Raw genomic sequence first — 72,089 nt, 5'->3', positions numbered from 1 at the left:
ACATGCGTCCCAGCCTGATTTCTGCATAAACTTTCTCCCTAACAATGTGAGGGAAATCCCTTGCGGACTTCAAATTCCTTGAAGCCACAACATGAACTGCGCCCCTAATGGGCAACCGAAAACCTGAACTGAAACCTTCATACAAAAAATGAGCCACTGCGGCATCAGGGTACCCCCTGAGCCACCTACCCAGCTCGGAAACCACCACCGGCGAGAACGCCTTACTCGTGACTTCCCCCTGCCTCCCCGGCATCGGCTGATTTGCTGGGTGCAGTCCTTTGCCGCGTGATTGGCCCCACAGACTCTGCAGGAGTGTCGAAAACGACAGTTCGCCCCCTGCTACACTTCCCATCATTGAATGCGAATCATTTACCCTTACCCACTACTTTGGTGACTGGCGACGCTGCCACAGCCACTTTCTTACCTACCCCCTCCGCCGGGGGCTTGGTCTGCTGTGTGACCTCCAGCCAGACCTCCACATCCTTAAACCCCATGGGCAGAACAGCATTACCATCCTGTTTACGGCGAAACTTTTCATCGTAATCCCTCCAGGAGTAACCCTTTGTTTTTAAGTACATTTCATGCACCAAAAACAAATATTTTACCACGTTAGGATACTCGGCAGGACTGGTTTCCGCATAACAGGCTGCGAAAACCAGAAAACGCCTCAACCACTGGTGAAAATTTCCGGGAATGCATTTTCCCCAATACCATCAGCCTTCTTAGCTTTATCAAAGGCCTGTCTCATGTCCTCTGTAAGGGTGAACATGTCAACAAATTTCCCCTTCCTAATCTTCTCCCTCATCCTCTTTCGAAGACCCCTCATCACCGCGGTATTAGCACAATGCACCATTTCAGTAAACAAAGGGGGCTCCGGAGGAGGCGGAGCAGAAACAGCGACCTTATCCTTAGCTGTTGCCTTCGCTACATGACGCGCAATGAGTCTAGCAAGCTTACGCGGGCGGCGCGGGGAATCCGACCCCACGCTAGTACTATCGCTATCAGACGAATCACATGAGGAATGAGGAACTGCACACTCACCAGCACCCGACGTCCCTGGGGCTTCGTCGGCCGCAACGGCCAACCCGGAACCAACTGGCGTTATCCCTGTCGCCGCCCTCGACTCCTCTCTGGCTTCCCGACTCCTTCTCCTGGAAATCACAGTTGACGCCTGGACGCTCCTATCCTGTGAACAAACAACGGGAGGGGGGAGAGAAGACAACAAACTACCCCCACCCTGTGACCCCACCGGCGAGGCCAAAGGTGGGGGAGGCGGCACTGACACCGTGGCACTGGGCGGGGGGCCCCTAGGCAGAGGAGGAACCCCCAATGGGGAAAATACATTCTGTGGCCCCAGAGCACCACTCCCAACGCTAGACATAGACATTCCTGCCAACCTTTGACCCTGCCAGGGACCCGAAGAGCCGAAACCCTGCTCCCAACCTTGCCCACCAGAACTATGCGGGCTGTAAGTCTGCACCCCTGTGGACCACAACAGCGGCTGACTGGAGGGGACACCCTGAAAACCCGCAGAGTATTGCAGAGACATCCCCAGAACCCCTTGTTGCCTCCAAGGTGCAACCTGCGGCCTCGCCCCATAACCTACCCCTGCAGGTGGCTGAAAATAAGGGGAACCAGGGGGCGCCCACTGCCCAGGAAAACCCACGAAAGGGGGACCCTGAGCTGATGACACTGAATGAGCCACCTGCCATGAAGGTGTAGACAGACCCCCACCCCCCCCAGGATGCCATGGGTTGTGCCCCGAGAGGGGGACCCTGCATGTGTACTGACGTTGCCAAGGTGCTCCTGGAATACACCATCTGACCCAGCCCCCCAGAGCCAGCAGGCGGCGCTGATGCGTAACCCACTGTATTCCATAATGAATTAAACCCCATTGATCTATCAGAGTTGCCTATAGGGAAACCCTGGCTGCCCATGGGATTAACCCCCAATGCCGGGGGCAGCTGGCTAACCCCACTAAAACCCACACTGACCGGGGGCCTGGGGTCAACATAAACAAAACCCGCCTGAGTGACTGCTGCAGGTGCCCTTGGGGCACTCTGCCCCATCCCCCTTGACACACCCACTCCCTGAGGGTGAGGAGAACCAAGGCCGTCCAGTGCTTCATTCACCCCCTCTACCCCACCTCCTAGAGAGGCACTAAACATGAGTCCCCCTTGCACAGTGGGTGCAGGCACCTTCCCCGCAAGGGGAGAAGCCCCCACCACATCACCTAGTAACACACTGGCAGGCCGCGCGCCAGGGGCTGGCTGGCAACTTTTAGCCTAGGGGGCAAGTCCAGAGCACTGGCCCATAATCAGCCAAGTCACCGCCGGAAGGAATGCTTTTGCGCGCCGTAGGCGCGCCGAAAAATTAGGGGCGTGGCCTATCATAAGGGGCGTTGCCTGTACCATGATTGTATTGTGTACCTGCAGATTGCACATTTTAGCGAACCTTGTAATACCCATTACACATAAAGCCACATGCCGTAATGCCAATTACACATTATGCTGAACACCATGATGCCAGTTACACATTACGCCCAAACACTGCGATGCTAATTACTCAATACACCGCACACTGTGATGCTAATTACACATTATGCTGCACACCTTGATGCCCATTACACCCCATACTGTGATGGCAATTACCCAATGCTCCCCACACCGTAATGTCCATTACGCCCCATACCATGATGCCCATTACACCGCACAATGTGATGTCCACAGTGCCAGATATGCCCCCACAGTGCAAGATATTCCGCCACAGTACCAAATACACATATGCCCCCACAGTGCCAGACACAAATGCCGCCACAGTGCCAGATATTCTGCCACAGTGCCAAATACGCATATTCCTCCACAGTGCCAGATATGCCCCCAGAGTGCCAGAGACACATATGCCCCCACAGTGCCAGAGACACATATGCCCCCACAGTGCCAGAGACACATATTCCCCCACAGTGCCAAAGACACATATGCCCCCACAGTGCCAGAGACACATATGCCCCCACAGTGCCAGAGACACATATGCCCCCTCAGTGCCAGAGACACATATGCCCCCTCAGTGCCAGAGACACATATTCCCCCACAGTGCCAAAGACACATATGCCCCCACAGTGCCAGATATGCCCCCACAGTGCCAGAGACACATATGCCCCCACAGTGCCAGAGACACATATGCCCCCACAGTGCCAAATACACATATGCCCCCACAGTGCCAAATACACATATGCCCCCACAGTGCCAGACACATATGCCCCCACAGTGCCAGATACACATATGTCCCCACAGTGCCAGATACACATATGCCCCCACAGTGCCAGATACACATATGCCCCCACAGTGCCAGATATGCCCCCACAGTGCCAAATACACATATGCCCCACAGTGCCAGATACACATATGCCCCCACAGTGCCAAATACACATTTGCCCCCACAGTGCCAGATACACATATGCCCCCACAGTGCCAAATACACATATGCCCCACTGTGCCAGATACACATATGCCCCCACAGTGCCAAATACATATATGCCCCCACAGTGCCAGATATGCCCCCCACAGTGCCAGATATGCCCCCACACAGTGCCAGATATGCCCCCACACAGTGCCAGATATGCCCCCACACAGTGCCAGATATGCCCCCACACAGTGCCAGATATGCCCCCCACAGTGACAGAAACACATATGCTGGGGTGAGGGAGGGGGGGGGGGGGGGGGGAGCGCTTACCCACTCGCTAGCTGCGGGCCGTGCTGCGGCTGGATCAGCTTCTCCAGCCCTCCTGCGCTGGCCGCGGCTTCCAGAACACGGCCGCGGCTACAGGAAAATGGCCGCCGGCCTCCCGCACTGAGAACATGTCCTCAGTGCAGGGGGCCGGCGGCCATTTTCCTGTAGCCGCGGCCGTGTTCTGTAAGCCGCGGCCAGTGCAGGAGGGCTGGAGAAGCTGATCCAGCCGCAGCACGGCCCGCAGCCAGTGGGTGGGTAAGCGGCCCGGGGGGCATATGGCACTCTGCCCCCCGGCCCAGCCCGCCCCTGCCGCGCGCTCTCTGCCGCCTCGGCCTGCCTCACCGCGATGTCAGCCGACGGGAGATCATCACTATGCACTGCTGATGCAGGCCCCGCGTCAGCCGGCGCCGGAGCCTGCGGCATAACCAGTGTCACACTTGCGTTCTGCCCCGACGCCACAGGCCCCGCGCCAGCCGGCGTCAAGGCCTGCGACGCGGCCGGCAGCCCGTCATCCACCCGCACTGTAGTCACAGTCCCTGCGCCAGCCGGCGCAGAGGCCTGTGACCGCACCGGAGCCCCGCCCGTCGCCGGAGCGACAGAGGAGGGCTCAAGCGCCGGGCAGGAATCCCCAGGCCGCGCGCCTGTGACCGGCGCAGCCTGAGGTAACAGCACCGCCCTAACACCCGCCACGTCGACCACCAGGATAGCCGCACCGACATAGGTGACCTCCTGACTGCCTCCCGGTGAAGCGCTGACCACGCTCACCGGAGGCAATGGCCTAGCCGCCGCTAAACTAAGCCCCAGCACCGGACTCCCTATAGGGGACCCGGAGGGGGCAGTAGCACCCTGCACCCCTAACACTCTAACCCGTGGACGGCGGTACCCTGCCGCAGATAACGGCCAGGCTGCGTCCACCAGGCGGCGAGGAGGGGGGGCAGCGCATCTTGGGCGAGGCATAGTGACAGAATAAGGCAATAATTCCACAGCACAAAGTTAACTTACCAGATCCGCGCAGGAGCTCCAAGCACTTCAAAATGGTAAAAGCAGGAAGAGGTCACATGATCACCTGGCTTATATAACCTACTTCCAGGGCCGGCGCCACCACTAGGCAAATCTAGGCATTTGCCTAGGGCGCCGGCCACTGGAGGGCGGCATTTTGCTCCCCCTCCCCCGTGCCGCGGGGGTAGCTGTCCTGCGGCGCTGTGTATTTAACCCCTTGAGTGGTTTGCCCAGAGATTTTCCGGGCTCAGCTGCGCTGCCGCAGCGGGCTGTCCCGGAAAATCTCCGGGCAAACCACTAACATACAATAGGTGCGCGCTAGTGGTGTCCAGGTGTGCACCACTGGCGCAGCACCTCTAGTGCCCACCCCCCGCCACAAACCTTGTGTCCCCCCCTGTCTCCAACATGACCTTTTGTCCGGCGGCAACGATCCCCTGCCGCCCGCTAGCCGCCCGCCGCCCGTCACTCATTTTACAGTGACGTCGGCGGCAGGCTCGGGTATGGTCGGCGCGGGAGGACTCGGGAGCGCTCAGGCACCCGAGTCCTTCCAAGCCACCGCGATCATCCCTCAGCCTGCCGCCGACGTCACTGCTAAAAGTGACAGGCGGCCGGGAGTCTGACAGCGCAGCGTCAGCACGGGAGCTCCGGCGTACTAACGCCGGAGCAGAGGTGAGGGGGGGGGGAGGGGGGGGGAGAGGCTTACAAATACACAGCGCCGCAGGACAGCTACCTTCCCCCCCCCCCCCCCCGGCACCGGGGCGCACCCACCCCGACTCGCCTGGGGCGCTCCGGTGCCTTGCACCGGCCCTGCCTACTTCTGGTTACTCCCACTAACCTCCTGATAGGTCCCTGCCTGATCAACAGCTTGTATCCAGGCAGAACAGACTAGCCTAAGTTTTTTCTCTCTGCTGAACTTTCTGTGACCTAAGTCAGGGCTCTTATATGGCTTCTGGCTTAAGCAGCCCTCAGCCAATTTAATGTTAGATTACGCCATCACTCCGCTTCCCGGTATGTGTCCACTGCAGCCAGTACGCATGTGCAGGCAGCACCTTCATGAGACATGCATACAGTGGCTCTGGTGTGTGACCTGTCCCAAAAACTTTGTTCAATTTCAACTGAATTTGGCCCCATTGTACTTAAAACCAAGACCAGCACATTTGTTTGTGATTTGATTGGGATGGAACATGCATTCAGTTTGACTATATAGTACAGATCTGTACTATGTAATCTTGCTTGACAAGACTATTTTTCTATTCAATTTAAACTACACGGGAGCGCGCATTGGGATTGAATCTGCATCGAATGTAGAAAAACCATCCGATGCACACTTGATTTTCGATTACATTTTTTATTCAATTTTGCTTCTATTAGTCGACATGGACACTGAAACGTAGCACCACGTCCCCTCGCATGGCTCGCTGCACAATATTTTATTCTCCCACCACGCCCTAGTGGATGGTAGTGCATGAAATACCGCCTATCGGCACACGTCGGCACCCAAAAATGGGGAAAAGCCCATGTCGACCTTTTTGACTGTCGACCTTCCCCATGATGACCTAATGCATGTCGACCTAATGACCCTGTTGACCTAACCCGTGTCGACCTTCAGTCATGTTAACCTAATGCTCGTAGACCTAGGGGGAGATTCTTTAAAACTCGCCACCCAGCTCCGCCCCCCTTCGCCGCCCATCGCAATCATAATTATCACATATGTTCTAACATATGCGATAATTATAGCAAAGGACAGCTCTTGCGTTAAGAGCTGTCCTTTGCGGTGAGAGTCGCCGGGTCCCAGCAGGTCCCGGCGGCTCCCCCCTCCCTCCCACACCCGGCGCTGCTGCTGCGCCAGGCTCTCCTCCTCCCTGCACCCGGAAGAGGATCAGTGCAGGGAGGAGGTCACACGTCTGGGCAGCACAGCTCTGTGCTGCCCGGACACAGGTGAGGGGGCAATGCGGGGCGGCGGGGGTCCGTGCAGGGCGGTGGTGGGTTCACGTTAGAAGCCCATTGGCTTCTATGGAACATAGCCAGATTTTTCTGACGATGCCCCCCGCCGTGGTAACCCGGCGGGGGATGCTTAGAGCATCCCTAAATGCGGTAAAAACCCAGATAACGGGGGTTTTACCTCATTTTTACCTTAGAGAATTCTCCCCCCTAGTGACTGTATCCCGTCGGTTGTACATGCAGCTGGATGTTGACTATATAGTCTATGATGCATGTATGGAACAGGGGTCCCAGTATGCAGGGGGGAAGACGCCCTTTGGGTGCGGCGAGGCTAAGGACCGTGTCCCAAACAGAGTTTCCTTGGCCTTGTGCTCCTGTGACTACATGCCTGATTTAGGCCAGACTTACCCAAGTTGCGGTTGTAGAGCTACATCAGAACTGCAGGCAGTAGGTGGTATAGGGTGCCGGATGGCTGGCAGAGAGTCGGGATTCCGACAGTCATTACACCGACGTCGGAATCCCAACTGTTATAACCCCGACACTCTGGGTCCCAACGGCCACCAGCTATTCTCCCTTGTGGGGTCCACGACCCCCATAGAGGGAGAATAGAATAGGTGGCGAGCATAGTGAGCCACAGTGCCCACAAGGGACTTTTTTGCGCTCCCCCCACTGTCTGAGTCCCGGCTGTCGGGATCCCAACTTCGCGCCAATGACTGTCGGGATCCTGACTGTCGGGCTCCTATACCACACCTGGTGGTATGCATCTCCTTCTGCATATGAATTGCTATGTATCACATATACTATACTGCTGCACACTGCTTCATGTTGAATTAGACCCAAGCTCCTAACCTTATACTGATATTTTTCCCATGCTTGAATTTAACTTTGGCTAAGATTAGTGCTCATATTCTGCATATTCCCTGCAAATAAGTACAAACCAAGTGTCTTGTAATAAATCCTTACAAAACAGTATCACGGTTATTCTTATGGACAGAAAAAAATTCCATGGAACATTGGTTGTTTATCATAGAACTTATTCTCAAGGGCAGATGATTCACACTGGGAACAGTCATTGCAGTTCCTGCCCTGCCATAGGCCATATAGAATGATTCTCGCTACAAGTAAATTTATTACGGAAGAGGTCTGTTTATATGATGTTCACAGAACCCAATGGAGGGATGCCAAGAGCCTATCAGCAGAAGCTTAAAGGCAATATCATCCGTTACAGCAAAACAATTTCCACCCCCCACCCCCCCCCCCCCCCCCCCCCCAAAAAGCCATCCTAATTGCTTAAACTGACAGGTTATTAATGGTGCTCGTCACACAGTCATATAATAGATGGTGATGACCTTTCGACATGTTATTTGGGTGGTATTGGATGACATTATTTACTGCACCTGACAAGATGCTGCAAACTCTGAGGCTGCAGTGTCCATATTAGTTATAATTAACTAGACTTCTTTCCAGAACAGCTAAATATAGGTCTGAGTGAACTAAATATGCCTCCCACTGACTAGAACATACAACATCACAGACCTGTGTAAAACCACACAATTTTAGCCTATGGCTGCTAAACGAAGAAGCATATTTCTCCTAAGAAAAATCTGCAAATATATATATATATAATTTTTTTTTTTCTTAAAAATATATATGAACGCTTTTACAATGTACTGTATATAATTCATAAAAAAAATGATAGTTTAAATTTATTCGTTTCCACTTTACTGTTATATGCATACTGCATGTGTAACAGTGACACCTAAAGGCTATAACAATGAATTACAGTTCATCATTTCAAATCTTAGCTCACTTGGCTGCGATGATTGAAACAGTGGCGTACTGTAAGTTTAAATATTGGATAAAAATGACATGTAACTGATGTCATACATGGAACATAGCAATAAAGTTCGACAGTGCTAGTCCATTTTCCAATCCCTTTTTATCCCCTTTAAATACACAGGCAATCAGTAGCGTAAGTTCGTCCCAGCTGCCCGGAGGCAAGATGTATACTGGTGCCCCTCCCCCCCCTACCCACCCACACACACATACACACAACCTTATATTAAATATAAAAATAGAGAGAGAGAGAGAGTGACACATATACATTTCTAAATTCAGCCATAGAAGTGATATCAATGGCTTTCAATTAATGGATTTCAACTTGCAGGGGAGGAGAGGTGCCCCCTTGGGAGCAGGAGCCCGGCAGCAGATGACTCCATTGCCTCCCAGAGTTCTGCCTCTGCAGACAATGATGTGTGCACTGCTGTTATTTGCAAATGGCTTGTTCTTAGTGGGCACAGCAGTATAAAGCTGCACATACACCCCAATGCATCAGGAAAAATGGTGAGATTTATCAAACTTTTTTCAAAAGGAAAAAGGGCCGTGCTTGTGTAGTTGTGTGCTATATGCAGAAGTTGCATTATAAGAATCCCCTTGTTATGACAAGAAAGTGTTTTTTTACAAAAGTTGTTGCTGCAGCCATTGTGCAGCATTACTTGCAGCTAGTAAAGTCAAACTTCTGAAGTTCTCCAAAGTCCCAAGTAAATTTCCCACAGATATGCTTGACATGAAAAATCAAGATATAGTACATTAAAATTCCACCCGTGTAATGCCAGACACCTATTCATGGCAAAATAACAGGACATAAAAGCTGTCCGAATAGCAGACAAAAGAAGGAAACACAATGTTGGAGGTCTTAATGTAGGTAGCAGCCACCAGGTATTAATAATGCCGTCCCAATTTTGGAATGCAGGGATGCAGTAATTGTACATTACAGTAATTGCACAACTAGAATCAATAGCTTGCATGACTCTGATGCATTCCCTCATCCTGAGCCTTAGCTTTCCCTCTGGATCCACCTCTGCCAGGAGGTGTAAAATGCATGTTCTATACCACACCAATCCTGAGACAAAGAAGGTGGAGTTCTGGCTGGTCAACTGGAAACTCCCTTTCTACCCCGTTCTCACTGCAGACAAATTCCCGGGTCTAGCAGGTTTTTTTTTGCAGTGTGAACGGGTCGCATACCCGGATCTCATACACGGTTAAAACCCTTCTTTTTACCCGTGTTTGAGATCTGGGAATGCAGACACAGGTTGACCCGTTCTCACTGCATAAAAACCCGCGTTAAAATGCAAATTACTGGGTAGAACCCGGGAATTCGCCTAGCAGTGAGAACGGGGTCCGTCGCTGCAGTCCCCGGCATTTTAATGCTGGGTAAAAGCCGTGTATTTCTCACTCGCAGTGATAACACGGTATATGTGGGATCCTGGTAGAAGGACATACAGATGTCGCCATGCTCATCGTTGCTGCATCAATCGCCCCCAGAGCCGGCCCTATCCAGTTTAATGCCCTAGGCAGGATTTTGGCTGGTGCCCTCTAGACTTGACTTTTGCATCCCCCCCCCCCATTTCTATGTCATCTCCTTGCGTCCATTACTGTGTGTGTGTCACCACTACAGTGTTGTCGTCCCTCTGTCAACATTATTATGTAGTACCCCTGTGTCAATTACTGTACCACGCCGCCTGTCTCTATTATTATTTTGTCCCTCCTCTGTCTATTAGCATTATGCCCCCCATGTCCTTTACTATGTGTCCCCCTCTGTCTCTATTACTATATTCAACTCTCACCCTCTTTGTCCATTAATCTGTGTCCTCCCCCCGTTGTCCATTACTATGCTGCACCACCACCGGGTGTTCATTATTAAGTATGTATACAATATGGTGTTCCCCACCCTTTGTAGATTTAACTTTTTTGGTCTCTCAACTCTTACACTCACTTACATTCCTCTTCCTTCATTGGCAGGGATGCATAAGACTCGGCTCCACGGGTCTTCTCTCCTGAAGATGAAGGGAACGGTCAGGTGCTGTCAGCCAGCCGCTGAACAGCAACAGGCAGCGCTCCCACTGTCAAAAGTATCTGCTGGCAACTCCTGTTCCCAGACACATGAATATCGGCAGGACCATTGCATTGTCACGCTGTGCGACATCACATGGGCCAGAGAACAAGAAGGCGCACTTTGCAGCACTTGGGGGGTGATGAAAAAGCCTTCCACTGTGCTGCCCTGTACATGTATGTCTGGCCACCGGGACTCTGGAGGGACTCCACTGGGGGGGGAGCGGAGCCTTCGATGGCTGCTGGTGTCCAGTGCCATTGGCTCTGTGTAGAGAGACTAGCTGCCATCGACACGCAGTTCCCTCTGAGCGCATGCCGTTGTTCCGCTTCATCTGCCAGCTCCTGGCTGAAAGTGCAAACAAGCAGCAAGAACAAGCCCCTGCTCGGCCAGGCCTAGGCAAGCTTGGATGCCCCCATGGCATTCAAATTGACCTAGGCATTTGCCTTGCTTGCCTATGCCTAGGGCCGGCTCTGATCGCCCCTTGCAACAAATGTAACATATGCCTGTGCATCTAATTCAATCCCATGGCTCATAGAAAAGCATTGAGCGTCAATTTCACAGCATGGCATTTTCAGGGTAGCTGGGTAATGTCACACATAGCCGATGCAAGCCGAAAAATGTTGGCGGTGCACCAGCCTTGCTGCTTAGGTGACGGATTTTACATGCTGGGATGCCTTGCCTTGTGCTGGACTGCATCCTGCATGCGAGAGACTGTAGTTGAATTAGGTCCACTATACACAAGGTTATATGGTCATATGCTTGCAGAATTTACTATTCTTGCTTTTTAACACGTGCCAGCTAACTATGGCTTGGAGTAAACATTTATGCATTCAACACTCTACATCTATGGCCTAATTAGCACTAAAAATAGCTCTCTCTATACATGTTACATCTGCCCCACCTGCAGTGCACATGGTTTTGCCCATTTTTCAAAAAAATTTGTACTGAGTTCAGATCTGAATAAGGCCCAGTAGGTGATATACATATTTTAAGAGGGAAGCACATGAAAAGTAACCATATATAAATGTCAAAAGGGAGTGTTCCATCAGTACTGAGTTGAGATATCAATCTAGGAATTGAGTTGAGTTGGTAGGATGATGATGATGATGATAAATTAGCTCTTCAGTATAATGCAGTGTTGCTACTTATTCATATCACTACGCAATAGTTCCCCGTATTCACGTTACGCAGCACAGTAGTGTCCATTATTCATGTTCTGCCCAACACAGCAGTGTTCCTTATACACATTACATCACACAGTAATACCACTCATACAGGTTACACCACACAATAGTGCTACTTATTCATTTTATATTACACAGTACTATCCCTTACACCATATATTACTATCCCTTATCTACATTATGCCACATTTTTTTTACTATCTAGAGCTGCAAGTCACTTTGTATAAGTCTCTATGAGCTTGCCACATCTTGCCACTAGGATTTTTGCCCATTCTTCAAGGTAAAATCTTCAAGGCCCATGCTTCAAGGTAAAATCTTGAAGTCTGACCAGAGATTCTCAATTGGATAGAGATCTGGGCTTTGACTAGGTAATTCCAGCTAATTTAAATGTTTCTCCTTAAACCACTCGAGTGTTGTTTTAGCAGTATGCTTCGGGTTATTGTCCTGCTGGAAGGTGAACCACCGTCCCAGTCTCAAATCACAGGCAGACAGAAACGGTATCTGGACTATTTGTCTACAACAAGAAGATAGACAGCCATTAGGTCGACTCCATTAGTTCGACAACTCAATATGTCGACATGCATTAAGGTCGACATACCATTAGGTCGACATGTCATTAGGTCGACATTGCCATTAGGTCGACAGTGTCTAGGTCGACATGTGTTTTTTCACTGTTTTTTGAGCCGACAGGCGGTATTTCATGCCCTACCATCCACTAGGGCGTGGAGTTAGATTATAATAGTGTGCCGAGCGCAGCGAGGCACCGTGCCCGAAGCATCGCGAGCGAAGCGAGCGATGCGAGGGGCTGCGGTTCACTTCAAACTGTGTCCATGTCGACTGTGTCGACATTTGGGCAAAAAAACAGTGAGAAAAACCATGTCGACCTTTTGACTGTCGACCTAGACACTGTCGACCTAATGGTAGTGTCGACCTAATGGCATGTCGACCTAATGACATGTTGACCTAATGGTATGTCGACCTAAAAGCATGTCGACCTATTGAGTTGTCGAACTAATGGTGTCGACCTAATGGATGTCTATCTTCTTGTTGTAGATAAATGGTCCCGCATCCGACAGAAACAGGTTGTGCTCAAGTATATCCCTGTATTTAGCACATGCATCTTTCCCTCGACTTAATCAGTTTTCCAGTCCATGCTGCTGAAAAACATCCCCACAGCATGATGCTGCCACCACCATGAAGATGATGGTGCTTCGGGGGAACATCAATGATTTGGATATTTTTTTATGACTGAACCCTGACTTGTATTTCTCAACAACTTTATCCCTGACCTGTTAGGAGAGCTCCTTGGTCTTCATGGTGTTCAATTGCTTCTTGCTTATTGGTGTTGCAGCCTCAAGGACTTTTCAGTAAAGGAGTGTTTATTCAGACAGATCATGTGACGGGGGGGGGTATTCAATCATGGGCCATGGCTGTCGAGCTGGCCCATGATTGAATACTTCTGTCAATCATGATATTCTCGACCGAGAACAAGCAGAAGGGATTCAATGTCCTGCCTGCAGCGGGGCGAGAAGGGGGCGTGGCCACAAGCTGAAGCCGGGAAAAGGCAAGCTGCGGCCGGGAGCTCGTCACTTCCCGGCAGAACGAGCTCATTCTGCCGAGAACCCCTGTTCAATGCTGTCGGGGAAGACTGCATTGAATAGGGCCCCGCAGCCATCTCCCTCGTCTGGAGTTGGCTGCGGGTGATTGACCCCCTTAGATTGCACACAGGTGGATTTTATTTCACTAATCAGGTGACTTCTGAAGGTAAGTGGTTGCCTGAGAACTTTTGAGGGGCTTTATGGCAAAGGGGTGAATACATATGCACATGCCAATTTTCAGATTTTTTGTTTTAAAATTAATTTTATATATTTTCTAATTTCACTTCACCAACTTAAACTATTTTGTGCAGATCCATCACGTCGTAACATTCAGTATGAAATTACAGGTTGTAATGTAACAAAATAGGTAAAAAGTCAAGGGGCGTGAATACTTTTGCAAGGCACTGTATCCAGCAAATGACCAGCATACACTGGTGTATCTATAGTGATTATGGACACCCTGAACTGATATAATGAAATGCACCTTTCCAGAGAACATCATCATTACTGCAGCAGTATAAATCGTTAGGAAAATGGCACTGCAGCCATATTCACAGACATATGCAAATGCGCATATGCAAATGCGCTCACACGTATAATTAAGATAAGCCCTTCTACCTGCTTGGTGGGATTAATGAAAGGGTTATCTTTCTTCAAAAATAAACTTTGTAGTCCTTAAGTAGTGTCTTTGCAGGGTTGCACCAATGGGGGTACTGGGTCTGCCAGCAGCCTGCAGTAGCTGTCCTCCAATCTACGCATTCCAGCCTCTAGGGCATGTTCATGCATGCATAAGTTCCCCCAAAGGCAAGAACATGGCGCGGCCATGGTTGTTACAATTCAAAAAGGTGGAATTACAGTATATAGGTGCCTTATGTCAGAGCTGGCAAGATCCTGGACCAATAACAGTCATCTGCTGTTCCCTTAGAGCTCGATGAGCTCACCAGAACTTAGGTGACAACCTGGATTTAACTTGTACAATAAGGTCTTATATAATCCTGCTAGGTCTTAAACTGATAATAAATAAGAATACTTAAAAATAAGATACATACAGACCAGGCCAATAGCATTTGCTGGTAGGATAGTGCAAACCAGGAAGCAAGATACACTGGAAAGATGGTAGCACAAATCAGGACAGCCAGATACAATGGCTAGATGGCACAAACCAGGGAGGCAGGATACACTGGAAAGATGGTACTAAACCATGATGGTAGGATTTACTGGCAAGATGGCACAAACCAGGAAATCAGGATTCACTGGCAAGATGGCACTCACCATGATACTCTTTCAAAGTAGTACTAAACCAGGATAGCAGGATTCACTGGCAAGATGGTACAAACCAGGATGGTAGGATACATTGTAAGAACTGGACACAACAAGATCAGAAGCCACAACACTCTGAGGACAGAAGCTATTACTGGCATGTGATAGCTTACCTTACATTCAGTCCAAACACTGGGAGAGGAGGGATGGCAGCCGACGCTGGCCAGCGCTAATGGTATTGCTGTAAGCAATGTTTTTTTATTTGCCCAGCCTTAAGCTGCTCTGGGGCCCCTATGCTTGTGGGGACCCCAGGCAGTAGCCCACATAACCCAGTGGGAAAGACGGCCCTGTAGAGAGGATGTGAGCAGATGTGCTGCTGTCCCCAATTGTGAGAGAGTAAGACCAGTGCCAGGTGTGCTGCTGTCAGTGATCTTGGAGGGAGGGGTGTTTAGGGTTGGGGTTTTCAATAGGGCTGCTGTCAGTGATCGCATGGATGAGAGCCAGGAGGGCTTCTGTCAGTAGTCACAGGAAAAGGGTGGGGTAGGAAGGGGGGCAGAAGGGCTGCTGTCAATGATAGTGGGAAGGATGGTGGGGGTAGGGGGGCTGAAAGGGCTGCTGTCAGTGATCGTGGAGAAAGAGGGGGTAAGGGGGCCCAGAGGGCTGCTGTCAGTGATCGTAGGGAAAGGGGGGTAGGGGGCCGGGAGGGCTGCTGTCAGTGATCTCAGAGAAGGATGGTAGGGGTAGGGGAGCCGGGAGGGCTGCTGTCAGTGATTGCAGGGAAAGGGGGGTAGGGGGCTGGGAGGGCTGCTGTCAGTGATCTTGGAGAAGGATGGTATGGGTAGGGAGGCCGGGAGGGCTGCTGTCAGTGATTGCAGAGGATGAATGGGGCGGAAGGATGTCCAGAACACGTGGGGAAGTGAAGTGCTTATTAAGTAACACAACATAGGTGGATAGATGTATTTGTATCACTGACTGTATTAATTTAAATACATTGTTTCTTTATGAAACATTTGGTTATTAGTCTGTCTTTATTGCTCAAAAATTTTTAGTAGCTCCTACAGAGGTTTCGTTATAGGAAAGTAACTCACACTTCCACTAAGGTTAGGCCACTGGCTTATCGGGTGTCACAAGCCAGGGCGTGGCTTGTGACACCCAATACTTGCATCCCAGCGTCTCTCCCGAGCCGCATCTCCCTGCCCGACGGTACCACGTCCAGCGACACAAACCAGCATCAGCGGAATTGTGTTTCTGGAGGTCTAGGAGACTGTTGCGGAGCAGCAGTGTGCCCCCGGTATTTATTATATCTTGTGGTAACCAGCCCACAGAGATTGTTTTTATGGTACGAGCAAATCGCTCACTTTTACCATGAGCCCTATTGTTGGTTTCAAAATAAATTAGTTTTATCTGCACCATGAAGCGCCCCTTTTCTTTCTGTTTTTATAGATAGATAGATAGATAGATAGATAGATAGATAGATAGATAGATAGATAGATAGATAGATAGATAGATACACATATATTATACACTAAACATCGTCACTCACCTTTCCTAGTTTTGGGGTGCCCTGTGGCTTGTGACCACATTGTTTAAACAGAAATTGCAGGGGCTCTGCACTCACTAAATTAACTGATATTAATAAATAGTGGAGATTTAGTTCATGAATTGATCAATGCATTTAAGCCTGCAGCCCCCTTCACGGGACCCCACTTTTCTGCAGGTCCTAAAAAGTGAGCAATTTGCTCGTACCATAAAAACAATCTCTGTGGGCTGGTTACCACATGATATAATAAATACCGGGGGCACACTGCTGCTCCTCAACAGTCTCCTATACCTCCAGAAACACAATCACGCTGATGCTGGTTTGTGTCGCTGGACTTGGTACCGTCGGGCAGGGAGATGCGGCTCGGGAGTACAGGGTACATGAGAGAATGTGACCACAATAAGACTAACTAAAAAAAATAATCGAATAAACAATATACACTAAACATCGGCACTCACCTTTCCTAGTTTTGGGGTGCCCTATGGCTTGTAGCCACATTGTTTAAACCATACTTGCCACACTATATAAAATCAACTCCATGCGTAGTGGATAGTGGGGTTATGAACAGGTACAAAATCGCATCAAATCGCATCCGATCGCATCGCATACAATTTATCTGCCGTCGTGACACTAAACAAGTACCAAATCTGGTAATATATGGGAGAAAATGACAATCGATCATTTGCTTCCAAATGCTGGAAAATAGACAATGGTCATTCAGACAAACAAATGCGATTTAACAAATTTATATGATCAATAATTTTTGTACATTTTTCAGCTTTTAAGAGCAAATAGTTTGTTGTCTTTTTGCTCCAAGATATTTCCAATTTTTTTTCCCACCAGACAGATTGGACAGATAAATCTTTAGGGGTGTATCCAGCTTTACTCACCTATGCATGATTAAAGAAATCCATGAAACATGACCTGTTGTGGGACCTAAGGCCCATACACACTTGACGATTTTCAGCCGAAAATCTCTCAAAACAGCCGTTTTGAGCGATTTTCGGCTCAAAATCGCCTAGTGTGTATGGCCCAGAGATTGCCCACTAGCGATGATGCGCGCTCCCGCATCATCGCTAGGAAAGTGGTTCATCTGCTGGTTTTACCAGCAGATGAGGTGATGATGGATGGTTTATCATCCCTCATCGCCATGTGTGTACGCCTGCTGGGCTGAAAGATTAACCACTTTCCGCCCGGCGGACCGCCCCGCTGCCCCCCCCCCCCCGCCTGTCATACTCACGGCACCCTGCGCTCTCCCTCTGGCCGCCCGGCTGCTGCTGCTGCTGCTGCTCCCCAGCCAGGCTAAACACCCGGCTGGCCCCGCCCCCCTCCCTGCACAACACGGAGCAGACAGCAAAGAAGTGCTGTCTGCCCAGCTAAACACACTGACCACCAATGTTTAGATATTTCTACCCACTGCCACCAATGTATTTAAATGCAGCAAATATTATTATATATATATATATATATATATATATATATATATATATATATATATTATAATATATATATAATATATATATTATAATATATAATATATATATTATAATATATAATATACATATTATAATATATAATATATATATATTATAATATATATATATATATATATATATATATATATATATATATTATAATATAGAATATATATCCACTAGTATATTATAATATATATATATATATATATATATATATTATATGGCCAGGTAGCGCCCCACTTTCTTCACTGGGGAAGGGGGTGTGATGCGGGCGCCGCGTTGCTCCACGAGGTATCACTCTGAGGAAGGGAAGGGGCTGGCGGGTGATGCGGCCGGCGCTGCATGGCTCCACGGGGGGAGGCTGGCAGGTGATGCGATGAGGACTGCCGCGTCGGAACCCTTGGAATTCAAACCCAGCCCATTTATAATGAAAGATTTTCAGCAAAGTCTTTCGCCTTCTGAAAATCTCTTGCTCTTTGGGGAAAATAGATCAGTGTGTACGCACTACTTTGGTGAAAGATATATCTATCAAAGATTTTGGCAAAGTCTTTTAAAATGAAAATCTTCAAGTGTGTATGGGCCTTTATTGACTGGAATTGAGAACCCCCTTTCGAAAACACTGATTTTCCACCAGTGTACAATAATATTACTGTATTAATGTTAACTATCCACTAGAGGGCGGTAGACAGATTGTAAAAGGAAACGTTCAAATAATATAATAAGGTTCCTGCATGAATCATTTCATATACATTCTCCTCTGGCAGTGCAATGTTTGCCAAAGCACATAGAGCACACCGAAGGAACTCATTTACTGAAAATCACTGCAATCATGAATGTTAAATAAATCTTACCTATTTTACTGCTTTTCCAATGTTTTCATAATAGACTGAGAACACCAACCTATACTATAGCCAGGAGCAGTGGTGGGACTAGCGGTGGTGCAGAGAGTGCATTAGGCCAGAGCCCTTTGCCATCCATGGGGGCCAACAGGTCAACCGGGCCCCAGTAAAACTGAGGGTGAGAGATGACAGGCTGTCGCTGAAGCTGTCTCTCCCTAGCTCAGTACACGGCACTGCACAGAGTGTGCTGAGCTGGGGAGAGAGGCTGTGCTGCGGCGACAGCCTGTCCTCTCTCTCTCCACTTCCAGGCTCACTGTAACAGGGGAGTGGGGTGCAGGACCCAGCCCCTACAGCAGACCCAGGCCCGGGTAAAAAGTACCCTCTCCCACTCCTCTCGCCAGCACGGTCTGTAATGAAGGGGTCAATAGCTGCCATCATTATAATAAGTCACACTGACTCATTGTATGCCAGTGCTGTGGCCTCTGACAGTGCCCCAGTATGTACAAACAGTAACGTATCCCAGCTGTAACTACCACGGCCAGACCCAGTGGGTATTTGGCTCCCATCAGAGCGAGAGGAAAGGCTGCTCTCCCCTCTCTCCTTTCCTCTTGAGTGGGGCTGTTGAATGCCGCAAACGACCCGACTAGATTGGGAGGACGAGCTGCTCTTTCCTCTCAGCTTCTTCCTCCTGACTTTTGGGGATATTCTATAATCCCCGATAAAACATTTGTTAGGGAAATAAAAATAAAAAAAACTTTTTTTCACAATGTTTATTTTTTGGGCTTCCCAATATGGATTGCATGATAAAAAGCACAATCTCTCTCCCGAAGACTGACAAAACCTGTGTGTTTTTGGCCACTGCAGCCCTATTTTCACTGAAAAACTAGGCTGTTTTCGGGGATTTTGCTTCACCTGCCTGAGGCAAAACAAAACCCCAAAACGTCACAGCACAGTCAGCTTTTTGGGGCTAATTAGATAGCCCTGGGAGAGCCTTTTACCAGTGATTATCATTGCGGGTAATAGGATATCGCTGTTAGTACATAGAGATGGCCACTGACCATGGATGATTCAATATCATTGTTGACCGGTATTGTATAATTTTACCAACAACAGGGGAGGACAATATGATTTTCCTCCATTGATTAAGAACCAACTCATTTTTTTTTTCCTTTAAAAGGTACGGGACTTGGAGCTTAGTTCCGCCCCTGATACTCCCGCAAAGCTCCACCCCTGGCCTGCAGCCTTGTGTGTACTGAAACATGGCTGCACATTGGTGAATGAGACCATCAATAGTTCCCTTGCTGGTGGTATCAAACCATCAAAGTTATTCATCAATGGTACCGATAGATACCTACCTACTGAATGCTGTAAAGGCTTTTCTTCCAGTTGACTGAAAACCCCTAAAATGGTTAAGAAGCCAACACAAGTCAATGAAGTGATGAGCATGGAATATATATTACTCATAACAATACTTAAACATTTTGTTTATGCTATATAGTAAAAATAATACTTCCCATTGCCATATATTTGTATGTTGTATATTTACCATTGATGGCTGTACCACCGGTACAACCAATATTGATCGGCAGACGGCAGTCACTGTGTGGGATCCTGGATACAAAGGAGCCGGAGGTCCGTCTGATATTGGCGGTGTCTCCTAGATTATCTTTAGTCAGTCCTTTGACTGGCCCCATGTAATGCAACTAATCAGGCAAGTGGTTATTGTCATCAGAGGATGAGCGTCTTATAATAAGGGAGTTTTGGGCAAATTAACAGATTTCAATGGTATAATTATTTTCATCATTCTCATCATTATATTCTTTATTTCTATAACAGCAACATATTACACTGCACTGTACAAATATGTTTATTCATCTACATCTATGTAAATATCAAGTACACTATTTAGGGACAATTTTGTTAGAACCTAATTAAAATAAATTAAAGTTGGTAAAATTTAAAGTCAGGGCCCTAATGGTACTGTACTGCTATAATTAAATATTTCCAGACAATTTATGAATGTATGGCAAAGGTGGGCAAAAAATTGTTAAGTTTACATAATTGGCCTACCCAAGAATGTGGTTTACCATGTCTAAATGTTATTTTGTAGTCACGGTAACCTGCATCTCCCAACTTACTGTAAGTGCCAGGCATGATGCAGCTTATTGCACTCATGACAGAATCCCTCCCTGTTATGGGATGATGGTTAGCAATTAATAATAACCAAACCTAATGTGATAAGTGAAGACTTTGGGGCAAATATTGCACCAAATCGCATATGTCAAATGTGATGTCGAATTTCAGTTGAGATTTTTTTAGTTATGACAATGTGTGTGTTTTAGAAAGAAAGAAAGAAAGAAAGAAAGAAAGAAAGAAAGAAAGAAAAATGGCGTGGGGTCCCCCCTCCTGAGCATAATCAGTCCCAGGCTCTTTGAGCAAGTCCTGGTTTCAGAAATATAGGGAAAAACTGTCTGAGGTTCCCCTGTATTTCAAAAACAAGCACCAGGCTCCTGGACTGGTCCTGGTTCCAAAATACGGGTGACAGAATAATAATAATAATAATAATAATAAGTGGTTAGGATTAATAGTTCTGTATGACAGTGGTTGATGTTCAACACTTTTTTTGGGGGGGGGTCAACATATTTTTCCAACATTTACTTGGGTTAATATCCACATAAACTACAAATGGGAATCAGTGGAGAGTGAAGCAAGCCTGTGTGGGTATGCTTTTCTGCTGATAGTGGTCACATATTACAAAACATACAAGATTGTTTGCCCCTCCCCCACCCCCAATTTTTTTTTAAGTGTGTCCACCAATTGTGTGTCAACCAATCATTGACCCTGGTGACATTTTGTACTCCTTAATCGTATTGTCATTTTACCTGCCAACCATTTGTACCTGTCAACATATTGGCCCTTATTCAGATCTGATTGCAGTACAAATTTGTTCTTAAAATGGGCAAAACCATGTGCACTGCAGGTGGGGCAGATGTAACATCTGCAGAGAGAGTTAAATTTGGGTGGGATGTGTTGAAACTGAAATCTAAATTGCAGTGTAAAAATAAGGGAGCCAGTATTTACCCTGCACAGCAACAAAATAACTCATCCAAATGTAACTATACACGTTACATTTGCCACACCTGCAGTGCACATGGTTTTGCCCATTTTCAGAACAAATTTGTACTGCGATCAGATCTGATTAAGGGCCATTGTACCTGTCAACCAGTTGCATGTCTACAATTTGGAATTGACCTGTTGACTATCAACTACTGTATCAACAAGTACTGTAGGTTTTCTATACCACAGTTGCAATAATTATAGCTGTTATGTGTTACAGTATGTTATGTTACAGTATATAGATGTTATATGTACTGTAATACTCATATTACGTTAAACTCATATTCTACTTTTTTTTTCTGTTGTTGACACCTCATGGGTCAAACTGATAACTTTGGGCTGTCATAAGGGTTCCAGTGACACATAATTTGTTTTGGTGCAATATAGAGAAATGCAAGGCAGGGCCATGTCTCTGTTTTCCCAAATGGATGTCATCACCATCCCCTTCTCACCTGCAACATAGCAACAGACTGTCAACCGCTGACAGTCTGATGCCTGAGTATATAACAGCTTTTACACGGTACGCCATAATTCATGTGTCTAAAGGTGCCCATACACGCACCGATCCCGGGCAGTGCAATACGTACTTTGAGGTGCGCGCTCCCACGGCGCCTCATCGCACAGTACAAAAAATATGTGCTGCACATACTTTTTGTACTTGCTTTTCATCGCATCACATCGCATTGCATGCAAGGCATGCAATGCGATGTGATTGATGCTATTTTAGCCCAGAACGCTCACTGGGACCGGAGCATGTATGGGCACCTTTAGATTGTATTTCCACACCAAATGATGCAATTTTTTGTACTTTTACATATTTAGGGAAACCTTGTGGTTGATTGTGTACATGTCTTCATGGCATTTGCCACTCCCACAAAGCACTGGTCACGCCCGTCTGCTTCTCACAAATTACTCTTGAACAGTTTTAGCCCCATGTCCATGAAGCTCTTAAATCAGCCCTGCTGTAAAGTGAGATGCTGCATCATTTTACTGCAACGGGGGTCACACAGCAGGCAGGATGGCCCAATGACGACAACCCTTACGAGAGCACCAACTTTTATTTAATTTTTTTCTGCAGTGATCAGTTTGTGTGGACACACATAGCTGGTTACACTGGCCGGTCCCTGCACAGTTTTCTCTGCATACAGCCAGAAAAAGCTGTGCTGGAGGCAGTAGTCACAGTGATCCCCATGGTTTTGCTATCTCAGGGGAAGATTTATTAAGCTCAATGAAGTGGTAAACTGTCTGGTTTTTATCACCGGCCAATCAGCTCCTACCTGTGAAGTTACAGGCTTGGTTTGAAAAATGACAGGTAGGAGCGAATTGGTCAGTGATAAAAACCAGACAGTTTATCACTTCACCGAGCTTAATAAATCTACCCCTCAGGATGAAGGAATTATTACAGCATCTTTGGCGAGATGTATCAAATGGAAAATGCGGTAAAACCCCGGTTTTACTGCATTTTCCTATGTATCAAAAATGATACCGCAGTGAAGGGTATCGCCACCTTTGGGTGGCGATACCCTATAGAATCCTATGGGCTTCTTTTCGCCGCCCGCCGCCACCGACGCAAACCCGCCGCCACGCCGACCCCCCCCCCCCCCTCTGGCTTACCTTCCTGAAGGGTCCTCCTGGACCCCGGAAGGTAAACCTCTCCTCCCCCTAGTGACGCAGCCGGACGTCCTTCCGGCTGCTGGGGGGAGGAGGAGGCGCCGGGGACAGCTTGCTTAGCTGTCCCCGGCGTGACGCCGCGTGAGGGATGCAGGAGCCGGCTGGGAGGTGACGGAGACCCCCCGCACACCACATTCCAGGTATCGCGGGGGGCCTCCGTCACCGCACCGCGATGCCAGCCGCATATGTTAGTACATATGCGGCGGCATCGTGGCGGGGGGGGGCGCGAAGGGTGGCGATGTATTTTAATACATCCCGCCCTTACTGCAGTGTTTTTTTATTTATTTGTTTAAGAAAATTCAGCTAGATCACATTTCCCATAATAAGTATGGGAAAATGCAACCTGGCTACTAAAAATATGCAAATTAAACTGCTCCAAAAGCTCTTTAATACATTTAAATAAAATAATGTGAAAAAGGTGTGACACTTCTCCTGTTCACATTATTTTAGACAAAAAAAATTAACTAAATCTGCCCCTTAATCATCAGGGACCGTTTCTAAACAGTAGCAGCATATGACCTGTAAGCTTGACTAAGGGCCTGATTCTGGTTCACTCGTAAAAGCAAACGCCTTCTTTAATGGACAAATACATGTGCACTGCAGGTGGGACTGATGTAACATGTGCAGAGAGAGTTAGATTTGGGTGGGGTTTGTACTTCAAACTGATATCTATATTGCAGTGTAAAAATAAAGCAGTCAGTATTTACCCTGCACAAAAACAAAATAACTCACCCACGTCTAACTCTCTCTGCACATGTTACATCTGCCCCACCTGCAGTCCACATGGTTTTGTCCATTAAAGAAGGAGTTTGCTTTTGTGAGTGAACCAGAATCAGGCCCTAAGGTCAGGTAGATGTCTATTTTAGAAACAGCTGCACAACAATATTTCGAGTTTTTTTCTGAAGAAGCAGAGCCACCAATAATGCAGGTAACAGATTGTAAGCTCCACTGGAGCAGGGACCGATGTGAATGTTCAACTATTCTCTGTACAGCGCTGCAGAATATGTGTGCGCTATATAACTTAATAAATAAAATAAATAATAAGTAACACAGAAAATAAAAAAATAATAATATTGTTTTCACTGGAAGCAAAAGAGTTAACTATATAACCCTTATTCTAATAGCAATAACATCAATATCACCCTGAAACTTCAGTCAAAATTGTAGTTTTTAATGTATAATATTTTATATTACCTAGTAATAATTGTCTGCTGTACTCTCAAATTAATTCGTATGATATTGACATTACCCTTATTTGTTATATTTTATATAATCAATGACGCTTTCTAGAAATGTGCCTATGGCTAAATTGTTGTGGTGCATAAAACAATCATAGATTAAAAAAGTATAATATTAAATGGATTTAACATATTTTAAACCATTTCAATATTTGGTGTTCCCCTTTAAAAGAAAATAAATGATCTTTGCAAATACTATAGATCTGCGGTAACTGCTTTCAACTGAAAACTGTTCCATGCTTAGATTACATGAGAAGACTATAGAGGGGACTAAGTAAAAGCCGGACCCAGACAAGACCCCAGAACGCCGGACCGGACATCAAACTCTGCAGGACACCACCGGACAGGAGGACAGGAAACCCCCCGGACACAACCAGCTCCGGAATGCAGAATTTGATCCGACATTCTGGGGTGTTGTCTGAGTCTGGTTTTTACTCATACCCTATACAGAGTGCTAGCATGTACACAGACCTTACAGCTGCATGAGACTGAATGGTCTTTTTTAGAACAGGACAATTGTTGCCACATAATAATCTCTGGCTCCCTGTGTTGCTTAAATGCTTGCACCGGTTACTGCTTACAGATTGTCCCCAAAGGTACCCACCCCATTGCTGATTACATGAATTATGTGACCCTGTGCAAGGGACAGCAGGACCAATGAGAGGGGCAGAGGTGCATGCTCCCTGATGACAGTGCAGTACATGTTACATCTTCTCCCCATCACACACAGAGCAGTCACCATGCAGACTCCAGCACTCTCACCTAAGGACAGCTCCACAGAGACAGACTGTCCCCAGCATCCTCCTGCTCACACCCTTACCCCTTACTGCATAGACAACATTCTGGGAAGAGCACCCTCCTCAGAAAGTAGGAAGAGATCCCAAGAGGACCTAACAGGGACCTCATTAAAAAGTTGTGAGTATTTATCTTCCTGTCAGAGTTCTCAGCATGGAAATGTTAACAGACTTTGTGTTCATTTGACATATTAATGTTGATGTATCAGTAATTTAGTGCTTAAAAGTTATATACAATTTCATTGTTACTTACATCTTGTTATGGTAGGATAAATGTTATAATATTAAGTGGTTTTTGGATGGTCAGTTGATGTATGTGGTAGGCGAACACATACACTTTATATTGCTTCAGATTCCAGATCACTTATACAAATTAGATCACTGCACATCTCAATTAATGAAGTATCTTTATGGACAGACACTTACCTTTACAATTAATGATGTATCTTTATGGACAGACACTTACCTTTACAATTAATGATGTATCTTTATGGACAGACACTTACCTTTAGAATTAATGATGTATCTTTATGGACAGACACTTACCTTTACAATTAATGATGTATCTTTATGGACAGACACTTACCTTTACAATTAATGATGTATCTTTATGGACAGACACTTACCTTTACAATTAATGATGTATCTTTATGGACAGACACTTACCTTTACAATTAATGATGTATCTTTATGGACAGACACTTACCTTTACAATTAATGATGTATCTTTATGGAAAGACACCTACCTTTACAATTAATGATGTACCTTTATGGACAGACACTTACCTTTCCAATTAATGAAATCACTGAAATGTCATATACAGTAATACAACAATAACATGTTTCAAATGGAATCAAATGCAAATAGAAGTTAGTCCTGTGCACTGTTAGTAATAGAATAACATTTCTCAAATATCCGGTTTTATTTGTAACCCTGTAACAACCTGCAATCCTAGCTTGTGCATATTAATTTAATAATATAAGTTTTATCTCTTTATAAAATTGTGGTACCTGTATATTGAACTTTTATTTACTTCAATGTATTTAATGTGCGGTTAAAAATAGATATCAGACTTTTTACACAGTGCATACAACGTCTACACAAAAAGCATCTGTGGCTGTAGGTAAAAAGACCCATTTAAACTGTAAAACCCTACAGTAACATGACTACTACAGTATGTATGGGTGAAAATCAATTGCCAAGGGATCTGCAGATATATTAATGTGTTATCTCAATCTGCTTTCCCTTTTGTAATAATATCTGTAATGTTATAGAATGCTTGCTTTATACTCTACCTTTTACACTCTACTGTTTATACTATACAGATTGATTTCTTTGGCACCGTAAAATGGATGTAGGGCATTAAGGCATACCAAACTAATACACAGAGAGGAACGGGGCATCTCCAGCCCGTATCCGGGCCCTAGGTCAACCATGTCTAGGTCAACATTCATTAGGTCGACACCCTATTGTCGACAGTCAGTAGGTCGACACCACTAAATGGTCGACATAGTTATGGTCAACAGGGTCTAAAGGTCGACACAAGCTTTAGGTTGACAATGGGATGGTAGACAGTGAAAAGGTTGACACAAGTTTTTCAAATTTTTTGGTCTGACATGTGCCGACAGGCGGTATTTCATGCCCTACCATCCACTAGGGTGTGGTGGGAGAATAGAATAGTGTGCCGAGCGCAGGGAGGCACCGTGCCCGAAGTTTGGTGAGCATAGTGAGCCATGCGAGGGACGCGGTGCACTTTTTTAGTGTCCATGACGATGGTGTTGACATTCGGGACAAAAAAAACATGAAAAACTCGTGTTAACCTTTTGATAATACATCTTGATGAATACATCCTCGTTAATGAGGCGAAGAGGGAAGTATTCTAGTGGAGCTCATTGGCAGCATTTTATCTGTCTCCACGGCTTAGTTCATATCCCCTTCCTGTCTTGTTGAAGCTGTACAGTACAAAAAAAGTTAATTTAAGATACAGTACAAAGCTAGTGTGACTAAGCATGTGTTATACATGTGTAGTGAACATTAGGCGTGTAAATTAATGATCAGAATAGTGTAAATTGTAAGATTATTATTTATCACAGGTAACTACAATTCTGCCCCTGATATCCTATACACGGTGGGAGAAAGTTCACGAAGTAAAGTGTCCAATGAAAGCAGCACTGCAGGAAAGGGTCCGAGGAAGAATGGCGAGGATCAAAATGCAGAACGGAAGGAACCAGCTGAGAAACAGCTCGGTACTGGCTGTGACCCGTCCATATTGTCAGGGGCTGAGAAAAGGAAACAGCGACGCTACCGCACCACCTTCAGTAACCTGCAACTGGAGGAGCTGGAGAGGGCCTTCGGGAAGTCCCATTATCCAGATGTCTTCACCAGGTCATTTCATTATATAACTTTACCTTTACACTAAAGTGTCCATATTGCTATAGACTACCTAGTAGATGATATTTCAATTAACTTTATTTCAAACTTATGGTGCATACACACGGTGAGATTTACTTTCCATTAGACCACTATTAGATCTGGGTCGGTGTCTGGATCTGGGTTAGTTACAAGTCTTACAACAGTGTTCACATTCGATTTGACTACATAGTACAGATCTGTATTATATAGTCTTGCCTGCCAAGACTATTGATCTATTTGATTTCTATTCAATTTTGCTTCTATAAGCAAAATCAAATAGAAAAATAGTGCATATCTTACAGTGTGTACCCTCAGATACAGACCCAGATCTAATAGTGGTCTAATAGAAAGTAAATCTCACCGTGTGTATGCAAGGCCCCCATATACTATGCGATTTTCACCCGATTCGGATGAATCAAGCCATGAAATCGTCCCAAATTGCACATGTACAGTAGACATCCCCTCCGACCCGATGCGCAGTCCCGTGCGCATCGGATTGGAGTTGGGAGGTCGGACGGGCTGCACAGAAGATTTTCTAAAACTTATGTGCAGCCCGGAGCCTTACGGGGGATGGGTGCAGGGAGCAGGGGGTGCGATGCAGGGACCCGGGTAGGGGAGGAAGCTGATGCCATCAGAGTGCCAGTGGGAGCAGGGGGAGACGCAGGGAGCCAGGCAGGATAGGCTGAGAGAGGTCTCAGCCAATCAGTGGCTGCCCATTCATTTCTATGGGCTTTTATTTTTTTTTTTAGTGCTCTGTTCCCTCCGCTGCCCAGCAGCAGCAGGTGAAGGTGAAGCTACTGTGACTGCGGCTGTATTTCTGAAGCTGGAGCTGAACTTGGAATGGCAGGTGTGAATGTTTTCTTTAAACACCCCCACTATCCACGTCAGCCCGAAGCGTGGCGTGCGCAGTGAGCCATGCAAGGGGACGCATTATGCGTCCTCCCGACCTGTTTATACCCTCACTATCCACGTTGGCGTGGAGTTGATATTACAAAGTGGGTACTTGTGTATTTTGGCGGCGCCCCCGATGTCCGTCGTACGACGAACAGATCGCATCGCATGCCATGCACCCGATGGCATGCAATGCGATGCGATTTTGACCCCCTATACGACCAAAAATCATATAAGCACCCTAAAGGGTGCTTTTGAGCACCCAAATGGGTGCTTACAATGTTAAATGCACCCCCACGCCACCCCCCACTATAAACGTGAACCCGAAGCGTGGCGAGCGCAGCGAGCCCGCGAGGGGCAGCGGTACGCGTCCTACGACCTTTTCATACCCCCACTATCCACGTCGGCGTGGAGTTGAGAATAGAATAGTGTGGCGAGCGCAGCGAGCCACCGAGCCCGAAGCGCGGCGAGCGCAGCGAGCCCCGCGAGGGGACGCGGATACCTTCACAGTTATACGCGTCCCCTCGCGGGCTTCACAGGTGTCCGTGGCGACGCAGACACCTGTGAAGCCCGCGAGGGGACGCGTTTACCTGTGAAGGTATCCGCGTGCGCTCGCCACGCTTCGGGCTCGGTGGCTCGCTGCGCTCGCCACACTATTCTATTCTCAACTCCACGCCGACGTGGATAGTGGGGGTATGAAAAGGTCGTAGGACGCGTACCGCCGCCCCTCGCGGGCTCGCTGCGCTCGCCACGCTTCGGGTTCACGTTTATAGTGGGGGGTGGCGTGGGGGTGCATTTAACATTGTAAGCACCCATTTGGGTGCTTAACATTGTATAAGCACCCATTAGGGTGCTTATACAATGTTTAATCGCATCGCATCGTATGGCATCGTATGCCATGTACAATGGCATACAATTTCAAAATTGTATGCCATCGTGCACTATCGTACGATATCGCGTCGCATCGCATACCATCGTATGTGTTATGGTATGCGATGCGATGGGCGTCGCCAAAATACACAAGTACCCAAAGTGTGGTAAGCGCAGCGAACCCCACGAGGGGACGCAGAATACATGTGAAGTAATTTGCTGTGCTCGCCACGCTTCGGGCTCATTTTCCACATTCCCTCGCCACACTTTATAAAATCAACTCCACGCTGCCGTGGACAGTGGGGGTATGAACAGGTCGGGAGGACGTGTAGCAATGCGCTGCACTCGCCACACTTCGGGCTGACGTGGATAGTGGGGGTTGGAAAAGGAGGCATTTGCCAGAATTTGACATGGAGCACTGGCAAATGCATCCTTTTTTGTGCACAAGACGCACGTGTGCCACACCCCATAACCCTGTCCGTCTCACTGAAGCAGAGACGGGCACAGAGTGTCTGGGATGCTCGTCCGCATGATACGCTTGCGCATTCAACTAACATTTAGCGCCTCTCTGCTGGCGCCCACCAGGGTTGGAGATCTGGCGGTTTCCGGCACTGTATGTGAAGCGCGTCCTCCGAGCTGTTCCGGCATCTGCCAGCGCACCTGACACTGTGGACGCTGGTAGCTTTACTCATTACTTTACACTACGCTGACTACACTTGCTACGCTGCCTTACTATGACTACGCTGGCTGAAGCTGACTACGTAGCTCTGACTACGCCAACTACATTGCGCACAGCGGTGCCATGATAATACACATGTACCATTAAATGTTTCTATTTTGGGTGTCAAATAGAGGACAGTTAGTCATGGTTAGAGTTTATAGAGTGGATGAGCTATATTGTGTGAAACAGAACTGGAAAACCCTAATATGAATATGTAACAATTAAGAAACTAAGATGGGTTCTCTATTGAAGATGGAATGTTGCCATAAGGAACTACTATATATACTCGAGTATAAGCCGACTTTTTCAGAACATATTTTATGCTGAAAAAGCCCCCCTCGGCTTATACTCGAGTGAGGGTCCCACTTGAGTCAATAGGTTTTCCCAGTTTTTTGTTGTAAAATTAGGTGCCTCGGCTTATATTCGGGTCGATTTATACTCGAGTATGTACGGTAATCAGATTATCTTCTAGAAGGTGCTAAATAAATAATAAGTAGAATCTGATTGGCAACATCCCATCTGTCTTTGAACTTATCTTTGTACATGTACCACTTTGTATTTACTTTATCCCATGCTGATCAGGAAGTGAAGACAGTCCTCACAGGTGAAACATGCACAGTTAACCCTTTAAGCATCAACATCTCTGTGAGAGATGTGCAAAATATCTGCTAAAAATGCCAGCGCCGCTCACATTTGTTATATAAATTCAAATTAAAAATGATTTGTAAAAAAGATTGTATTTCCTATATAAGGTAACCATTACAGGCCATTATGATCAATAAAAATGTTTGCTTGGCAATTTTCACACCTATTTTTGACAAATGAACTTGGCACTTGAGTTAAAAAATTAACCACCTAGACTGACCTAGTGTCCTTATTGCAAATGATGTGTGAGTTACATTTAATTCTATTGAAACAATAGAATTAAGCAGAGGTTAAGGTACCCACACACTAGAAAGATCTGCAATCGTAAGATGTGCGCATAAATTAGCCTTGAAATCTTTTGTCCGTCCTGGACAAAAGATTTCAGGCAAGCGCACGTCTTTACCAAAGATTTTTTTCTTAAGATCCCGTGTGCGTTCCTATGGATCTTTTGTTAAATCTTCTGATCTTTCGTGCAGCACTTAAGATCAGAAGATTCAGCAAAAGGTCCATCGGACCGATATTGGCTGATTTTTGACCGATTATCGCTAAACATCCGACGATATATCGGCCGATTTATCAATCGGCCAAAAAATCGTTCTAGTGTGTGGGACCCTTTAGGATGCACAAATGTATCTTCCATTCCTGGCTGCATCCAGTTGTCTAAATCCAACAACAGTAAAGGCCCCCATACATTAGGTCGACTTGTCCTTAGCAGACCGGCAGCTCCCCAGGAGGCTCACATACAATTTGGCACTTGATGAACCAATTCTTACATGTGATAAATCACTTGCGATTTATCACATGTAACAGGGAGCTGCAGGGGGCAGGCAATGATCCTCATCAGGGGGATGCCAGAGCGGGCAGCACCGGCGAGTGCTGACCTGGCCGGGAGGTGGGATCACAGATATCAGCAGCGGGGACGGGCAGTGCAGTGGCGGGTATTCGATTTTTTAAAAGCCTGTCAAATGACTGGCCGTTCTCTGATTGGCTGAGAGCTCTCAGCCAACCAGAGAACGGCCAGTCATTTGACAGGTATTTTAAAAATCGAATACCCACCAGTCTGCCACGGCACTACCTGTCCCGCAGAACTGCTGATCACACCGCCCGGCCAGGTCAGCACTCGCCGGCGCCGCCAGCTAGCTAAAGCGTCAGGACCCGCTGCCCGCTCCCCCTGATGAGCGCTTCTGATCCCACTGCTCCCCCGGTCAGTCTGCAAGCATATGCCTGTCAGGCGGGCAGGCATATGCATACAGGGAGGTCGGACGTGATCTTATGTGCTGACTGTCCGACCTCCCTGATCCATTCCGATGCGCACGGGACCACGTATCGGATCGGATCAGATGTCACACACCTGCGATTTTGGGCCGATTTCACCCGGTTATCGGCTCAAAGTGCTGAAATCGGATGAAATTGTCCCAAAATCTCATAGTGTATGGGGGCCTTAACATTCCAGTGTAACATTTCTCCAAGTAAAATATCAAGACAATCCTAGTGATCTGTAGTCATGAATTGTACCCAGAATGAATTCCCTTTTTTTTCTGTTATACATTTAATGCCAGTGGCAGGTTAAAGGCAGTTTTAAAAAGAATGTAGAATAGTAGAATAGTAGTGTGTCTCCGGTGTCTACCACTGTTTAGTATAATAAAGATTATTATAACTCACATAAATGATATCACAATGATATAACAATAATACCCCTTTCACATCGCACTTTTAAAACGGTAAATTGCCGATTTTTTTTCATTTTAAAACGTTTAAGCCTGCACTGTGAATGCACCAGAGCCGATTTACCGTTTAAAGTTAACTGGTATTTCGAACCGTGTAAAAAGCAGAGTCCTACACGGTTCCTTGCCGTTTTTTGAGCAATGTGAATGTGTACAATGTGTCTGAAACGGTAGGTATTTCAGGCAAACAACACAAGCTACAGAGCAGTGATAGGCTGTCCCCTTTAAAATGACAGGCAATGTTGACACTCTTGCTTGAAACGTGTTCGGGTTGAAACGGTTTGACTGCTATGTTGAATGAGACTTAACCGGTATTTAAAACGGTAATCTGCGGCAATGTTAAGGCTCTGACCCGTTTTAATTACCGTTTTAAAATACCGGTTTTTAAAACGTGTCGGCGATGTGAAAGGGGTATTACATAACCGCTATGCATATAATAGTTCATTAAAAGTTTCATATAAGTGGATTCCAACTTTAGGAATTACTATGTTGAATTCACTGTACTATGTCCCATGCTCATGGGAAGATTGAGATCCCAATTCAACCTGCAATAGAAAATAGCTGACACATTGATTGTAGCAGACAAGTAAATACAAGGGGTTTGGAACATTATGTGTACACGGTACCTAATCCCACATAAATCACTGAAAAGTATATTCACATAGCATTTCTATAAGACTATGGGCTGCAATTTGACAGGCATCACAGCATGATTATTAAGGAAACAACACTACACAAGGCACTGGCATTAGCTCTGTATTCATTGCTGGATGTGAAGCTTTAATGCACATTAACTTTCATTTACATACACAGTACTTAGCACAAAATTCATAGTGAGTCTGAGCTCCAGGCAACTACCACTGTTTCCAAAATGCAAATGAAGTAATCATTAACGCAAACAGAACTTACTAGTAATTAAGAATTCTATGAAATGATCATACCGTAAGGAGTTTGCTGACCAGTTTTCTCTCACAAATAGTTTCATTATTGGAGGCTGTGCTGGGAATTAAAATGCAGTAAAAGCCGTTACAAAGCAGATTGTAGGAAATAATAACCGTTCTATTAAAAGGTTTTAAACTGAAATGAATACGCAGCATTTATTGCAAACAAATAATATAATATTATCACATAACCAGCAGCTAGCCACATCTGTTTATATGACCTACCACACCTTATAACGGAAAGTAAGGCTAAACATACACCCACCAACATACGTTATATACATACAGTAGGTTGAACTAGATGGACGCAAGTCTTTATTCAGCCTCACCTACTATGTAACTATGTAACTGTATGTATGTATGTATGTACATGGTCTAATCCTCTGTTGTACTTCACTCAAAGACGTTCCATGGCATTCTTTCATTGAGGCCGTTGGGTGCGGTAGTCCTTAGTTTAAAGATCCATCTTGCTTCGGTTTGTAATAATTTGCCGGCTCGATCTCCGCCCCTGCGGTTTTCAGGTACATGGTCTATAATTTGGTGGCGAAGCTGGTCCAGTTTGTGATCCTTTTCTGCCCAATGCCTGGCAACTGGTTGTTCTGATGTACGGCCCATAGTTCTATTCGTTATCGCAGCTTTGATTGCTGAACGATGTAGAGCTGCCCTTTCTCTAAAACTACGGATTGTTTTTCCAACGTATTGGGCAGAAAAGGATCACAAACTGAACCAGCTTCGCCACCAAATTATAGACCATGTACCTGAAAACCGCAGAGGCGGATATCGAGCTGGCAAATTATTACAAACCGAAGCAAGATGGATCTTTAAACTAAGGACTACCGCACCCAACGGTCTCAATGGAAGAATGCCATGGAACGTCTTTTGAGCGAAGTACAACAGAGGATTAGTCCACTTATGGACATGCAGTTGTGTGATAATCGCTCAATTTGCTAATTCTCTGATTAGCGATCCTTGCTGTATTAGGCCCAATAAGTGGTTAATTTACTAAAGCTTCTAAAAATGAAAAAGAGGTGCTGTTGCCAATAGCAACCAGTGAGGTTCTGTCTATCATTTTCTAGGATGGAACATTATCTCTTTTCATTTTTAGGAGTTTTGGTAAATGTTCCCCTAAGAGAGAATGATATGATGCAGAGAGCAACAAGCAAACAAATCTTTACAACATGGGACTTAAAAAAACACTTGACAAATATGTTACTTAAATTACTTCTGTCTTCTCAGGTTTAAGGTTAATCCACATGAGCGGTTTCTTGGGCTTCATTTCAAACTAGATGGAATCCATTAACCTTTATTGCACACCTGCTCTCTTGTCCATATGCACAGTAGTAATGTACACAGCTCTGAAGTTACCACAAGAAAATGATGCCAGTGGCATAGAGGTCAATGTCTAATGTAGCGTACTGTGTTACAGACACAGGTCCCTCTATGCTGAATTTCCAAACCACTTAGGGGGTCATTCTGGTTGATTCGCAAGGCTGCAAATTCGCAACCTTGTAAGTCCACCAGAGCCCGCTACGCAAGGCATGCAAATGGATGTTTTACATAAACATCCATTCGCAGGCCAGGGAGAACCTCCCACATCTTTTGATGGTCGCCAATCATCGAAATATGTGGTGCGTGCACGCATATACAGAGTGACTCTCAGGTCACTTATATATATGCATCCAAATTCGGGAGGAACTGGGAATCGGGTGATGTCAGCTGCCCACCCCCAGTGCTCACGTCACCCGGCGATTTCCATGGGAACGCCCATGAGTACCCCGGCTGACTGTCCCATGCCCCACCCCCACCGCCTACAATGTTGGGTGCGTGCACCCGGCAAACAGGGGAGCAATTAGGTGGCCTGCGATTTATATTGTAATGTGTTTTTTTATCTTGTTTATAGCACATTTATTAATTTTATATATATAGTGCCACCTAAACATTATATTATATAAACATTATATTCATTATGCATTTATTGTTATAAAAATGTTGGGTATAAATAATGGAAATGGGCTTCCAGGGAGTACGCAGGTGGAGAATGATTGAGACCGGTACTTATGTATTAGCCGTGCGCCCAATTAGCGTACGTACGGCACCATAGGGAAATCGCATTGCATGTGATTTTTTGCATGCGATGCGATCGCATGCGATTTTATAGGGTGCGATGCCATTTAATGTAGTATACACTTGTATGACATACAATATGATTTAGGCACCCCCCGACTATCCACGCCACCCAGAAGCATGGCGGTGCGCAGAGAACCCCGAGAGGGGACGCGGAATACATGTAACTTAATTTGCGTGTGCTCGCCACGCTTCGGGCTCAGTGGCTCACTGCGCTCACCACACTATATGAAATCAACTCCACGCCAACGTGAATAGTGGGGGTATGAAAAGGTCGGGAGGACACGTTACGCCGCCACTCGGGGTGGCGTGGATAATGGGGGGGTGCCTAAATCCCATTGTATGTCATACAAGTGTATACTACATTAAATGGCATTGCACCCTATAAAATCGCATGTGATCTCATCGCACCGTCCAAGACCAGAGAGCAGTGAATAGATTACATAGGAAAATCGCATCGCATGCGATTGCATTGCATGCAAAAACTGCATGTGATGCGATTTTCTTACGCAGAAACGCCCACTAAGCTATTTGCTTAGTGGGTGCCCGGGTATTACATAAGTACCTTGAGACCTACTGTTCTAGTTAAAATATTAGCAAAATCATATAGCTTCTTATACTGTAGTTGGTTAGCAGCAAGTAACCTTTGAAGTGGGCTCGATAAAGAAATTAGCAGTGGACTCCTGAAGCTTTATAGGAGGTGGGGCTGAAAGATACAAATATGCATCATTTAGCCCCACCCCTATCCCGAACCCATTACTCATGCTCAGCTTGGCCCTACCCCCTACGGGGCAGTCAGCATCTCCTCTCTGGGCCTTTCTCTGAGATGAGAGATTTAAAGTAGGTCCGTATGCCTTTTACCAATTAACGAATCAAAGTATATGATGAAATGTTTGTTCTACTATCATGACAATGACAGATTTGCCTCTTTCCTTCAGCAGAGAGGACCTTGCCATGAGGCTGAACCTCACAGAAGCAAGAGTGCAGGTATATATGAATCCTATTTTCTGATACCCAGGGCCTGATGCTGAGCGGATAGCAGGCCCACTGTGCCTCCTTCGTGCTGGATGGATAGAAAATTGGGAGACATGATGTGCAATCGCCTAATCCAGCTTTAGTTGTAGTTTTGCACATGATTACAACTACTGTCTCTTAGCCAACCAGAACCGAGCAAGGCCGCACAGCATGCTGGGTCCCTCTCTGTAATTGCAAAATGTTGCAATCACACCACAAATGTGCGAGTGCTTTTCAGAATAGCAATGCGCTTACATAACAATGGGGCCCTCCTGCATACAAAGCCTAGAGCGAAGGCAGGCACCGGGCTGCCATTTTAATTGTTGTGGCGAATGTGTGTGTCAGCGCATAGCCACCACAAACTGCCCCTGAAAACGGTTCGGACAGTCCTCTATTATACGGACCACGCCTACACTACACCTTGTCGTCAGCGGATGTCTGCTGCCCACCCACTTCCCACACAGGGTGCTTGCAGATGTATGACACCAGTTTGGTGTCTTACATCTGTGAGCACTGTACAAATCAATTGAAATCTATTCGCCGTGGCCGCTTGCACACAGCAGCTGCACATGTGCATAAATGACTATGCGCATGTGCAGTCGTGAAAAAATCGCTCCCCTGCGAGTATACGTAGGGGAGCGTATAAATCAGAATAGGGCCCCTGGCCTCAGAACACCATGCAGCCAAGCACTGTACAACTCTGCTTATGCCAGTGATGTTTTTGCTGAAAATGCAATGCAAGTAGGATACACAAGGAGACTCTGCTGATTAATGTGATATGTGAGTGTCACTGAGTCTGTGGGCCTAATTCAGATCGCAGGACAAATTTGTTCTCAAAATGTACAAAACCATGCGGCACTGCAGGTGGGCCAGATGTAACATGTGCAGAGAGAGTTAGATTTGAGTGGGTTAGTTTGTTTCTGTGCAGGGTAAATACTGGCTGCTGTATGCTTACACTGTAATTTAGATTTCAGTTTGCACATGTTACATCTGCCCCACCTGCAGTGCACGTGGTTTTGCCGATCTTTGAACAAATCAGTCCTGCGATCAGGTCCGAATTAGGTTTTGTATGTGGAGCAGTTCAGAACTTGTATTGTAAATATGGCTGCTCCCGGAGAGGAAAATAATAAAGTCGGCAACCCTGTCCTATACTGAAGATCGTGCAATCCTGTTTGCTGCTTTTTTGGAATCCACTCCAGGTTAATAAGTAGTTAAATGACCAGAGAAGCAGACAGCATATAATATGCTTATGCCGTTGCTGAAATGTCCAAATGTTGCTTGCCCAGAGATTGGGAAAAGCCTCCTCGACCTTTCATATCATCATGTGCACAAAAAGCCAGGTCAATGCAGAGAACAGGTTTTGAACATTGTGTTTTTTTTTCTCATTTAAACTGCCCTTAACAACTAAGGATGCTGCTAAGGAGCAGTCTTAACAGCAGTGTAGGGCCCTGGGCAAAGCAATGCACTGGGGCCCCTACACACTCATTTGTGAGAATTAAAAATGTAAGCGGCTAGCCGCAGTGGTGCACACAGGCCCCTGATTTCACAGACAACGCCCATATTTTTAATTCTTCCCTTCCAGAGATCCACGATGACTGAGGAAATCCACAGAAAAATGTCTGACATGCCATTTTTCCAGAGAGCTGCGCATGCGCAGTAGAGTCTAAGCTAGAAGTAGCCAACTCCAGTCCTCGAGAGCTACCAACAGTTAATGTTTTCCAGGTCTCCTCACAGAATCACAAGTTAAGTAATTATCTCTACCTGTGGATCTTTTGTAATTTGCCAGTGAGTAATGAGTGCACCTGTGTACCTGCTAGGGGGTCTGGAAAACATTAACTGTTGGTAGCTCTTGAGGACTGGAGTTGGCTTCTCCTGGTCTAAACCCTCTAGTGCTCAGACTCTATTTAGCTGCACTGCTGCCAGCACAGAGGATGGGACGTGGTCAGAGGAGGCTGCACATAGGCCTACTCCTCTCTTACAATGCCCCTGCAGAGACTTAACTAGATAATTGGTGCCCCATCCTAGAAATAGCTGGGTCTGGGACGGATATTAGACAGCACTTACATAGACAGCCATTACATCGACACCATTAGTTCGACAGCTCAATAGGTCGACATGGTTTTAGGTCGACATACCATTAGGTCGACATGTCATTAGGTCGACAGCTCATAAGGTCGACATGTTTTTAGGTCGACACTACCATTAGGTCGACAGTGTCTATGTCGACAGTCAAAAGGTCGACATGGGTTTTTCCACTGTTTTTTGGTCGAAATGTCGACACAGTCGACATGGACACAGTTTGAAGTGTACCGCAGCCCCTCGCAACGCTCGCTTCGCTCGCAATGCTTCAGGCACGGTGCTTCGCTGCGCTCGGCACACTATTTTATTCTCCCACCACGCCCTAGTGGATAGTAGGGCATGAAATACCGCCTGTCGGCACATGTCGGCTCAAAAAACAGTGAAAAAACCCATGTCGACCTTTTGACTGTCGACATAGACACTGTTGACCTAATGGTAGTGTCGACCTAATGAGCTGTCGACCTAATGAGCTGTCGACCTAATGGTATGTCGACCTAAAACCATGTCGACCTATTGAGCTGTCGAACTAATGGTGTCGATGTAATGGCTGTCTATGTAAGTGCTGTCTAACAATAGTCCGGATACCGAAATAGCTATGGTGTCCCTCCCCCACAGCTCGCATACGGACAGCAGCGTGGTCTCACTGGGAAGGGGAGTAAACACACAATAGTACCCACAATTCAAATTACGCCACATTAAAGCTGACCATACACTTGTAAGATTTTGCCCAATTTCATCCTATTCGATGATAAATCGGGGGAAAACTGGTTAAAATCAGTTGTGTTTAAGCTCCGATCCGATGTGCGGTATCCTAGTTCGCTAGGGCTGCACAAGGATATATCGGACACATAGCATTGGCTGGGATCGCATGCGATATATCACATGCAAAAGGACTGCATGCGATATATCACATACGATCCTGCCACCCAGGAAACTCCCAAGCGGCTGTGACTTCTCCCCTAGGACAAGTCGCACTAGTGCATGGGGGCCTTAAGCCAGCTGGATATGGATGGGAAGGTTTATCAGCCATGGGCCCCTTGACTACCGGACAACTGCCCACTGAGCTCAGTGGAAGAGATGGTCTTGCTATGGAGCGGACAGCTGGGAAGAAAAATATGCTAGAAATTCCATGCACATGATCCACTGATGAGAGCTATGTATAATAACAGCCACAGGTGTAAGATTGGGGACAAGGTGACATAACCTAACATGTCTATTCATACTATAGTACTCATGGATACACTGCAACCTTCTGCAGTATTATGTCTTCTGCTTTTATTGATTCATCACATAATTATATAGTTTTGTTTTTAATTTTTTCATATTTTTCTGTTGCAGGTTTGGTTTCAAAACCGAAGAGCCAAATGGAGAAAACGAGAGAAAACCGAGCTGCTGAGTGGTCTCCCTGCGTTCCCCATCCTGCATCCTTTAGGGCTATACTTTGATCTCCCTATAAACTCCAGTCACCTCATGGACTCTGTATGGAAAAATGTGCCTCTTTCAGCAGTAACATCAGCACCAGTCAGCCCAGCCTTGCCCCCTGCACACCTTGGCTCACTCAATCTGAACCATATGTCCTGGACATCCCTCTTCAGAAACCCTGTTTTGAGCCCTTACTTTGGAAGGTAAAATATCTTCTTCTACACCAAAATTATTAGGGTATATTGCTTAAATATGCCACCTACCAATGACAGCAGCAATTGTAGGACATGTTGTTTGAAGTCATTGTAAGTTATGCAGACATCAGTTTACATCCCAAACACACTTTACCATTCCCAGTCGGAGTCCAAATGGATGGTAACGTAGGAGCAGAAAAAAATGAAATAAATTGTAAAAAAACTCAGAAACATACAATTTTACGGCAGATAGGAACCATTCGGCCCATCTAGTCTGCTCCTTTTTTAACCATTTTGCATACTTCCCAACTGTTCCGGTTTTTGGGGATGTTCCCGTGTCCCACCAGGGGCTGCCAGTGTCCCTCAGCATGGGGGGGGGGGCAGTTGGGAGTCCACCCAAGCTGAAGGGAATAGATGCTGTGCGTATATATTCAGCGATGCAGATGGGTGAAAAATATGGGGTGTGGCCTGAGGACATGACATTGATGAGGCCACACCCCTTTTCCATAGGTCACACCCCCTTCCGGGTGCGCAAGTGTCTCGATTAGCGAGACACAGTTGTTGGGAGGTATCATATTGTTATTAATCCTATTTGATCCTTATTTCTTTGTAAGGATATCCTTATGTCTATCCCATGCATGTTTAAATTGTTCTACTGTCAGCCGCTACCACCTCTGATGGGACAAAGAAATAAATTTCACAAGGAAAAGAAATCAGGCGCTATGGCAGTAGCTGTTATTCTAGGTAAAGCTGCTGCTCAAAAATGGGGGGGGGGTAGTCAATCCCCACCTACAGCACACAGACAATCACGCACAAGGCATGTGAGCAGCGCTTAAAGAATTGACCAATATATGGAAAAATAGGTAGTTACTTTACTGGGTATAAAAATATAATAATAAAATATATAACAATATACAGACAAAGATGCACAATATAATTACATATGTAAAATTAAAATTGCCACAGGAAAATATATGAAGGTGGATGGCCCAGGGGGACAGGGGTAGGGGGTAAGTGGTGGGTCACAGGTAAGTTCACTTTACCGATTGTAGGGTGAACCTTTGATCCAAGGGAATCCAATATAAGCGATAATGGTCCTCACTTATTATCACGGTGTTGTATTAGCCGTTGGAGGGATGTTACCGTAGGCTTCCGCTGTTTGCTGGTGTTTTTGTCCAGGTGGTCTATATTGGGCTATAGCCACCGGGAGAGTCCAGAATGCGGTGTCCGCCACGGGTGTGTTATCGCTGGAACTGAAGGCTTCTGCTCATGGGGTCCTCTCGCAGTGATAGCTGGATGGAATAAGTCACTGGGGGGCTCAGGAGCAGTGTCCGCCAAAGTATTTGTAGTTTGTAAGCAATCCGGTATCCAAGGTCCACACTGGGCAAGGTGATCCACACTAATTGGGTCCTGGGCAAAGAAACTTTGACGTCCACTAACGCGTTTCACTGCCAACTGCAGCTTTATCAAAGGTGCTTGACAGTGTGTCTGGTCTGGGTATATATACCCTCACTAATGGGCAAACAATCAACATGTGTGTGCATCAACAATATACAATTTAAATTTAATAAAGCATAATAACACCCAAAATATAAATCAGTAGGAGACAGACATATATCCACATGAAATCCTAAAGCAATAAACATCAAAATTCAATAAGATAAGCAAAACGATGTCTATATTATGTTAATGTAGAGGTCACATGATCGGAAGGTCAGTGATCAGTTTAGACATATATATATATATATATATATATATATATATATATATATATATATATATATATACATTTATAGTTCATCCAAACAGTTGGAGTGTAGATGGTGATGGGATATACCTTTTGGGGATCCAAAACATCAAAAACGAGTGTCATATAGATGAAAAAAATACATTATATTGGCAGTGGAACGCATCTGCGTTACAAATGCCGATTCTAATCACTTCCGCCGTCATACCGGAAGTATATGTATGACGGCGCAATGTGAACATAGGGAGAGAGAGGGTACAGAGCTGGAGGGCGCATGCCGGGGAATAGAATGCCTGCGTGCACAGAGCACTCTGCATTTTATGTTGTCAGATACCGATATTTTGGTCACATGACCAGGCTCATTGCTGTGTGAGAGGCGGCTGTTGGAATGCATATGCGTTCCATAGGAAATTATATGAAGCGCAATGCTAGATGTAAAGTAAATAATTGATTAATTATTAATAAGGGCATCAGCTTCTGGAGCGCAATGTGTTCCACAGAGTCTCCTCCACAGCGCATTATGGGGCATAGAGATCCTCTGATGGGAGGCTACTCCACTTGTCCACTACTTCTGTGAAGTAATTTTTCCTCATATTTCCCCTGAACCTCCCTCTCTCCAGTGTCAGTGCATGTCATCATGTTCTAATACTTCCTGTGAAGAATGTCTCCCTCCATGTTTTGTGATGTAGGCCATGCACCATTTTAGTTGACCTTCTTTGTACACTCTCTAATGTATTTATATCCTTCTGGAGAGATTGCCTCCAGAACTGGACACAATATTCTAGATGAGGTCGTACCAATAACATTATTACTTCTTTCTGCTACTGATTCCTCTCCCTATGCAACCAAACATCTACGTGCCTTCTTCATTGTATTGTTACATTACTTACCTGCCTTACCTCACCTGAAATAGTGACTCCTAGGGCCAGATTCCCTACTGCAAATTCATGGGCTGTCAATTCTAGGGGCCTTTGTGCTGGGACAGCTAGGGTTGTGGGCATCTGCCTCCTGGTCTTTTTGGGAGGCAGTAGAGATTGCTGCCTGGTCACTCTGTGAATCACACACAAACAGAGCGACTAGGCAGCATTCTCTTCCTGCTTCAGTGACTGGCTGTCAGTATGCTGATGTGAGGATGGTTGGAGCTATCCACCAATTAGAGTCCAGCATTTTCTACCTGCCTCCCAACCTGCAGCCAAACAGTGAATAGCTGTCAGCATGCTGATTGGTGGATGGCTGGAGCTATTCACCAATCAGAGTGCTGATAGCCATGCACTCTGTGGAAGCAAGTGGGGGGTTGGAACGGGACCACAAGAGGGACGTGATATTATTATTATTTTTACATTTTTTCCTGTGAATGGGTGCGGAGGGGCCCCAAATGCATTGTTTTGCCCGGGGCCTACAATGCCCTGCCAAATTCAGCTGCTAAATCACAATCTTAAAATAGCCCAGCTAAATCAAGTAATGTCACCATTTGGTCACCAAGATTAAGTGAACCTGATGCCCAGTTAGTTTAGGACTATTTGTATCTGTTTTTCAAACGTGGAAATGTTCCATGAGATAACAGTTGTAGGAATAGCTGAAGGCAGCTTTGCGTACAGATGGGAACGTTGGCTTTTTATGTGACAAATCATGGTGGGAGTGGGACTTCCTGACTGGTTTCTCTTTCTTGGTACCTTCTCTCTGACAATATTTGCTATTGCTATGGATTTTTTGCGATGTTGACGTACGCTGATCCTGGCATATGTGCTTTGCATGTTGTATTCAGCGGAAAAGGGAGTCCTTAAGCAGATGTATTTGGTGGTATATTCTTGAAGGTCAGCTGAGCCAATCTAATCCATTGCCCATGGATGTAAATGCTGAAACTTCTGCTCTGCTAGTCATGATAAGGTCATTTAAATATTTATGAAGTCAGATTTACCCAATTGAGAGAATGAAGCCTCACCTCACTTTTAAAAGATATTGGGAAAAGCTATCTTCTTGTTCATAACTCCCTCTTTTATTTATTTATAGGTATAATTACATAAAGAAGATCCATCCATCCCCCATTGGTGTACATTTAGGACCCTTGTGCTGTGCTAAATTAGCGATTTGGCTCCTGTCGAGCACAAAGACGTTAATTTTCTTCTTCTTCTATAAAGGCCTTAAGTTAGCGGCCCTTAAAGTGGAATGCCTCCGATTCCCCAATGTTTGGACATAGTTTGCCAATTTTAAATTTATGTCCTATAACATCCAGACAAGTTCCTTAAAATCTGTTCCATATGGATAGAGAGACGTATTCATCTGTAATTGCAAACTGCTGGTAATAATTAACAGTACCTTAACAAGAATAATGGTAGAAAGCTGGTATAGATTTTGAAAAAAGCAGCTTGCAAAGATATGTCCTTCCATCCGATGGGGAGTGCATCAATCTGCACTGTAACAACCAGCGGCTCCTATGGAGGAGAAGAGGGCCCCTGCCAGTACCTGGTTCTGGTACCTGCACAATGGAGCTGACAGGCACTGAGACCAGCAAATATGCACGATGGCTTGATTGCGCATGAACAACCCCTGCAACCCATAGAACCCTGATATGGTGGGCAATCAGACAGGGATCAGGTAGAGAGTGGAAGAACACCCTCTGTTAGCTCCAACTTGGTCTTACATTTCCAGAGGCTGGACACACCTGCCAATGGGACTGCCTGCCCTGCGGGTGACTGGCAGGTAGGACTTCCAATAGGAAGTCACTGCCAGTCACAGTATAGCCAGTGGCTCATTGAGCTGGTGGGTTTTACTGTTGAAGGGGGGTGTGTTAAAATCAGCCACTGGTCAATGTGTGTTTAGATGCCACCAGGCCATACTTATGTAATGTGGAATAGAAACAGAGCAAAGTGGAGCTTCCTAAATACCCCCCAGTAATGCTGTCCCCATAGAAAAACTATGCAGACTAGTTGTTTTTCTAAATTCAGAAGATATCACCAATATCTCCTGTGGTTATAGCTTTCATAAATAGGGGTGACACTTAATTCTGTCTTAAATATTTGGAAACAGCTAAGATGTTACTTAGGGTGTCCTTCAACACAGAATAGTACATTCTTACCAGTTTTGGCAGTAGATACAGTAACTCTAGCTATAACTCAGCCTCTAATTTTTTATATTTCATTTCAGGTTCCTCAGTGTACTAAACCCACATGTTACCACCACATCTCCTTTGCTTTTAAAAACCCCACTCTCCAATTCTGACCCTGAACTGCCCATCCTGAATGATTCAGTTGTCGTAGATTGGAAGTCACCATCGCCAAGTGTTGGAGACTTGAGACTCATATCTAAGGAACACTCTGAACACGAATCTCCTGTAAACTTTTTGCCAGTGACAGATTTCTCCAGCATCAGCAAAGATATTTGCTAACAATAGGAGACATTTGCCAAATGCACTTCTCACAGAGCAGATGATGTGTGATTCTCTGAACATTGAAGTCACATGGAAAACATTGAATGAGTCATCGTCACATCTACCCCTTCTTTTCCTACCTCCTTCAAGCGCAACTTGATTATTCTCCATTTTTTTCACAAAGATAGATCAATAAATGATTAATGATCACAATAAAATCAATGCTATAAGAAATGTGCACTTGTATATGTATGTCATGCGTGTGCTGCACACACATACGCACAGACATTGTAAAGGGATATTTTAAGCTGTCAGGCAGCACATTTTTGTCAGTAATAGGGATGGCCATCAACCATCGATTATTATTATTGGTTGATGCTGAGTAGTTTTGCCATCAATGGGGGAGAACCAGATGGTTTTCCACCAGCTTAAACCAATAGTTTTGTTTTTGCTTTTTCCCGATCACCCAAAAAGCCCCGCCTCCATATTTTGACTGAACCACATTGAAACATCGATGGTCATCCATTGAGTAGTAACACACCATAGATGGTCAGTTGCACTTTTGCCATCAATAGCAACCATCGATGGCAAAGGCAACGACGGCCATCCCTACTCAGTAGGCCTACTTGATAAACTGTGTGCAGTAATTACAGCACTGTTGAGTCATATAAGTAGCACACAATTACTGTCATAACTGACTGCATGCTGCTGTTCTTTTCCTGATACAGTGTCATTGTTTCTTTCATAATAATGTTGTCAATATTATTTTATTTTTATTTCTAAACCTATTTCTAAACCTAGACTATCAAAAAGACGAGGCAGCAAAAACTTTTAGATCCTGGGAAAGTCCCTGACCTAACGCAGGGTTGCCGACTTTCTTATTCTCCTCTACGGGAGAAGCCCGAAGAGGAGAGTTTCAGTAGCCACTCAGGGGGCGGGGCTTAAGCATGACATCACTAAGCCCCGCCCCATGCTGTTAAACCAGCAAATTCAGGGATCTCCATGGAGGGGGCGGGGCTAAAATGACGCGATTGTGTCATTTTAGCTCCGCCCCCTCCTCTGAGACCCGAGGATTGCGGCACTTTAATGCCGCGATCCGGGGGACAGCGGGGGTCCCCCCTGAATCCGGGAGGGTTGCCCACCCTCCGGGGGGCCGGGAGGAGGACCCGATTTTCGGGAGACTCCCGGAAATTCCGGGAGGGTCGGCAACCCTGACCTAACGCCTAAATATTCCGTCAATTAATGTGCACTGCTATCTTGAATTATAAAGAAGCTTGATGTGCCTTTCAAAATAAAATAACATTTGAATCTAGTGGTGTGGTATATTAAGTCTTTTGTACAAATTGACTGAAATGTAATTTAAAAGATAAATATACAATGTAACTATTTTTCCATTTTCTTATAAGGAAGAAAAATAAAAGGAAACTTATAAGTGCTTCTATTGTATTTTTGCTTTGAAGGCTAATGTGTGATATGCATGACATACAGTAAAGCCCTGTACACACGGGGCGATATATCGCTCACGCTGAGCGATATATCAGTCGGTGTCCTGTTTGCATCAGCGACCAGAGATGGCCGCTGATGAAAAAGAAACTGCCGGGGGAGCCCGGCAGTGGAAATCAGCTGGTCACAGGAGCAAGGTCCTGCGACCAGCGATCACTACGGACAGAAAATGGGAGCGCGCACCCGGCAATTTATCGCCGGTGCACACTCCCATCGCTGGCAATACGGTCGCTCAGCAACCATATTTCCAGCGATATTTGCTATAATCGCCCCCGTGTATATGCACCATAAGTGTGGTAATGTATTAATGTAGATAAGAATGGTACTCTTTAAATAGCACGGCGCCCACGATTTTGATCGTGGGCATCGCAGGTAAAAAAATCGCGGTCATCGCGGGCATTGAATGCACTAAAAAATTGGGTGCGACGCGACCAACGCGATGCCCGCGATTTCCCATAGGGAACAATGTTAAATTTCTCAATTGACCCGATTTTACTGTTCAATGCCTCAATTGACACGATTTTTCCATAGGAAACAATGTTAAATGGCCCACAGAGGCCAAATAGCCACCCTGAAGTGTGAAATGGCCCCCACAATTGTTAACGCCACCCCACGATCAACGTGAACCCGAAGCGTGGCGAGCGGCGGCGGTACGCGTCCTACGACCTTTTCATACCCCCACTATCCACGTCGGCGTGGAGTTGAGAATAGAATAGTGTGGCGAGCGTAGCGAGCCACCGAGCCCGAAGCGTGGCGAGCGCAGCAAGCCCCGCGAGGGGACGCGGATACCTTCACAGGTAAACGCGTCCCTTCGCGGGCTTCACAGGTATCCACGTCCCCTCGCGGGGCTCGCTGCGCTCGCCGCGCTTCGGGCTCGGTGGCTCGCTGCACTCGCCACACTATTCTATTCTCAACTCCACGCCAACGTGGATAGTAGGGGTATGAAAAGGTCGTAGGACGCGTACCGCCGCCCCTCGCGGGCACGCTGCGCTCGTCACGCTTCAGGTTCACGTTGATCGTGGGGTGGCGTTAACAATTGTGGGGGCCATTTCACACTTCAGGGTGGCTATTTGGCCTCTGTGGGCCATTTAACATTGTTTCCTATGGAAAAATCGTGTCAATTGAGGCATTGAACAGTAAAATCGGGTCAATTGAGAAATTTAACATTGTTCCCTATGGGAAATCGCGGGCATCGCGTCGCACCCGATTTTTTAGTGCATTCAATGCCCACGATGACCGCGATGGGCGCCGTGCTAGGTAAAGAGTACCATAAGAATAAATAAAACACAGTGAGGGTTGGCCTGTAAACAAAATATTTTTAATGGTACTAAGTACACAAATCTGTGTGGAGTTCAAAGAGTTTAGAGTAATTACTATTGCTCTAAATGGAATAAAATAAGTGCAATGTAAAAGAAAACCTATGGCTATTTAGATATAACAGGTAATATATATATTTATTCAAAACCATAGCAGGTAAGTGTCCAGGTAATCTGTTCTACATCATTTCACTGTGACCAGGTACAATTTGTCAAAGATATTGGTACTTGTGTAGTTTCACGGCACCAGTAACTCGCATGTGATATTGCATGCGATTTGATGTGCGAAGCGATTTATTACCTGTTCATAACCCCACTATACACTACGGCACGGAGTTGATTTTATATAGTGTGGCGAGCATAGCGAGCCCGAAGCGTGGTGAGCAGACACGGATTACTTGACATGTATTCACTGAGCCCGAAGCGTGGCGAGCGGACACGGATTACTTGACATGTATTCACTGAGCCCGAAGCGTGGCGTGTCAAGTAAATCATCGCCATGCGGTAGTGGATAGTGGGGGTATGAACAGGTAATAAATCGCATCGCACATTGAATCACATGCAAATCACATGGGATTTACTGGTGCCGTGAAACTACACAAGTACAGTACCAAGATATTTACCTTGGACAAACCTGTACCTGGTTACAGTGAAACAAAGTACCTGGACACTTACCTGCTTCTTTGCACCAACATTTGGATCAACACCAGCCACCATTTAGATCTACAATTCTACAATTCCAACCACAGTCATTGTGGAGGACAACATTCACTCGCCTGACCACCATTATCGAGGATACTGCTACTATGCATTCCAAACTGGATTCCTTCCCCTAATGGACTCCAACTGTGGTAAATATAATACTACCATCTATTTGGGAGAGACTTTCCCTTGGATATCTGTTTATGTGGACTTATTTTTGGCAGTATAAGTAGGAACGGATCCTTGTAGCTCTATAACTCATCCGGAAAAATGCCAAAGGTGCCTTGTGAGTTTTTTTATCGTTTTTAATCACTTTTTATTACCTTTTCAGTGTGCCTCATTGTTTAATAAATAAATATCATGTCATTTTAATTTTAATATTGTTTAGCGCTACTTCATTTATTAGCATATGCACTAGTAGCTGTTATGGGGGATGGATTTAGACAATCCCTCTCCCAGTTAATTGTTCCATATGTAGCTCATTGACTACAATGGCTAACGCTGTCACTATTGTGATGTCACAGGGAAAGTGTAGCAGTTGTATATGATATCTGCAGTGGAACTCCTGCAGTACTTTCAGGTCATATTTTTTTTACAGTCAAAGGATCTCTCAATATTTTGATTCATCTACCATAAAATATGTATAATAAATTTGCCCTAAAAACACAATCATAATATGTGAGTGACTTTATGTTGAAAATAATGAGACACGATCCACTCACACAGTAGCTCACACCCTTGTGCATATGAGGAAATAGGACTTTACAGTTAGAAATGGAGGGAGGTCAGGGAGTGCTATGAGGGAAGTGGGTGGTTGGACAAAAGAGGAGCAGAGGGGGAAGAGTTGAGGCGCATATGAAGTGGGAAGGGAGAAGAGCAAAGAGCTGGTCTGATAGAAGGAGGCAGCCAGCAGTTACTACTGTAGCCATAGGCATGTGCAGACCATTTTATTAGGGGGTGCACTGTCACCATCAAAGGGGTGTGTGTAGCACCACCTATTGGGCGTGTCTAGCATTGCCCATTGGGTGTGTCTAACACTGCCAATCATGCATGTTTACCATCATCTATTGGTACTCACTAAAATATTAAATGTCTCTCAGCCAGTCCCATTTCAGTTTTAATATTCTTATTACTCTGTACAACAGTACATGCATATAATGTAAGAAAACTATATGGATTATGCAGGTATGTAGTGATATGACAACGGTCTAGTACAATTAACAATGCAAAACACAGAATTGATTGATGGGCACTCATTTTAATGGAATACAGGTTTAAAAAGCAAAAGACTTTGGTAAAAGGTATTGATGGTATTGCTAGTGGCAGGGAGTTGTTCATAAGGGTGGGCACAGCATTTGGGGGTGCCTGTGCACTCCTAACACTCAATGTGCGCACACCTATAGCTGTAGCCACACACTGTAGGGCAGGCATGTCCAAACTACGGCCCTCCAGCTGTTCTGAAAGTACATATATCAGCATGCCTTGCCATACTTTTAGCATTCCCTAATAGCAAAACTGTAGCAAAGCATGATGGAAGTTGTAGTTTCACAACAGCTGGAGGGCCATAGTTTGGACATCCATGCTTCAGGAGTTGCAGCTAGGTGCAGCGGGAGTAGGGCCTTGGTGACATGCGGAGAAGGGCAGAGATAACATAAACATGAGTATGTGATAAGGAAATAGGAAACTCTTTCACTAAATTCTTTAGCTAAACTTCCAAGTCAGCTGAATAATAATGTCTAGAGCTGTGCACTAATCTATAAAACTTGGCTGGACTCTGCAGTTGAATTATTAGTTTGTTTTTTGCTTATGACTTTTAATTTAATTTTCTCTGCATTGTTCACTTCAGAGATTTTCTCTGTGTGACTTTTATACCAACTGTTGAAGCTAATAATATAATAAAAGCATACAAGTAATGTCATAACATTTTAAATCAGCTTACTATGAAAGCTGATCAACTGAAGTCTTGCTGGGGAACTCAGCCTTTAGGAATATTTCTGTGACCACAGAGAGTGACTGAAACAAACTTCATGAAAATATAACAGTTTGTATATTGTGACAAAGATTGGGATTGTATTTATCATTACCATATACCATATTACCATATACTATACTGCTTTTTGCTAATATTTGTTGGACAAACCTGACTAGGTTTAGTTTGAGGGTTGGGCACTAGGGCAAGGTTTAGGCTGTGGGAAGGGATGGTTAGGGTTAGGCTGTGGGAAGGGATGGTTAGGGTTAGGCTGTGGGAAGGGATGGTTAGGGTTAGGCTGTGGGAAGAAATGGTTAGGGTTAGGCTGTGGGAAGGGATGGTTAGGGTTAGGCTGTGGGAAGGGATGGTTAGAGTTAGGCTGTGGGAAGGGATGGTTAGGGTTAGGCTGTGGGAAGGGATGGTTAGGGTTAGGCTGTGGGAAGGGATGGTTAGGGTTAGGCTGTGGGAAGGGATGGTTAGGGTTAGGCTGTGGGAAGGAATGGTTAGGGTTAGGCAGTGGGAAGGGATGGTTAGGGTTGGGCTGTGGGAAGGGATGGTTAGGGTTAGGCTGTGGGAAGGGATGGTTAGGGTTAGGCTGTGGGAAGGAATGGTTAGGGTTAGACTGTGGGAAGGGATGGTTAGGGTTAGGGGAAGGGATGGTTAGGGTTAGGTTGCGGAGAAGGGATGGCTAGGGTTAGGGGAAGGGATGGTTAGGGTTAGGCTGTGGGAAGGGATGGTTAGGGTTAGGGTTTAGGATAGTATGGCCGCCATTTTGGTTCGCAGAGTTGCGCAAATAAAGTTTCCATACCCGAGTCTGTGTGACAAAGTGGACCAGAAGCGCAGCCATACTATTACACATAAATTCATAATAACATACTGACACTAAATAAAATATAGTTAAAGGTTTAGAGCACCATACATAGCTTAGTTAGCATTGCATATATCCGTCTGTATAATGTTTAGTACCGTTACGTTCCGTTCCTTATGCGCAGTATTCCGGTCATTGCGAATAAATCGCAATCCATACGGCCCGATAGTTATGGATAAAATCCATATTCCCAAGACAGTTTCTGTTAAAAAGTGTATAACAAAGGAATCTAGTTGTAACCGGTTCTACTGCTATTTACAACCCCTGACGACGATACCAACAGACAAAGGACTCCAAAGTTCACCTTCCCCCTGCACCTTTGCCCCAATCACAGAGGACTTGACATACGAACCCTGACCAATAGGAATGGCCTTTGACCTCCCCCTTCTGACCCTATAAGTTAGGTGACCCAGGGCGGCCTCGGTCACTTCGGCACATCTTCCTTTCCCTGACCTTCGACCGGGCTATAGTTCAACCCTGAACGATAGCGAGCTCCGACCGGACTGCGCTGCGCATATTTGATGAGACGGTAAACGGTTGCATTCACTGTACTTTCTTTTATTATATTGTGGGCTGATTGTATCCTGTATCTGTTTTTCTTCCCCTAGCAGAGCCTGATTATTGTACTCGTTGTTAGACTACTGTATTTCTTGTTATACCTGTATTTTCTATTCCTGTAAACCCCTTTTGTCCATTAGGGACTTAAATACATCTTTTTACGGAGTTTCTACCTCCTTACTTCTATACTGTGGTTGTGTCTGTTATTCGCATAGCGATAAGGTATATTACGGACACTGTCCTAAAAAGGTATATTCGCAGATTAGAGTCAAAGTACTGCGAAAGGATCTCTTATTAAGGTATTGGTTCTTTGGTGTGTAATACACTATAAAGGTACGCTACGCTGCGCTACGTTTTGTTCGCACGTAGCTAGGCATAAAGGGTACGCAGGTTACGGACCTAATACGTAACCTGTGCTTTTCACTTATTGTTTCTTTGGTCATATTTAATCGCCATTAACAATTGGGGGCTGCGTCCGTCCGTTTCACATTCTAGAGCTCAGTACCAAACGCGCGACTTGACCTATACCAGCAAAAGGGTGGAAGTATTTATTATCCATTGCTGGATAGGCCAGGTCCGCGGCGGTGCGGGGTTCGAGAAGTGCTAGCGTTGAACCCGAAGTACAATAAGTGAAATCCAAGGAAACATTAAGCCACGTGTTTTAAAGCATATTTAAGTGTTTAGTAAACTGTACTTCTGCCTGCCACAAGTAGTTTAACGGGGTATAGTGTCTTGAGTTGCTTGTTCATTACAGTATATGTGCCACGTGCGATAAGGTTCGCACACGTGGAGACAAAGGCCTGTGTATTATTATAGTACATAGAGGATATAACTTTTAGTGTTAGTTACTGCAGGGCCAGGGACTCCGCCACGTGGCGATAAGTTCCGGGCCTTTTACAGTAACGTAAAGTGTCTATTGTGTATTACGCAAGGTGCGCGCGCACGTGCTCACATCGGGGAAATTTTCGCATCTTTGTACGTGATTTATGGATTAAGTGCGGGATTCATTTCGCATCTTGATACGTAACTTTCGGACGAAGTAAAGGGATTTATTCCACATTTAGGCGCAATTACTGCGTATAGCGAAACCCGAGTGCAACCTTGCAAATACACTGTAGAACACGTGGGTGGCCGATTCATCGGCGGCCTGTGAACAGGTTTAACAAAACACACGTACACACGTGGCTGTTCACTGGCACTGCACATGCAGCACACATAGGAACTCAAAGGTGAACAGTGTTAAATCACTAGCTTTATTTAAAACAGTATAGTAATATACTGTGGATAGAGCGGTGATTAATAAGAGAAAATAAGTTTTTCTTTTTGTTCATTTTCTCATAAACAAGCAACTCAAGCATTATTTTAATAGATTCCTATAGCTATTTAAAAGGGATTTATACCTGCATAAGTACCTAGTGAGAAGCTACCAGCCTGGGAAGATTTTTCTGTACAGAAATATTTCAAGTTTAAGCATAAGACCAAGGTGTAACTAGCATCCAGTGTGAAACAAAACTGAGGTGAACGGGTGTGTGACGGCACGACTCAAGCGCAGTGTAGTCCAGTGTAGGACAGTTTGGTGTAGGACAAGGTGCACGTGACGACGTGCCCATAGGAACTGCCCCTTCCGTGGAACTACCTATTTTGATCCACTGGGTACAAGAGGCAAAATCGGAACCCAGTGATCCGATCAGCTACTTTAGAAATACCGATTTTGAGAATACAGGAAAAACAAGTTTTCTTGTATTTTGCAAAATCCGGCCGCACCCCGCAAGACGTGTAGTGATGCGTTTCTGACCGTAAAGCGAGTGGTGATTGAGTTTATTACCTCGCATAGTGGGCTTCACGCTTGATTGCGGAATAGTGCCACTTTGTGGAGAAGGAGTGATTTGGGAGTGACTCACTGATAAAGGGCCCTCCGGTTTCTGCTAGCTGTGAACTTGTATTCCTGTAATAATGGGAAATAACAGGTCACACAGGGATACCGAGACAGTTAGGGAGGAATCTAGTCGACCCAAAGGGTCGGCGGCTTTCATAATGTGCTGTAAGCACGGTGAACGAGCAGTTGTTTACCAAAAGAAATGGAAAAAGATGACACAAGGCAGCAAGTTAGAATTTCCCAGTGTTGGTAGCTTTGATCCAGAAATCTTATCGGCAGTAAAAGATTAAATATGTCTACTCTCCAGTCGTAAGAAGAGAGTGAAGCACATAGAAAATCTTAAATTGTGGCAGAAGGAAGGGCAGGAACAATGGGGAATCAAATGTCTGGCAATACCAGATACAATCAGCCACAATAAGAATGCAGCCGCTACCGCTCCCCCACCCCCATATGTGCCAAAGGGGTTAATAACTAATAAGCAAGACATGAGTAATAATGTAACAGTTGCTAACTTGTATCCTGTCTTATCCCCTTATAAGGAAACCCGAGAGGAAAACGAGCAGCTGTTGGCACTAGCCATCTCCCATGCAATTAATATGATTGAAGGAAAGGCTGAACCAGCAAAACCTGCTGCTGGGGCTCCAGCACAGGAAGAGGAGACGGCTGATGCCAACAGCATAGTCTTGGACCCAGGTAAGAAAGCACTACACAACACAGACACAGACAATCCCGCACCAGGACCCAGTAATGCGGATGTGGTACAAACATACCCTGTACGCACACTGGAGGTTCCCTATGGTAAGGCAGACAGAGAGGGTGTGATACCTACCAGAAAGATGACCATGCTAAACCCATGGACACGGTTAAAGCTGCGGTCCATCATTACAGATTTCCCTGATCCTAGGAAAGATCTGGCTTTGAGCCGGAAATTTGTAAGGGATCTGGGAAACTCTGATGAGCCCACCAACAAGGATTGGAGAATCATGTTGAGGGCCTGTCTCCCTACCCACATAGATATCCCGAAATTCATTCAGGATAGTGGATTGAAAGTGGACAAGGAGATAAATGATGAGATCAACCAGGAAAATATACGCCTAATCAACTTGCAGTTGGGAGTGTATTTTCCTGCAGCAGTGGAATATAGCAAGATATTCACTATCAGACAAAAAGATGGTGAATTAGCTAGCGAATATTTCAACCGGGGTTTGATGACGGTATCAAAACACACTGGTGTCGCCGATCCTAAGGATAACCCACACCTGAGGGAGATGGTTGTCTCTGTGTTAGTGGAGGGGCTGAGAGAGAAATTAAGGACCAGGGTCCAGACATCGTTCCCAAATTGGCGAGGAATGACAGTAGATGCCCTACGGGAATCTGCTGTAGACCATGACAAAAACATATAAAAAAACAGAGAGATGCAAACCGAAAAATTAATGGCGGTTAGCATCCAAGCTTTTTCAAATGTCCCAAATAAAGCTGCATACCAACAAAACACCAGTAGAAAGCCAATAATTTGCTACAAATGCAATAGAGAGGGACACATTGCAAATCAATGCAAATCAGGAAACCCCAGGACTTACAGAACACATAGGCGAGACTGGGAACCTCACCAGGGTGAGACACGGAGATACCCAGCCCCTAGACAATGGGAGGAGGCAGACAGGTCACGCAACATGCCTCCTCCCCATCTGATGGCTGACACTGTACTAAGGGCAACCCAGGTAAGACAATAGGAAACAGGTCATACCTGTATCCTACAGCCAGTTAGATTAACACAACACCTTAGAGAGGAACCTCAGGTAAAGGCTGATATAGCTGGAGTAAGGCAAACCTTTTTGGTTGATACAGGGGCGGCCAGATCTGTTCTCAACACTCCTCTTCACTTGGGTTTCACTGACCAATCAGTAGCAGCAATTGGGGTAACAGGAAAAATACAACATTACCCACTGACGAAACCAGCGGAGGTTACAATCGGGCCCCTGCATACCAAACATTCTTTCCTGTTGGCTGCAGCGGCCCCGACTAACCTCCTGGGCAGAGATTTACTATGTAAAATGGGATGTGTCATCTATTGCACCCCCGATGGGGTATTTCTGGACACTCCTAGAAATCTTACACAAGAGGTGCAAGATATGCTGGACAGTCCTCAGAGGCTAATGTTGTATTCCACTGTTATAGAGTCAAATCCATCTAGGGTAGCTGAAATTACAGCACAAATACCGAGTTCCCTTTGGACTAAAGATGGACAGGATTCTGGGCTGATGGCAAATGTAGCTCCAGTAGAGATCCGCTTAAAAGAAGGCAGGATAGCCCCAAAAATACCGCAATACCCTTTAAAACCTGAAGTTGAGCTAGGAGTATACCCAGTGATCCAGCGATTGCTCCAACAGGAAATCCTAGTCAGAACTTCCAGCACGGCCAATAGTCCCATCTTTCCTGTGAAAAAGAGCGGGGGGAGGGGCTACAGACTAGTGCAGGATTTAAGAGGGGTAAACAAAGTAGTTGAGAGCCAATTCCCCGTAGTGCCAAACCCAGCTGTCATCCTAATGCAAATCCCACCTCACTGTACTCATTTCACAGTCATTGATTTGTGTTCTGCGTTTTTCTCTGTCCCTTTACACCCTGACAGCCAGTATCTGTTCGCCTTTACCTACAGAGGAGTACAGTATAACTGGACACGACTCCCCCAGGGATTCATAGACAGCCCCAGCATCTTCTCCCAGGCCTTGCATGATTGTTTACAATCCTTTCAACCCATGAGTGGTTCGATACTAATACAATATGTCGATGACTTATTGTTGTGTTCTGAGTCACTGGAGTCATCAGTGGATGACACTAGACAGCTGCTGATGCATCTCTCAAAGACAGGGCATAAAGTATCAAAGGATAAGCTACAATTATGCCAGACCAGGGTTAAGTATCTGGGCCACTGCCTTACCCAAGGGCTGAGACACCTCACCGACGACCGAATCCAAGCGATTCAAAACATGGTACTGCCACAGACCCAGCACCAGATCCGTACGTTCCTAGGCATGTGTGGATATTGTCGCAATTGGATCCCAGGATTCTCTATTCTGGCATTACCACTACAAGAGATGGTTTCCTCAACTAAGCCAGACCGGGTCTCTCATACTGAGGAATCTGAGCTGGCTTTCGAGGAACTAAAGTTGAGCCTAACAAAGGCCCCAGGACTGGGAATGCCAGATTATGGGAAACCCTTTGAACTGTACGGAACTGAATCAGCTGGGTGTGCGGCAGGAGTACTTGTCCAAAAACATGGTGATGCCAACCGACCAGTAGCGTACTACAGTGGCCAGCTGGACACAGTAGAACGCTCACTCCCAACTTGCTTACGAAGTGTGGCCGCAATAGCACAACTAGTAAACAAGAGTGAGGATGTGGTGTTAGGACACGATTTAACTGTTCATGCTCCCCATGCTGTCTCTGCCCTCCTAAATTCTGCCCAAACACGTCATGTGTCCTCAGCACGGTTCACCAAGTGGGAACTGGCGCTGATGGCCCCTGTAAATATTACCATGAAAAGATGCAACACACTAAACCCAGCCACATTCCTTCCTCATGTGCCCTCCAAGGCACAAAGGGTGGAGGGTGATGGGAATGTTGCTGAATATGGTAAAGCAGAGTTTAGTGAAGGTGAGGACAAACATGATTGCATGACCTACCTGAATCAGACCTTTACAGCACGTCCTGACATAAGCGACAGCCCATTAAGTGAGGTAGACATAACCTTATTCACTGATGGTAGCTGTCATAGACAAACGGAGATGGGAGAGCTGTGCACAGGCTACGCGGTAGTAGATGGAGAAGGTATTGTGGAAGCTGAACCCTTGGGACCACCTCACTCAGCACAAGTAGCAGAACTGGTGGCACTGACCAGAGCATGTGAACTGGCCAAAGGAAAATCAGTTAACATATATACCGACTCCAGATATGCTTTCGGAGTAGTACATGATTTTGGAGCCCTATGGCGCCTCCGAAATTTCATGACGGCGGCTGGCACACCAGTGGCGCATGCGACATACATTAGAAGACTTCTGGGAGCTATCCAGCTTCCAGACAGAGTGGCTGTTATCAAGTGCAAAGCTCACACATCAGAGAAGGATCCGGTGTCCCTTGGTAACAACCACGTTGATGAGGCAGCGAAAAGGGCCGCATGCCCTGTAAATATTCTCACTCATCCTACAAACCTCTGTACACTGAACATGGTATCCACATCCAAACTGATAGACATGCAGAATTTGTGTTCCCCACAGGAAAGAGCAGTATGGAAGTCGAAGGGATGTGGCCAAGAGTCCACCGGACTTTGGAGAGATGGACACGGGAAACCAGTGGCCCCCAGGGCATACCTTCCTAGTATAGCTGAGGAGGCCCATGGGCTGACACATCTTGGGAAGGAAGGTATGTGCAAGCTGGTAAAGGCCTACTGGTGTGCACCAGGGTTCGCTTCTCAAGCAGGTAGAGTGGCAATGTCATGCCTCACCTGTTTGAGGAAGAACATTGGAAAAGCCATCCCAACAGAGCCATCCCACATCCCTACTACAGAAGGCCCTTTCCAGGTAATACAAATCGACTTCATACAGTTACCACCCTGTAGAAATTTGAAATATGTATTAGTATGTGTTGACATGTTTTCCAGCTGGGTGGAGGCTTTCCCCGCTGCCTCCAACACTGCTACCTTTACAGCAAAGAAAATATGTCAAGAGTTTGTCTGTAGATATGGTATCCCAAAGGTCATTGAGAGTGACAGAGGCACTCATTTCACAGGAGAGGTCTTCCAAATCATGTGTAAACTCCTGGGGATTAATAGTAAACTTCATACTCCATATCGTCCCCAGGCGAGCGCCAAAGTTGAGAGGATGAACGGTACTATTAAGAACAAATTGGGTAAAGTTATGGCTGAAACAGGGTTGTTATGGCCAGAGGCACTGCCTATTGTGCTGTATAGCATTAGGACCACTCCCAGGGCTCCGCTCAACTTGTCCCCCTTCGAGATATTGTTTGGTCGGCAGCCACACGTCATGATAGACCCACAGGATGATCTCAAGTGTAACAATGAGCTAACTGTACAGTATATCCTAAAGCTGAACAAACAGCTAAGGAAACAACAAAAGGAGTTGAATTTATTAACACCTGATATGCCTATCGAAAATTGTCATAATCTTAAACCAGGAGACTTTGTTATGATCCGAAATTTTTTACGCTCAGGTTGTTTGATAGACCGTTGGGAAGGACCGTACCAAGTTTTGTTGACCAGCACAACATCAATTAAAGTCGCAGAGAGAGAGACTTGGATACATTCGTCCCACTGCAAGAAAGCCAGTAACCCAGAGTTCCCGTGTGCAGAGAGCGAAAGAGAAGAAGTGTCGCTAGAAGCATTGTTCCGGGAAGACTGAAAGGCAGCCAAGGTCAAGCAACCTGAGCGAACAAAGGTCAAAGAGCAGAGCAAATAAAAGTCCCCTGGTAGAGATGATGGAAGGACTCCAAGCAACAGGTTCACAGTTATACATCTATTTCCTTGTTTTCCTTCTGTTTCCTCTTCTTCATCCAAGGATACTCGGTGGCTGCCACATCCTAGAGCGATCGGAGCGGAGTTCTGACAGTGTAATAATGGACCCAGATATGGGTGAAATAGAATCCCTAAACCAGCTTGATACTTTACCCATAACAGGAGAAGGTAAAAGGTATGAGGAAAACGTAGTTCAAGGACTATGTGATGAGTTATTGTCTGGTGAGTACTGTGTCTGTAGATATTGTCAACCGAAAATGGAAGAAGAATGCATCCAGCGATGTCAGTCAACAATAGCATATTGTGGCTCCACTAGGGAGCTAGTTTACACGCCTGCACACCAATTATTATGCAAATTTTTCAGAGAGGACACCCCAATTTTCATATATGAGTGAGAGGGGGTGCTGTTCCCAGCAGTCAAGTTTACAATGTTCTGAGCGAGGAGAAGGAAAGAAACTGCTTTCAAGGGGAACGCACTGAAAAAATAGAGTCATAAAACATAACTTTTAATTATTTAGCGTTAATAGTCCCATAATATATTTATTTGGGAATGCAGCGAAAAAATAGAGGTTAAAATCAAAACATACAAAACATATACACACTATGTGCTCAAAGATAAGAAAATATGTGTTTTTAAAATTACACTTGAGTCCTATCTGATAATGACTTGTTACGTTTTAGCTAGTGATGTAGCGTTGTGCACACTAGAATTGATACCCTTATTGAATAGGTTTTTAGCTGCTTTTGTTATAAGAGTTTCTTGTGCTCTCACTCCTATCGACCACCCCTTAATAATTCGTTTTATACACCAGGATTGAGGTCACAAAGAATATATGAGTTACCAAAGAAACTGTGTTCTGTCTTACACCTTTATTGGTGGACAGGGACCTGGTGCCACCTACTGGTGGTTGACCATAACAGTTCTTTGTATAATATTTGGATGTGATCTTCTCAATATTTATCCTTTGATGCCACCTAGTGGTGGTTTAACCACAATGATTCAGATTTTTAAACACTTCAATTTTTAGGTATATAAGATAATCTACTGGTTTTATTGGGGGTCATGGGAGGAGAGTATATAAATGTTTTTATTATTGTGTAGCAGCATAACCAATTTCAAAAAAATCTTTGTGTAAGCAATTTGATTTCACATTTATCTGGGATTTATTTAGTGTGTTTTAGGAGCGCCCAGGTAGTTATGGGTTATGAAATGGGATTTGAATTATCCCTTATTTGAGCAAGGCAATAGCCCAAACACACCTGTAAGGTGGTTGGTGCCTTGCTTCACCTCAGGTGTTGTCTATTAAGACCTGGGTGGACCAGTGGCGCCCCAATACACTGACATCACAATATTGACATTTTTAAGCTAACAAGCATATCAGATGGTAGATGTTTTAGCCAACGCAAGCGTTTCGCTGACTTTTCAGCTTTCTCAAAAGGATAAATATTGAGAAGATCACATCCAAATATTATACAAAGAACTGTTATGGTCAACCACCAGTAGGTGGCACCAGGTCCCTGTCCACCAATAAAGGTGTAAGACAGAACACAGTTTCTTTGGTAACTCATATATTCTTTGTGACCTCAATCCTGGTGTATAAAACGAATTATTAAGGGGTGGTCGATAGGAGTGAGAGCACAAGAAACTCTTATAACAAAAGCAGCTAAAAACCTATTCAATAAGGGTATCAATTCTAGTGTGCACAACGCTACATCACTAGCTAAAACGTAACAAGTCATTATCAGATAGGACTCAAGTGTAATTTTAAAAACACATATTTTCTTATCTTTGAGCACATAGTGTGTATATGTTTTGTATGTTTTGATTTTAACCTCTATTTTTTCGCTGCATTCCCAAATAAATATATTATGGGACTATTAACGCTAAATAATTAAAAGTTATGTTTTATGACTCTATTTTTTCAGTGCGTTCCCCTTGAAAGCAGTTTCTTTCCTTCTCCTCGCTCAGAACAATGTCAGTCAACAAGTAAGGCAACTACAGGCCGACATCCCTTGAGTGATTACCACTCACTAGTTGGTAAGGTATTAAACCAAACAGAATGCTGGGTGTGTTCACAAGTACTACATAAAAGGAGTAGTGTAGGCCTAGTCCCATACCCGCTTAATATCTCTGAGATAAGCGTATTAAATAAAGGGAGGCCACTGGATAAGAGATACCTGTATACCAGGTCCCCTAGTCTTAGATTACACCCATACCAAGTGGATAAGTACCTGGTATGTATGAACTTCTCTAGTTCCAGAATGATTGGTACTTGGGAAGTGACATGGCACAACCAGACAATAACTTACTCCCAGCGTCCAGATGGAGAGCCTATTGATAAGGAATTATTGTTAAAGATCCGCACCAGTGGGAGACACTATAAATATGTCTACACTGTGAAGAAAAGTAAAATGATGGCCGGCAGAGTATCAGCCGGCTACTGTAATATGACCCTACAGCCAGAGACCTGTGAGGAACAAGTCAGGGAGCAGGGGACGGAAATTTATGTATTGTTATGTAAAATGTTTTGTACTGTGACAGTATTATATTTACTGTCAAAGGGTGGACTGTTAAAGTCGAGTTGCATACACGCCATTTTAGGATAGTATGGCCGCCATTTTGGTTCGCAGAGTTGCGCAAATAAAGTTTCCATACCCGAGTCTGTGTGACAAAGTGGACCAGAAGCGCAGCCATACTATTACACATAAATTCATAATAACATACTGACACTAAATAAAATATAGTTAAAGGTTTAGAGCACCATACATAGCTTAGTTATCATTGCATATATCCGTCTGTATAATGTTTAGTACCGTTACGTTACGTTCCTTATGTGCAGTATTCCGGTCATTGCGAATAAATCGTAATCCATACGGCCCGATAGTTATGGATAAAATCCATATTCCCAAGACAGTTTCTGTTAAAAAGTGTATAACAAAGGAATCTAGTTGTAACCGGTTCTACTGCTATTTACAACCCCTGACGACGATACCAACAGACAAAGGACTCCAAAGTTCACCTTCCCCCTGCACCTTTGCCCCAATCACAGAGGACTTGACATACGAACCCTGACCAATAGGAATGGCCTTTGACCTCCCCCTTCTGACCCTATAAGTTAGGTGACCCAGGGCGGCCTCGGTCACTTCGGCACATCTTCCTTTCCCTGACCTTCGACCGGGCTATAGTTCAACCCTGAACGATAGCGAGCTCCGACCGGACTGCGCTGCGCATATTTGATGAGACGGTAAACGGTTGCATTCACTGTACTTTCTTTTATTATATTGTGGGCTGATTGTATCCTGTATCTGTTTTTCTTCCCCTAGCAGAGCCTGATTATTGTACTCGTTGTTAGACTACTGTATTTCTTGTTATACCTGTATTTTCTATTCCTGTAAACCCCTTTTGTCCATTAGGGACTTAAATACATCTTTTTACGGAGTTTCTACCTCCTTACTTCTATACTGTGGTTGTGTCTGTTATTCGCATAGCGATAAGGTATATTACGGACACTGTCCTAAAAAGGTATATTCGCAGATTAGAGTCAAAGTACTGCGAAAGGATCTCTTATTAAGGTATTGGTTCTTTGGTGTGTAATACACTATAAAGGTACGCTACGCTGCGCTACGTTTTGTTCGCACGTAGCTAGGCATAAAGGGTACGCAGGTTACGGACCTAATACGTAACCTGTGCTTTTCACTTATTGTTTCTTTGGTCATATTTAATCGCCATTAACAAATGGTTAGGGTTAGGCTGTGGGAAGGGATGGTTAGGGTTAGGCTGTGGGAAGGAATGGTTAGGGTTAGGCTGTGGGAAGGGATGGTTAGTGTTAGGGGAAGGGATGGTTAGGGTTAGGTTGCGGAGAAGGGATGGCTAGGGTTAGGGGAAGGGATGGTTAGGGTTAGGCTGTGGGAAGGGATGGTTAGGGTTAGGCTGTGGTAAGGAATGGTTAGGGTTGGGCTGTGGGAAGGGATGGTTAGGGTTAGGCTGTGGGAAGGAATGGTTAGGGTTAGGCTGTGGGAAGGGATGGTTAGTGTTAGGGGAAGGGATGGTTAGGATTAGGTTGCGGAGAAGGGATGGCTAGGGTTAGGGGAAGGGACAGGTGGGGATAAGTTGCAGGCAGGGCCTGATTAAGGGTTCCAGCTGCCTAATACAGAAGTGCCCCCCCTAATGTCATGAGATTAGGCTGTTGAATGAAGAAGAGAGGAGCAGACAGAAGGCAAATATTTGGGGCTTCAGAAGGAAACAAGGGGGAAACAAGAAGATAATGGGGCAGACAAAGAGAGAACAAGCTGGAGAAATAGGAGATATGGGGCTGGAGACACAAGTGGATGGTACCTGAAGTAAAGTGTTAAACAAATGATTTAGGATCCAGGTAGACTTGAGGAATCGTCTAAAATGTGGCAACTACAGTTTAATGCTATAAAAGGCGAAATCATGGGTCTTATATACCCAAAGGCTAAGTATAGTATTAATGCCACTATATTGGAAACTACTGACGATAAAAGGTGTCTGAGATCAAATTAAACATGCGTGGGATAGACAAGGATGTCCTTACAAAGAAAAAAATATTAAATAGGGTTTGACATAAAACAATGGTTAAAAAAGGGGAAGATTAGATGGGCCAATTGGTTTTGCCATCAAATTCCATGTTTCTACCACCACATTTATTTCCTCTCCTTTGCCTCCAAACACATGGGGCGAGATGTCGTAGGGTGTGGCTTTTGTCATGTTTTAAAAATCGCACTGAATTGCATGTGAAGAAAATCGCACATTTTTAAAAAAAATGCAGATGTGAAAGGGTGTTGGAATTCACATGCGATTTTGTGCGATTTTTAGTAAGGAAAAGGTGTTTTTTTTATTAAGGATAATGTGTGATATTTAGTACTGATTATGTGCGATTTTTTAGACATGAAAGTGTGCGGTATACTCCTGCGCATAACCTGCCCTGGGCTCATTGAGCCGGACCTGGTTAAAAAAATATGGGGGGAAAAGGCATAGGAGTCCCCCGTATTTCTGAAACCAGCCCCAGACTCTTGGACTGGTCCTGGTTCCAATTATACAGGGGACGAAAAACTGGGGGTCTCCTGTATTTTGCAACCAGCACCAGGCTCCAACAGCCCGCAGTGTCGTGCCACAGCCAGGGGACACTTTTTACGTAAGGTCCCCATGCCATGTGCACCGTGGCTGATCAGCCCTGGACAGGGTACATGAAGAGTCCTCACCGGTATGGAAGTACATTTATTTATATATGCGAAGACTATCTAATTTATTCATGTCGCACGCAACCAATAATTGAATGTCCAGATTTATAACCAATGAATATTATTTATGAATGTAAACTGATGAAACTGTATCATGGATTACAAAATATAACAATACAGGTATTTATACATAATAACGATTATTATTCCAGCATCCTTAAATAAAGCCAACCTCAGTGTTATATACTGTGTATGCGAATACAGCGCGGGAGGGGGCGTGGCTATGAAGCAGCCATTTTAGAATAACTAAGTCTTTGTATCCGCCATTTTAGATACCGCCGCATGGCATTCAGCCATCTTATAATAACTGTCGGCCATTTTAGATTCCACTACATAGCAGACAAAGGAACCTTAACTAAAGACTAATAACTTCCGCCTGGCGATCACACATAAACTGACTGTACTATCTTTTGACTTTCCACACCATTTACTCCAAATTTAACCTCTGACCTGCATCATGCAATACTCACAACTATTATATAACTTGCACTTTCACCAAACACACTTTACCTGCAGCATACACAATTGAATATCATTTAAGCTACAATGTACTTCTCTGTACAGAACACCTAACAGGCGCTATACAATCTATGGCCTTGTTATATCATACTCACATCACATGCCGATACACACACACCATCCGAGCATCATGCTATCAACATTTGTATCATATAAGTTGGATTTATCCGATAGTTTATCTAGATATTCTCACATGAGATCACACAAAGCATTCACACTCTTTAATACACAGAGTCCATACAATGTTCACGCATAGCCTTACACATGCATTCAAATACCAAGAATCCAGGCAATAGAGGACTACCCTCACAGCACATGTTATCTTACAGTTACATCCGATTATCTAGATAATCTAGCCAGTCAATATACTTTAAAAGCTTTCAGTTTTACACCCACACATGGACACACAGATGCTAGTTTAAATATCCAGACACATAGCAGACAAAAGGAAGCTATTTACACTCCTTGCATACAAAAGATCCTGGAACTAGGCCTCTGCTTTTCCACATGGCAGCAGCAGGTTTAGGCCTCACTTTGTCCACATGTAAACGTACACGGCTATATCTACCAATTTAAGCATATCCTTGTTCACAATTCATAACTACAGGCTAGCTAAACATCATCCACATCAGATCAACTTCAACTACAGACAGAAGCTTTCTTTGTCCAAACCATAGGTAAACATACACTGGGCCTATGCACATGTTAATATCTGAAGACAAACTAAGAATGGAAGTTAACTACTCTTAAACTCTCTAGCATAATCCATATACCATAACCGGGGTCCTAGTACACAATATATAGGTAGAGTATACTTAACACTTCCTGCCACACATGTAGTAGACGGCCACTCTTCCCGGGGAATCTAAGTCCATCTTATCTGGTCGACTTTCCAAAAGCAACTAACTTAAAACTGTATTTTTACTTCTCAAGAGAACTTTCTAGGGGGAGGGGTTGATCCTATTGTCTTCCCCTGGTATCACTAGCTTTTGTTTACAGTATCCGATTGACTGGCTAGATTATCTAGATAATCGGATGTAACTGTAAGATAACATGTGCTGTGAGGGTAGTCCTCTATTGCCTGGATTCTTGGTATTTGAATGCATGTGTAAGGCTATGCGTGAACATTGTATGGACTCTGTGTATTAAAGAGTGTGAATGCTTTGTGTGATCTCATGTGAGAATATCTAGATAAACTATCGGATAAATCCAACTTATATGATACAAATGTTGATAGCATGATGCTCGGATGGTGTGTGTGTATCGGCATGTGATGTGAGTATGATATAACAAGGCCATAGATTGTATAGCGCCTGTTAGGTGTTCTGTACAGAGAAGTACATTGTAGCTTAAATGATATTCAATTGTGTATGCTGCAGGTAAAGTGTGTTTGGTGAAAGTGCAAGTTATATAATAGTTGTGAGTATTGCATGATGCAGGTCAGAGGTTAAATTTGGAGTAAATGGTGTGGAAAGTCAAAAGATAGTACAGTCAGTTTATGTGTGATCGCCAGGCGGAAGTTATTAGTCTTTAGTTAAGGTTCCTTTGTCTGCTATGTAGTGGAATCTAAAATGGCCGACAGTTATTATAAGATGGCTGAATGCCATGCGGCGGTATCTAAAATGGCGGATACAAAGACTTAGTTATTCTAAAATGGCTGCTTCATAGCCACGCCCCCTCCCGCGCTGTATTCGCATACACAGTATATAACACTGAGGTTGGCTTTATTTAAGGATGCTGGAATAATAATCGTTATTATGTATAAATACCTGTATTGTTATATTTTGTAATCCATGATACAGTTTCATCAGTTTACATTCATAAATAATATTCATTGGTTATAAATCTGGACAATCAATTATTGGTTGCGTGCGACATGAATAAATTAGATAGTCTTTGCATATATAAATAAATGTACTTCCATAGATGGGGCCTCGGTCCTTGGGGATTAAGCATTTGACGATGTGCAGATATGCGCAGGTTTGCGAATATCGGCAGGTGTGGGATCATCTACCAGAAAGGAAGAAAAATTTATTTTTTATTTTTTTCTGGTGCATTTTGTGTGTTTCTATGTTACTGCCGGTTAGGGGCCTGTGTTGGATCTGTAGTATTACAAAGCTCTAATTTGAACTTTGGGACAAAAGGAAAAACATTTATTTATATTTAAATACCAAGATGCGATTCTATAAGTATATATTTGTTATAATAATTTGTTTTCTCACACGCAATGTTATCCCCTTTTTGATGTTTATCTTTTAAATAATAGCCAGATATGATTGGCAAGGGCTGTTTCAGGTTGAATTGTGTTTTTTTTTAAATTTGAGTTGTTTTATAAGCAGTGCAAATTTTAAATAAATGCACATCTTTTATAATTGCAGCAGAAGCGGATTATAAGGGAATAATGTATAGCCATAAATTGCAGGTATTTTACTGCAGACCATCTCAACCTGAGAAGGCCATTGTATAATTGTATGTTGCAAAGAATTCTGGGTAAAAATGCTATGTCTACTAAATAAATTTATTTTATTTTTAGTATATCTTTCAACATATGGTAATGAGAATAATAGGACAGTGTTAAGAGTGTTTAATGGTAAACTTTCATTCCCATAATTGATAGGATTGAGTCATAAGTATTTTTGCTTTAGAATGATAAAAGCAGAGAGAGATAAAATACCAGTCAATAGAAAAAATCAGGTACAGTTAAAATCAACAAATTCCAAGCAGTATGAAATTTGAATGTTACTCTAAGGTATTAAATTTGAAACTGAAACTAATGGTTATCAAGTATGATATATAACATTTTTCTTTTTTTTATTTCAGGCTAAAAGACAGATTTCCCCTAAGCATAATAACCTGCAAAGAAAAATTCTTAAACTTTTAAAAGTGCCAGCCAGAGGGTATTTAGATGTAAATTAAGGTGTTGAGACAATAGATTTAACCTGGAAACTTAGACAAAGCAACTCCTCTTAGAAAGGGGGGCATTTGAATAGGATTGATTTATTTGCTTTCTCTCTCAACAGCAACTGTAGTTTCAATAGTTCACAATAGAAACAAAAGTTTTTTTTCTGTTATGATCTGTTATCCCAAATGCATAAGTGCATGAAAATTGGTAAGAGGTATTGTACTGTGTGGAGTTTGTACCTGTTAAGAGTAAAATTGCATTTGTTTTCCCCTGTGAATGTGAGATATCTACAGTATTGTAAGAGGTGTTAAATTCATAGTGCCATATTCTTGCTAACCACAAATGTTATAGAAAGAGTGTGCTATTTGGATTTCTTAAAGAGTTAAGTTAAATAGAAGTGCAAATAGGTTTGCAAAGTATACAAAAGAAGGCGGGACTCGGACACATGGGTGTCAACGTCTGCCGCTCAGTGAGACACTGTTTGCGTGACGGACACATGTGCGGGCGCATGTGATTGCCTAGGTACGCTGTACAGGTAAATGCCCAAGGATGGGTAGTGATAATTAATTAAGTGATAAATTGAGTAAGACTCCTGTTGAGTTACAAACAGGATTCTTTTATTATTGATCAAAATTCAAGAAATTCAAATAGTATTGATTAAATTCCCATTGATAGTCAAGGGAACACTCGTGTGACATCCAGTATAAGAGCTGCCAACCATGGGATGTTTCTGTACAGAAATATAGATAGTAAAGTTAAGTGAATGGTACCCAGATGTAGAAATTCCTGGGAGGTGAAAGGATTGCCCTTAGCGCTAAGGATTGTGTGTTGAAATAGGACACACGGGGGATACGCGACGACGTACGAGTCGACGTACCCATTTTTACTGCCCCTTCCGTGGACCTACCTATTTTGGTCCACCGGAAGGGTATAGGAGCGAAAATCGGAACTTCGAATTCCGCTGAGCTCCTCCAGTTTTTGGGGATACAGGAAAAATAAGTTTTGTTGTGTCCTGGAAAAATCTGGCCGCGCCTTGCAAGTTGGCTAGTAGTTCGCTACTAGTTGAAAGACTTGGTGATTGAGTACTTTACCTCGCATAGTGGGCTTCACGCTTAGGTGCGGAATAGTGCCATTTTGTGGAGAAGGAGTGAATTGGGAGTGACTCACTGATAAACGGCCCACCGGTTTCTGCTAGCTGTGCCCATACGGGCTACACAGGGATACTGTGATTTTTAGGGAAGAACCGAGCAGACCCAAGAAGGACCGCTGAGTTCAAAGGAAATGTCAGGTAGACGTAAGTATATAAATAGTAGAATTTCCAGGTACTGGCAGCTTCGAACCGGATGAATTACACAATAAGAATTGAAAATAATGTCTGCTCTCATCAACGCGAGGTAAGAAGAGACATAGTGTTTGTTTAAAACTGTGGTATAGGAAAATGGCAATGGGAAGAGTGATAATAAAAGTGCAATTAGACTGTTAATGCGGAATAGCAATACCCCCCATTCATATATAATGGGACCAGTTATTTTAAAGTGACTGATGTAATTGTGAAACTGACTAACCTATACCCTGTGTCAACTCCTTGTCAAGGATTAGTAAGTGTTGGTGTAATATTCAAGACCGCTGTCATCTCCGAGACGAGAGAAGTCAAATGTAAGGCGGAGTCGAACAGCCAGAGAGGATGTTTGTTTTTTCCCAAGTGGTAAGAGAATGTACAGTTGACGCCAAATTGACAGCTGGAGAAGTAGGTATACTGGTTTCACACTGACTCAGGTAATAAGTATTAAGGTAACAAGATAAATTGAGAATGCCAAATTGTATTTGAAATTAATTACATCCCCAGGTTAATAACTGCTGTAGGTATAGAGAAGCAGAGATGTCGCACAAATGAAGAACGGTAACTAGAAAGACGCCTAAACTTCCTTTCTCCCCTTTTAGCAAGTAGATTAAAGATTTAAGAGTAGAACACAATATTACAGCAAACATATGAAGGTTTAGACTATGGTAAGACATACAGGTATAGAACACGAGGAAAGGTAGAGAACAAGATAACATGTTCTATTCAAAGGAGTACTGCATACGATCCGCCCTTGGTACCAGGGTAACGACGTGTAAGGAAATTTGTTTTTGAAACATGCTTGTTCATTACATGACATATAGTTCCCATGACACATATGTATGTGAACACATAGGCATAGGGAAGTGGTTAAAAAAGTTAATAGCCACCTAGTGGTGACTTGTATGTGGTGTAATTGTCAGTCCAGGTTCTTAGGAATCAGGTAAGGAGATAAGGAGAAATGGAAGTTAGTTTATACGTACTCTCTTTTGTTTGTTTGATTGTCATTGTTTGTTTTGATGGTTCTCAGAATCAGACATATGTCATGTAAGGTGTCTAACGATTTGTTTTTCTTTGTGTTGTTTAGTAAGCCGGAAAGAGCTGTGATTGGACCCGGTCAAATGTGACGCATTGGATTTGGAAACCCCTATTGCTCCTAATTGCATGGAGAGCGTATGGACCTAACATTGAAAAAGGTTCATCCCCTAGACAACGAGATATATAACAGTGTTTTTAAATGAGATTTATAAATCTCTAGATATTGATAGTGTTAGGTCCAGATGTCAAGTAATTGATAGTCCCTAGTGATTAGACAGAGAAGAGGAAAATGAGAGATTGAATATTCTGAATATCTCAGATTTCCTCTAGTCACATTTTTCCGAAGAAGAACACAGATTATCTGGCTCAGAAAACTGTATTTGTAATATATGGAGTGGTATAGAGGTTAAATTGAAAGAGGTTTGGTAGTACAGGGTAGAAATACCCTTAAATAAATTAGAGCGCCACCTAGTGTCAAAAGACAGTAAGGCGAGGGTTAAACTATAGCACTCTAGAGTGTAGAAGCTTCACTGATGTGGGAGGCGGGATATTTTTAACGCTTGGGAAGTTCTTTCTGTTTATGTCTCTGCAGGGAAACAAGTCGACGACAGAACTATCGGAAGTCTACAAGTGGATCGGATGGAATACAAGAAGCCAAGGATGGTAGGGAAAATAGGTAGAAATGCAAAGATATTGATACTTCTTTTTCCTACAGATGCAATGGATAAGAAGAGATGAGCCCAGCCGTAGACAGACGATGGTCCTCGAGATGACGACTTGGATACCGACAGATGACTGGACAGGAACCCAGCTAGAAAGCCCCAAGAGCCGACGAAATACACAAGCCGACCAAGAGAATGATGACCCCTAGACGACCCCACGTTGTGATGAGCAGAAGACCCACTAGAGACTTTCTTTGGCCCTTAGTTTAATGTCAAGAGACACTAGGAATGACCCAAAAGGCGTAGAAGGTTTTTATCCTGGGACCCTATTCAGGTTTTTAATCCCCTACTGCCCAAGGAGAAATGACTGTTCTCCACTCTTTCAGGAAATCTTTATAATACTCTGTTAAATTGTTTTTTGTTATGTCGTTCATCCATGTTTTCCCAGCATCCTTTGTAGGACATATGAAGGTTGTACAACCCTGTACACCCTGCGGTAGGTTACACAACACCTATGCAGGAACACTACACCCACATAGACTACACATACACTCCCCAAATGTATCATTCAGTCGTGTGTGTCTGGGCTGTGGCCCTACAACTATTGTGAGGTCAT

General features: G+C 44.7%; 1 protein-coding gene across 1 annotated transcript; it reads left to right on the top strand.

Moving 5' to 3' along the window:
• The first annotated feature begins 25,226 nt into the window (after nucleotides 1-25,226).
• ESX1 (ESX homeobox 1) lies at nucleotides 25,227-46,741 on the top strand. Its single transcript, XM_083160740.1, has 5 exons — nucleotides 25,227-25,401; nucleotides 27,375-27,666; nucleotides 36,551-36,596; nucleotides 40,041-40,327; nucleotides 45,210-46,741. Exons 1-5 carry the CDS (start codon nucleotides 25,227-25,229, stop codon nucleotides 45,448-45,450), a joined length of 1,041 nt encoding a protein of 346 aa, XP_083016866.1. The 3' UTR covers nucleotides 45,451-46,741.
• The last annotated feature ends 25,348 nt before the right edge of the window (nucleotides 46,742-72,089 follow it).

This window comes from Crinia signifera, chromosome 9 (assembly GCF_055691185.1).
Source record: "Crinia signifera chromosome 9, ASM5569118v1, whole genome shotgun sequence".
Taxonomy (NCBI): Eukaryota; Metazoa; Chordata; class Amphibia; order Anura; family Myobatrachidae; genus Crinia; species Crinia signifera.
The sequence above is the reverse complement of the archived record's forward strand: the minus strand, read 5'-3'. Positions and strand labels throughout refer to the sequence as shown.

Coding starts and splice junctions, on each gene's coding strand:
- ESX1 (XM_083160740.1), top strand. CDS start 25,227: ATGCAGACTCCAGCACTCTCACCTAAGGACAGCTCCACAGAGACAGAC. Junction 25,402..27,374: donor AGGGACCTCATTAAAAAGTT/GTGAGTATTTAT, acceptor TATTTATCACAG/GTAACTACAATTCTGCCCCT. Junction 27,667..36,550: donor TATCCAGATGTCTTCACCAG/GTCATTTCATTA, acceptor TTCCTTCAGCAG/AGAGGACCTTGCCATGAGGC.